We start from the raw sequence: 60948 nt of genomic DNA on the forward strand, positions 1-60948 counted from the left end.
CGGTGTCACATACAGTTGAACATGCATCTACCATACAACACAGTTAACCCCACTTCTAGGTATTCACTGGAGAGAAATGGAAGCATGTGTCCAGATGCAGCTTGTACATGGATGTTCACGGCAGTGATGCTCATATTAGCTCTAAACTGGAGACTTTTCATATACCCATCAACTGGTAGAGGGACAAACTGTGGTAGATCCATGTATCGTCACAACAATAAAGACAATGATAACACAACTGCACGATGAAACTCAGAACATGGCACAGAGGGAGGAAGGCAGAAGCAGGAGTGCATATTGCATGATTCTATTTTTGTAGAAGTCTGGAAATGACAAAGTCAGCTATAGTGACACAGAGACTGTTAGTGGTTGCCTGGGGCCAGATGAGGGGGCGTGTGATGGAGGGGATGGGCAGGAGGGAACTTTCTGGGGATATTGAAGATTGTGGTGGTGGTTACATGGATAGATACATTTGTGACAATTTGTTCAACTGTCACTTAAAATGGATGCACCTTATTGTATAAATATTATACCTCGGCAAAATTGATTTCTTAAAAAAAGATTTGATTTATTTTAGAGAAAGAGAAGGAGCATGGAGGGGCAGAGTGGGGAGGGAGGGGCTGAGAACCTCAAGTAGACTCCTCTCATCATGGAGCCCGATGCGGCCTCTCAGTCTCACAATCCTGAGATCAAGGCTCAAGACTAAACCAAGAGTCGGACGCTTAACCTTAAGTCTGACCAGTCAGGCATCTTTGCTTTTTTTTTTTAAGCACCAACATGAAGCTTGAACCCCCATCCCTGAGATCAATACCTGAGCTGAGATGCTGAGATTGAGAGTTGGATGCTTAACTGACTGAGCCACCCAGATGCCCTGGTTGATTTTTTTTTTTTTTTTTGAATGAGCTCATTCTATGCAGAGCCAACTACATAATTAAGAATTATGAAGTTAGTAGCAGAGCATTAAGCCATGCACAGTGCTCTTCTGACTGTAGGGCCCTGCATGGGTCCTGCACTCATGACGCTGACCCTGGTTCTGTTTCCTGACTTTTCAGATAACTTCAGATACTCTCGTGTGTGTGCGTGTGTGTGTGTGTGTGTGTGTGAAAGAGAGAGAGAGAGAGAGAGAGACTACTTTACATAGATGTGATCTCACTACAGATGCTGTATTTAAATGTATTTTTCCCCTCAAAAATATGCTGAAGTTTTCTCTCTAAACCAGTAAATCCAGCTGTACATTGTTCTCTAGAGAACATTCCACAGTGGACTGTGTGCTGTAAATGAGTAAGCAATCTACTTTTGATAGTGTTTAGGATGTTTTCTGTTTTCACCAGTACCAGCACCCACCCCCACTGTATGGGGCTTTGTGCACAGAAATTTCTAGGCCCTTTCCCAGAAGCCTGGGCCCCTCCCCGCCAGGGTACCATCTCTGATGTGCCTAAAGATTGTTTGCCTTTCACATTTGCCTTCCCACATTCTTTTTTTCTTGAGCTTTAAATAGAGTGGGTAAGTCTCTTTAATCAACTTTCTTTAGCCAGAGGCTTCTGTCACTACTCCCCCTCCAGGGGACCGTGCACCTGACTGCTTGCACCTGGAATCTGTCTGTGGCTCCAGAGGCCTGGAAGGAGGGCCACAAGGCTACATGTTGTGCCACGTGGGGCTCCTCAGGCTCAAGCAGCTGTGGCCCTGTGTGTAGGGTCATCGCTCACTATACCCTGCATGGCCCTCAGCCCTGCCATGCCCTAGGAAGTGTACTGAGCACCAGGATTTTCAGAATGTGCCATGAGAGGATAGTCTTGTATTCTCACTGGGGAGGGATACCAACACATTTCAAAAGAAGGGAAGTGTCAACTTACATTTTTACCATATACAGCTTGATGTTGGCTTTCCATGCCCAGAAGAGTCTCTTGGGCCTCCTGCTGCTGGCTTCAGAGCTGACCGAGGCTAACTTGTGTGCAGTGTGAGGGACTTGGAACATCCTTCTGTCACTTGGGCACACATTTATTTGGCACATGTCATCGTGGCAGGCCACGTAGCCCCATTTACAAGCATTGGGGTTGTTTGAAATGGAAGAGGATGGTGGCCTCTGCCTAGCTCTATGCCTCAGGAGAGTCACCCAGTTCCCTCAGCTTCCACTTTCCCTATACAGTCGCACCTTGGCACCAGGTGATCTTTAAGAGTCTTTAGGTTTTCTTCCAGGCACCAAATGCAAGTGTCCTCTCTCTCCCCCTCCAGACAGGAGTCTCTTTTCTCAGCTTGGAAGGACAGCTGTGGCTTCTCTCCGCAGGGAGTCTGCCCTGGGCTCCCCAGAGGACCAGCAAATAACTCCTCCGCTAACAGAGAAGGTGAGCTTCCAGGGAACAAGGACATCTGATCAGGGAAGCCTGCTGTTTTATCTCGGCTGGACAGGCTGATCCCCTGTCCAGGGTCTGTGTGAGCCTTGACCACTGCTGAGAAGGGCTCTCAGGCCCCATCTGGACTCGGATCCCACCCAGAGAAGAGCACTGTAGTCCATCAGTAGTTTTGCTGCAGGAAGAGGATATGCTAACTGCTGACCTAGGGAAGAGAGTCTGAGGTCAGTTGAGCTCAACCGACACTGGCACAGGGTGACCGAGGGTGAAGAAGGCATGAGGATATAGTGAGAGGTGGCAAGGGGTAGGGGTGGGAGCAGAGTCAGGGAAATGAAAACTTATAAAAAGCAGGTAAGAGGGTTGATGGATGTCAATGTGGTTGGGTCACCCAATGTCTGCTAAGTGGCATTTATCAAAGTTAAGGTTCTACCTTGACACAGAGGGGCAGAGGCCCTGTCCCTGCTGACAACTGCATTCAAAGGAATGGCTTTCAGGTCCTTGAGAAAGACACCTGGGGTGGTAAGAGGTGTGTGTAATCTCAGAGGGACAGAGAAAATGTTTACAATTTTTTTAGAAAGATTTTTTTATTTATTCATGAGAGACACAGAGAGAGAGGCAGAGACATAGATAGAGGGAGAAGCAGGCTCCCTGTGGGGAACCCGATGTGGGACTCGATCCCAGGACCCCAGGATCATGCCCTGAGCCAAAGGCAAATGTTCAACCACTGAGCCATTCAGGTGCTTCAGAGGTTTACAATTTTAGGTTTTTAAATAAATGCTCCATGGAAAGGGAGCTGGCCTCAGGTATTTTCTGGAACAAATGGTAAATTCTTTTGGCTACCTCAAGCAAGTGTTTAAGACAGGAACTTAAGGGGGCTGGGTCACCCCAGGGATGTGGTTGTAGGCTGCTAGAAGCCATGCGAGCTTGGTCCATCCCTAGTGCAGGGGCTTGGACTGGATAGTTCATGCCGAGGGTCTCTGCAGTTCTTGGCCCAGAAGACCTGCCTTTCTTCGTCTTTGCACCAGGCTGCTGGTCTTCAGATGGGAAGGGACCCCAGGAGTCTTTGGGGACTCTATTTCCAGCAATCTCCTCCCAGACCACGTCCTTTCATGCTCTTTCATAATTTTCCCTTTTCCCCTTACTAAAACCATGCAGACCTAACCCACCCCCTAACAAACTACTGGGACACCCACAAAGAGGACGATTTGATGTGTTGGCCATGGTGACAACCAAATGACTCCAAGAGAACAAATCAAAATTTACAAGTGGGATGACTTCTCATATTTATCTTCAACAGAATCTTGAAAATTAAAAATCTCTGATGCTAGATTACTTTGTGGGGTTTAGCATCTAAGTTGGAAACAGTTGGCAAAAAACTGAGTGGCATCACTATAAAAAAAAAAAAAATCCCTTCCGGTGTCTTCTGGTCAGCCGGCACATCTGTAAAAATGAAAAACAACGCTAGTACCTGTCTTGTTTTAGCAATAAATAATATCCATCTATGGATACATTAACTAAATGAGAGGGGTGTTGGGGGGGTTCTAAACACTTGACTAAGAAAGAGATATGTTTCCAATACAATTTAACCTTTTGTAGCTAATCATCGTTCATCAAAATTTTAACACCCATGTTATTTTTATTTGAGTGCTAAGAATAATGGTAATGACGATGTGGTTGAGGAGGTAGATTCTTTTTTTTTTTTTTTAAGATTTTATTTATTTTTTCATGAGAGACACAGAGAGAGAGAGAGGCAGAGAGACAGGCAGAGGGAGAAGCAGGCTCCATGCAGGGAGCCCGATATGGGACTCAATCATGGGACCCTAGGATCACGCCCTGGGCCAAAGGCGGGCACTAAACCGTTGAGCCACCCGGGGATCCCGAGGAGGTAGATTCTATCAGAGTCTCCTGAACACAGGAAATGGTAAAGTTTTAATAGTTTAAGTTATATATACTTTTGCTTTAAAACACGATAGGATGATTACTATGAGATGTAAAAGCAGGAAAACATATGAGGATAATTATATGGAAGGACGAGAATAAGCGTTCAACAAGGAAGAGGAGTGCTGTGGAAGTACTAACTGCTGAATCAGCTTATCATTGTGTATGACAATCGACCCTTGCCCAACGCGGATTTGGACTGAACCCCTATACATGGATCTTTTCCTATCAATATACATATAGCCCTGTAAATGTATTTTCCTTTCTTGTGATTTTCTTAGTAACATTTTCTTTTTTCTAGCTTACTTTATTGTAAGAATACAGTATGTAACATGTAAAATATATATTGATTGGATGTTTATGTTATTGGCAAAACTTCTGGTCAACAGTAGGCTACTAGAGGTTAAATTTGGGGGGAGTCCAAAGTCAAATGCAGATTTTTGACTGCGAGGGGGCGGGGAGAGGGGGTTGGCACCCCTAACATGGGTTGGCCCATGTTGTTCAAGGGTTAATTGTATTTTTGAAACAGGTGATGGCTGTACAGTATGGGGGAAGCTATTTTTCTTTTTTTATGATTTTATTTTTAAGTAATCTCTACACCCAATATGGGGCTTGAACCTACAACCCCAAGATCAAGAGCCACACGCTGCACTGACTGAGCCAGCCAGGAGCCCCAGGAGAGGCAGATATTTACCTCTACTGTCTTAGGTTTCTGGCTGGGCCTGACAAACTGCCATAAAATGGATTAGTCCAAAGAAGAAAAGCACCACATTTACGAAAGTGTTTACACGACCAGGAGGTCTCCTGAGGACCCAAGGCCATGGCGGAATCTGTGTGCTTTTATAGCACATTGAACAGCGAGGGGCAATTGTGGGAAAGAAACAAAACCATAGGAGGGGCTAAAGAAAGATAAGAATTATTTTAACAAAGTCTGTTCATACAGATTTTTCTCAGTCGTAACTTCTGGTCCTTGATGATAAGAATATTGCTTTGCTTCTGGTATTCTAAGGAAGACACCTTCCATATGGGGATTTCATCTCCTGCTTTTCAGAAAAAAGAAAGAAGGTCAGAGTGGTTTTCTTGTCCTTGCTGCTTTCCCAGTGTCTTTAACCCAGAATAATCCTTATGCCAAAGTGGTGTATTTTGGGGTGGCGTGCTCTGCCTCCCTCCAGTGCCCCTGCTCCTGGCTGCACTGTTCAGCACAGCTAGAAGCAGCCCTTTGATAGATATGAATGGATAAGCAAAATGTGGCATAGACTTACAATATTATTCAGCCTCAAAGGCTGAGTACAAAGGGAGGGATTTCTGACACCTGCTGTAACATGAACGGCCCCTGAGGATGTTACGCTAAGTGAAATGAACCAGTCACAAAAAGCAAATACTGTATATTCACTCATGTGAGGTACTTAGAGTGGTTGAAATCAGAGACAGAGACCAGGGGCTGTCAGGGGATGGGGGTGGGCAGGAAGGGGGTGTGTGCTTAATGGGGACTGGGTTTCAGTTTTACAAGAACAAACAGGCTACGGGGATGGACTTTGGGGATGGCTGCACGTTACAAATGTATTATTACTCTGAACTATACACTTAAACACGGTTAAGATGGTAAAATTTTGTGTTGTAAGTATTGTACCACAATAAAAATATTTGGAAAGAGAATAGGATGATGATGGATGTCAAAGTTCTATTCCACTAGGTTCATTTAAAAAGATGATGGTAACAGTGTTCTTCTAAAATGTTGGCATCTAAAATATGACACCGAGTATGAAATACAAATCACATCCTGCTTCATTAGACACTTGATGCCACATTTTAGAAGACAAGCAAAGAAGGTATGAGGGCGTCTGATGTAGCTTTCTTGAAACCCTTCCCTGGACCAGGAGCAAGCAAACTGTCGGCTTTGGGACACTGTCTTTGGCCCAGCCCTCTGGGGCAGGGTTGTGGATGGCCTGCAAATTAAGAATGGTTTTTACATTTTTAAATAAAATAAGTACAAAGAAGAATATTTTGTGACAATAGAAATTGTCTAAAATTCAAATTTCTGGGATCCCTGGGTGGCGCAGCGTTTAGCGCCTGCCTTTGGCCCAGGGCGCGATCCTGGAGACCCGGGATTGAATCCCACGTCGGGCTCCCGGTGCATGGAGCCTGCTTCTCCCTCTGCCTGTGTCTCTGCCTCTCTCTCTCTCTCTCTCTCTCTCTGTGTGTGACTATCATAAATAAATAAATAAATAAATAAATAAATAAATAAATAAATAAATAAATTCAAATTTCTGTGCCCATAAATAGAGTTTGGTTGGAATACTGCCAACCTCATTCATTCATTTATGTCTTGTCTCTGGCTGCTTTCCTGGCATTCTGGAAGAGCTGAGTAGTTGTGACGTGGGACTTGTGGCCAGCAAAGTTTGGAGTATTCACTATCTGGCCCTTCGCAGAAGATGTTTGCCTATCACAGACTGAGGAAAACCTCCTTGTGGCTCTGGCTTTGCACGTCACTGTGGATAAACCATTCCACCTCTCTGGGACTCAGGCTTCTCATCTGAAAAATTGTGCTGCTTGGACAAAGTGGTGTTTGAGTCCTGTACCCTCTCTAAAAATTTGGCAAGTCTGGGAAAATAGTTCATACTCAGGTACTAATGGGCAACACCTCCCAGGAGTACTCAGCTTTAAAAATGACCCCTGTGGGGAGGGTGTCTGGGTGGCTCAGCTGATTAAACATCCAACTCAGGTGAGGATCTCAGGGTCCTGGGATTGAGCCCCACATCGAGCTCCACACTCAGTGCAGTTTCTCTCTCCTCCCCCCACCCCCCCGCCCCCCTTTCCCTCAAATAAATAAAATCTTAAAAATGAATAAATAAAAAAAAATAAAAATGACCTGTGAGGAGACAGCTCCTTAATCCAAAGGGGTGGAGTGCTAATGGCAGGGTTCCAGGCACTGGCCCTGGGTTGGTGGCCACAGTTTTGGTGAAGGGGACTCCTCAGCATCACTTGATCTCAGGGTTTGTGAGCAAAGGTTTGAGCAGATCAAACTGTCCAGGAACAAACATCCACCAGCTTCCCTAGAGGCCACTTCTGGTTTACTCCCAGCCCACAGACTTCCTGGGGAGGCCTCGGGGAAGGTCAGGCACAGAACAGACCTGAAACAGCGCTGAGCTCAAGCAGGACTGGGTAGGTGCTTCTCATTCCCGCTGTCTCTCTGTGGAAAGCCCCCCTTTCTGTGTTGGGTGTGCAGGGAGTGCAGACCGAGAGCAGGCCCTCCTGCCTCAGATCCCCTGGAAGGATCCTGTGCAATGTCCCACCCACTCTGGGGGTCTGTGCTGTGGAGTCTCAGACAGAGGGAAGCACAAAAAAGCAGAAGGAAGGGATTGCCGGGCATTCAGGGTCTCCCTCTGACTCGCCCCAGCTTCCCCAGCCAGTACCAGCGTGCTCTGCTTCCCCATGGGTCAAACATGACTCCGCCGGCTTTTGGGGAGGGACAGGCCTTGAGGAGTGGGGAGAGGGGATGACGAACCCAGTGCCAACAGGATCCCGGCCTGGGTGACAAGCAGCCCTGTCCCATCGCAAAAGGTGTCTTCTCTGGCTCCACCCGCAGCTGACTGTAGCCAGTTGACACTTGGGGGAGAGGGTGTTCTTGAAAAATAACATTCACACAGAAGTCAATTTTTCAAAAGTCACCAGAAGTTTGGAATTCAATGTGAAATCTCCTGATTTCCAAACGGTGGCAGTTCGTTTAAAAAATAATTAAAAACACCAAGCTGGCCTCAATGAGCACTTCTGTGGGTCAAGTTTGGGCTCCAGGTGCAGGATTGAGGCACTTGAGAGGGCAGAGCCTCAAGTCTGCATTTGGGAGCCAGGGTGTGCCTCTGCTCTGGCGCTGCCCGTGTGGCCAGCGGGCCTGTCACTAAGGTCCCCAGAGCATCAATTTCCTCATCTCCCAGGTGAGGTCCTCGCCCCCCACCTCACAGGCATCCTCAAAGTGTCCCTCTTTTCGTGACTTGGAAACTGGAAGTATTTCCTGATGACAAGAGGAGTGAAATTGGGGCTGGTTACCTGGTGGGTCGGAGGTGCTGCCCGCCACTCCATTTCTGGATGCTTCTGGAAGGGTGGGCGGGACTTACCGGGGTAACTGCCTCATCTTGAGGGCCCCTCCACCCACCTGAGGAAGCCTCTCAGACAGGAGATGCTTAGATCCCCTGATCGCCACCCTGGGGAGGGGGTGGCGGCTCAGATGGCTCTGATAATATTGTTGCAACTGTTTTCCGGTTTTTGTGTGGGTGTTTTCCCCTTACAGGAAGATCAGCGCCGGTCTGCTGTGTCTTCCCCGCTACAGGCTCCCTGACTGTGGCTGTGACTGGCCGGCTTGAGGCCATCCTCACAGCGTCCAGCCCCTGATGTGGCCTGTCAAGGCAGGTGGCAGTCCGTTGGCCTTCCACGCCACGGATCTGCTTTTTTGTTTGTTTGTTTGTTTGTTTTAAGATTTAATTTATTTATTCGTGAGAGACACACGGAGAGAGGCAGAGACATAGAGAGAGAGAGAAGCAGGCTCCCTGTGGGGAACCCGATGTGGGACTCGACACCAAGACCCCAGGATCATGGCCTGAGCCAAAGGCAGATGCTCAACCACTGGATTTGAATCCCGCCCTTGGCCAGACTCGTACAAAGGAGACACCGGCAGTGACAGTGGCCGGGGCAGATGTCTGTCCAGATCACTCAGGCACCTCAAGTGCCTGGTGCAGAGCAAACATGCAAGAAGGAGGAGCAGGGTGCAGATGGAACAAAAGCAAAGGAGATGAGCGAGGAGGAGGACTCATTCTAAACCCCAGATACGCAAGAATTACTTCTCTCTGCTTTTGGAGTGTGTGATGATCCCCCCCTTCCTGACCAGGCCCCAAAGCCTTGTTCTCGAATTCTGTTTCATCTTTTCATCTTGCTTAATTAAGAAGTAAGATACCCAGGGACTCTGGTGTTCAGAGGCAGCACTCACGGTTCACTCCGGGCTCTGTGCCTGCATGAGGGGGGTCTTCCAGCTAATGCCTCCCTACAGCATGGGGGCTCAGTGACAGCAAAAGGACGACTCTAGGGTGGGTCTGGGACCCTCAGAAAACCAGGCATGGTATGTTGGCAAATTGAACACCAATAAAAAATACATTTATTATAAAAAAAAAAAAAAAGAAAAAAGAAAACCAGGCATGTCCCATGGAGGGCAGCTTGCTGGCAGGTGGTGGGGGGATGAGGGAGCAGGCAAGGAGCAAGGCTGAACCCTTTCATGGTCTGAAATTGGGGCAGAAGTAAGGGATGACAATGACAGTCCTTGACAACTTCAAAAAAAACTCTTTTGGGGACACAGATGTTCAGGTTGCAGCACTCTCTATTTATAGAAACACGCATCAAAGGAACCAGCAAGCCTACTTTTCAAATGAGAGACAATTAACCAGAGGCCTTCCGATGCTGTGTAAAAGCTGTAGAATTCTGTTTCTCAAAGGCCTCGTGTGCCTGTTGCACCTGACTCAACATCTAGTCAGGCATCTCCATCCCATCTTTTCCCAGCGACAGGGAGAAATGATGACATGGGCTGGCAAGAAGGGCCCCAGGACCAGGCAAGGGTTGTCCTGATAGCTTCTTGAGCCAGGGGGCCAGGGCATCTCCTTTGCCTTCACTGTACTGGGTGACTAACGTTGACACTGCTTCTCACTGCAACCGAGCCTTTTCCGTTTTCCAGGGCACAAGCAAACACCACCGGGAGGTGGGGGGCAGGCAGTAGTAGCTCCAGCTCTCATTTATCCACTGATATGGGTGATTCCGACGCTGCTCCAAGGAGATGTTTAGAAGGATCTGGATGTGACGCGCGAAGTGCAAGGGTCTGAAAGGGACTCACACAGAAGTCAACGACTGCTCCCCTCTTCCTCTTCCTGTCCCTCCCTCCCTCCTATTCTCCTTCCCCGCTTCTCTCCCGTGGCCGCTCTCTCCTTCCCCTCCTCAAATATTTATTGGCCACCAACTGTATTCCAGACTCTTCTCTGGGCACTGAAGATACAACAAATAGGCAAAAATCTCTACCTGCGTGGAGCTGACAAGGCAGTTTGTCCCTCCTTATCCTGTGGTCCTCTACTTGTGATCTGGAAGTCTTGTCACGCTGGGCAGGAGCCAAGATCTTTCATTTAATGTTCAATGAGCATTTATGGGCAGCAGGAGCAATGGGAGAGTCAGCACCACGTCCTACTCATCTTTGCATCCCCAGAGATGAGCAGAGAAAATGGCTCATCATAGACCCTCATAAATATATCGGTTATGTTGCTGTTGCTTAAGGACATTTGGTTAGACCGTGGCGTGTAGGAGGCGAGGTCAGAAAAAACTACAAAGCTCAGGCTCTGTCCTTGAGGAAGGTCTAGCCTTCATGGAGAAAATATGAACAGTCTAGGAAGGAAAAATAACATAGAATCAAGCGACCAAAGAAATGGGCAGCAGATGAGGGAGCCAGCTTCCCACGGCTGGCGGGAGAAGGTTTGAGTGACCCAATGGTACCTGCCTGGAGTTGGGGGCATTCGATGAGCTCGTGTTTACCTTCACACGCATACAGGTGGCTCTGTTGGAAGTAGGCTTGTTGACACACAGGTGAGCACACACACAAGTATTTCTTGCTCCGTCTGTGGAGAGGACATAAAAACGGACTTGCCCTATTTCTGAGGTGAGGGTTGTACACAGAGACTCCCTTCCAGAGAGTACGGAGTAAAGGCTCACACGCAGGGGACTAATGTACCAAGAGCAGTGGCGTTGCTTTGGAAGAATTACCTTCAATTTGTAGCAAATGACACTGGTTTTCCCCTTATAACAACATATTCCTTTTAAATGTGTGCCTGCTTCTGGGCTCACTTTTAAATGTATTTAATTTAGTTAAACTAACTAATTTAATTAACTAAAATTTAAAAATATTTTATTTATTCGTTTCACAGAGAGAGAGTGAGTACAAGCAGGGGGAGCGGCAGGCAGAGGCAGACGGAGAAGCAGGCTCCCCACTGAGCCAGGAGCCCAACGTGGGGCTTATCCCATGACCCCCGGATCATGACCTGAGCCAAAGGCAGACGCTCAGCTGACTGAGCCACCCAGGGGTCCCCATTTCTAATTTAAAAACAATCTAAGACTTAGAGAAAATTTGCAAGAATCGTATAAAGAATCCCTGGATACCCCTCATTTCTGAATATCTTCCAGGGTTAATATTTTACTACTTGACTACCCCCTCCCTTACCAACCCACCCCACAAACAGAGACTATTTTCTGAACCATTTAAAAGTAGGTTGTCACTTTACTCCTAAATCCTTCAATACTTTAGTGTGCATTTCCTAAAAGAGAGAATTTTTAAAAAGATTTTATTTATTTATTCACGATAGACACAGAGAGAGGCAGAGACTGCAGAACCCGATGTGGGACTCGATTCCAGGACCCCGGGATCATGACCTGAACCGGAAATATATTCTAACACGTCCCACAGAATATTTGTTTTTTTTTTTTTTTTTTTTTTTTTTAATCTTTTTTTTTTTATGATAGTCACAGAGAGAGAGAGAGGCAGAGACACAGGCAGAGGGAGAAGCAGGCTCCATGCACCAGGAGCCCAACGTGGGATTCGATCCCGCGTCTCCAGGATCACGCCCTGGGCCAAAGGCAGGCGCCAAACCGCTGCGCCACCCAGGGATCCCAGAATATTTGTTTTTATATAACCATAGTTCGTGTATCAAAATCCGGGAGTTAATACTGATAAAATGTTACCACCTAATCTGCAGACCTCATTCCCATTTCACCATCAGCCCTGGTTATACCCTTTACAGCAAAAGGAAATCCCAGAACACATGCATTCAGTTGCCAGATCTCCTTAGCTCCTTTAGTTTGAAATAGTGCCTGGATCTTTGTACTTCCTAATACTAGCATTTTTGAAAAGCCCATGCCAGATATTTTGTAAAATGGCTAGATATTTATTTTACAATATATTTAAGTTTTAAAAAGTATGGATCCCTTTAGAGAAGAACTACAGATATAGGTAGGTTCATTCCAGGGCGCCACCAGAAAGTGAATATCCAAATAAAGAGAGTCAAGTGAGCTTTTTGGTTTCCTAGTGTATGGAAAAGTTATGTTTGTGCTGTACTGTAGTCCATTAAGTGTGCCACAGCATTCTATCTTTAAAAAAAAAGTGTACATACCTTAATTTAAAATATTGCCCCAAAATGCTAACCATCATCTGAGCTTTCAGTGAGTCATCAGATTTGCTGGTGGAGGGTGTTGCCTCGAGGTCAGTGGCTGCTGACTGCTCAGGATGGTGGTCGCTGAAAGCTGGGGAGGCCTTTGGGCAGCCCGGGGGGCTCAGCGGTTTAGCGCCGCCTTTGGCCCAGGGTGTGATCCTGAAGACCTGGGGTCGAGTCCCAGGTCGGGCTCCCTGCATGGAGCCTGCTTCTCCTTTTGCCTGTGTCTCTGCCTCAGTCTCTCTCTCTTTCTCTCTCATGAATAAATAAATAAAATCTTAAAAAAAAAAAATAATTGGGGTGGCCCTGTCAAGTTCTTCAAATGAGACAACAATAAAGTTTACCGCATTGATTGACTCTCTTTCACAGAACTTTTGGGCCACCGTGGGCTTATTAGTTGCCCTGATTTCAATATTGTTGTGTCTCTGGGAATAGGAAAGCCCAAGGAGAGGGAGAGAGGCGGGAAACAGCCGGTCAGTGCAGAGTCAGAACACACACATGTATGAATAAGGTTCTCCGTCTTTCCTGGGCGTGGGTCCTGGAGCCCCAAAACAATCTCCATGGTCACATCAGAGACCACCGCTCATAGATCCACAGCAACTATCACAATAATGAAATGCTGTGAGAATTACCAACATGTGACACAGAGACACAAAGTGACCAAATGCTGTTGGCAAAGTGCAGCCGAGAGGCGTGCTTGATGCAGGGTTGCCACGAAAACTGAGGTTTTTAGGACGCAGTGTTTGCAAAGCACAATAAACCAGACCATAATAAAGCGAGGTACACCTGGATTAAGTAACCGAAGAACAAATAGTCCACCGATAGAGCAAAACCAGGAAGACACGCGGGAAGCTGGAGTTTGAGAGATGTTGGTTTAAATCAACGTCCTTCTGCTCCTGGCTCCTCATCCCACCAGGTGAAAGACTGTGGCTCAAATGGTGAGACAGAAGCTATTCTAGACGGCTGGGTGGAAGCTCAGGCTTGGGCAGGGCATCAGGGTCTGGGCTCCCTCCCCAGGGCTGGGCAGAGGCTGGGAGGAAGGCCTGCTTCGATGCGGACAGGAGTCATGGGACAAACAGCCCATATCACTGAGAATGAAGAAACGAGCTCAACAAAGCAGCAAGAAGACTTGTGTAAGGATGGACAGATGAGTTCTCTGGAACCAGAGGGAAGGTAGCTCAGGATTTTTACTGGGCAGCTTCAGTCAATGCTGTTGTATCCCCCCACACGATGGAGTGTTCCCCAGCACCCAGAGGCGCAGGATGGCCAGGTTACTTCAGGTCCCACACTAACTGTCCCCAGGGAGGATGGCCTGGGGACAGAAGGTCATGAAGGCCTGTGTGATCCAAGACCCCACTGGGGCCTTCTCCAGGGGAGGGGCTGTTCTGGGCAGAGGGGGAGTGTGGGTGTGACCCTGGGGGTCCCGCAGGTTCCCAGAAAGAGGGAGGGATGCGAGTGAGAGCAGGACATGGGGTGAGCCATGGGAAGCTGGGGTGCTGGTGCAGAAGGGACCACAGGTCTGGGGGAGAAAAACGATGCTGTCATGGACCTGTGACAACAGGTATCACTGTGTCTCAGTCACTCAGAAGAGTTGGGGGCTGCTGACTCCAGTCGTGTTAGCGTCTCCTCCTCAGGTGAGAGCAACCTTCATGTCAGGCCCAGGTGTCTGAGCGAGGCCCGCAGGAAGGCTGGGCATGCTTCCTCAAACAGGAGGCTTCAGAGGAAGTATGACCCCTGCTCCTGTATCCCCCAGGGAGAGCGGAGTGTGGCCCATAGACCCAGGCGGGGAATGTGTTTGTGGATCATTTTTCTCTCCCTGCTGCAAGAGACTTGGAGGGGGATGAGGTGGGCCTGGCCCCTTGCCCAGTGGGGTGGGGGGGGGCAGTGGCGGTGGCAGGACACCCTGTAACAGAGGGGGTTGCTCAGAAGGAAATGAAGGCCCGGAGGATGACTCTCCCTCTCTCTTGCACTTGGGGGATGGGTAGGTGGGAGGGGTCGGGGGGAGTCTGGGGGAGGTAGCCAGGACAGGGCGCCTGCCTTCAGCCACCCTCTGTCCCTAAGAGAAGACGTTTCCAACCCTCGATCCTTGCCGGGCCTCCTCCAGCCTGTCCCGTCTCAGTCTCCAGCCTTCTACTTGCCCATCTTCTTCCCTTTTCTCCTTCCTGCCTACGTGTGCAATCCCTGCTGGCTGGGGCTCCCTCCGGGCCCTGCTGGGTGGCCTTGAGCAAGTTTCATGGTTTCTCCAGGCTCTGCTTTTCTTACCTAGAAGGCAAGGGAGATGGGAATATCTTGCTGCCCTGAGAGCCCTTGATGGTTAAGTGACAGTGGATGGGTAAGGGACTAGGGCAGCTCCCAGTGCAGGGGAGGGGAGAGAGGCGGCTTCTTCTGCTCTTTGTTTTTTGTTTGTACATATATTTTTTATTGGAGTTCAATTTGCCAACATATAGCATAACACCCAGTGCTCATCCCGCCAAGTGCCCCGCTCAGTGCCCACCCCCCCGTCCTCCTCCCCTTCCATCACCCCTTGTTCATTTCCCAGAGTTCGGAGTCTCTCATGTCTTGTCTCCCTCTCTGATATTTTCACTCATTTTCTCTCCTTTCCCTTTATTCCCTTTCACTATTTTTTATATTCCCCAAATGAATGAGACCATAGAACGTTTGTCCTTCTCCGATTGGCTTATTTCACTCAGCATAATACCCTCCAGTTCCATCCACGCTGAAGCAAATGGTGGGTATTTGTCGTTTCTAATGGCTGAGGAATATTCCATTGTATACATAGACCACAGCTTCTTGATCCATTCATCTTCCGATGGACACCGAGGCTCCTTCCACAGTCTGGCTATTGCGGACATTGCTGCTAGAAACATCGGGGTGCAGGTGCCCCGGCGTTTCATTGCATCTGTATCTTTGGGGTAAATCCCCAGCAGGGCAATTGCTGGGTCGGAGGGCAGGTCTATTTTTAACTCTTTGAGGAACCTCCACACAGTTTTCCAGAGTGGCTGCACCAGGTCACATTCCCACCAACGGTGCAAGAGGGTTCCCCTTCCTCACATCCTCTCCAGCATTTGAGGCGGCCTCTTCTGGCCTGTCCCTCCCTCTGTCTGCTACAGGATATGCTGCCTCCCACCTGCCTCCCTCCCTGTCTCCTCACACACTCCCAGCCCACCCCAACCCCCGTCTCCCTCTTCTTTGTCTTATTCTGCTGCTATTTCTGTCCTTCCTCGATGATGTTGGTGAGGGGTGAGCCTCTTTTCATGTCAGGATGCCAGAACCGTGTCAAACTGGTAAACAGCTGAAGGATGTGGTGGGAGATGAACTTTCCACTGAGGCTACTTTGAACTCATCCCGTCTTCGATGGGTCTCCCCTGCTTCTCCCCATTTTGGAGACTCCATCCCATCTTTACAAAGCCAGGATGGTGGGGCGGGGGTCTCGGGCTCTGGGCAGGGGCAGGCCACACTGAGCGGCCACGCGGGGCTCTGGCCACCCCTGCCCACCTCCAGGACCATGGAGAGGGTCTCAGGAAGGGCCGGGTGGGCTGTGGAAGCAGAACCTGTTGATGGGGTGGCCCGCAGGGATGGGGATCTGAGCAGGGCTGGGCAGGTGTGCCTTGGAGGTGAGATCTCTAGTGGAAAATGTTGGGTGCCCATAGGAGACGCCCGGCAGGGCAGGGAAGCCCAAGCCCGTGCCCCTGGGAGTGGCCTTAGAGCCACGTGCTGCAGCCTGGGGTGCGGAACAGAGATGAGCCCCTGGATGATCGTGCCAAGCCTCCTCCTGGCCTCCTCCCTCGAGCTCTCCCCAATGTCTGGAGGATGCAGATGAGCTGTGAGGCCTGAAGCATAAATGGTGTGGCCTCCTGGCTGGGCATTCAGATCAGTGAGCACAGACCTGAGCCTTTGCAGTGGCTCTTCCCGCCTCAGGGGGTCACGTGGAGGGGGAGCCAGGGCCCGGCCACACCATGACCCCCTGACAACCCTGCTGAAGGTCTGGATCGTCCCAAGCCTTGGTTTCCTTAGCTGTGAGGTGGAGACAATGCTCACGGGGCCGCTGTGAGCCTTAATGTGTGAGAACCTGGAATATTCCCAGAAGAGCACCTGATACATAGTAAGTACAGGGAAAGGAAGCTGTTTTCATGTCACTGTCACCCTATCACCGTGGCTGCAGGCTGCCATGTTAGGAGGTCACCCCTCTACATGTGATCACTCTCCACATCCTGGGATCCTTCTCCACCCCCAGTCTTGGCATTTGGTGCTTGGCGACGACCCCCGAACTGGTCTCCCTCTAACCAGCCTTCACCTCACAGCAGTGATCTTTCTAGAGTATCTGTCTCGTCCCATCACTTCCCTGCCTTAGAAACTACTCAGGACTCCCCAGTGCCTGTAGGATGACAACCAAACCCTCGTCGGAAGTTATAGACCCTCTGACATTCTCCTTGGCATTTTACCCACGTGTGGACCCCTGTCCGCCCCCCACCCCCAGGCTTCAACCAACCTGTACCATGCTTGCACATGTTGCCACTGGGAATGCCCTTCATTCTCTTTTCTGCCCAGTGAACTTTCTCTCTTTTGTCCTGCTTTCCCCAGCAGAGCCTGTCAGGGTTGGTGGCTGCTTCCCCTCTGTCCACACAGCCCTCTGGAGCACTGTGTCGGAGATGCACGCCAAGTAGAGGCTGTGTGCTTGGGTAGCACATGGGATGAAGCTCGAACATGGTATTACTTCTGAAAATCCCTTAGGAGAGTTTTCTGTCATGCCTTGAGAAGTGAGGAGAAGCAAGGAGCCTAGGAGTGTGGGTAGAAGGACCCCGGCTTGCATAAAAATAAGCAGGGGCATGGGGAAGCAAGAGATATTTGTATTTGCTTATGTTTGCATCAGAGGAACAGTACTGTCTACCCAGGGAGGGGGAAGAGTGACGAGAGAGGGCAGATGGGTGGGTAACAAGATTTTGATGATGTGCATTTGTATGTGGTTTGGAGATTTGAGCCATGTGCCCATTTACTGTTTAAAAGACAGAAAAGGAAAGAAGGAGGAAAAGAAAGAGGAAGGAGGGAGGGGAAGAAGCGAGGGAGGGAGGGGGGAGGGAGAGAAAAAGCAGGCTCGGGTAGGAAGCCTCCTGCATCTGAGTCCTGTGCTGTGTCCAGCCAGACAGCTCTCCTGCCGGCCTTGCATCGCCCAGACGAAGTTTGGCTTTGTGCTCGGGCCTGCCATGCGAGAAAGCGTTTAGTTGTTGGTGACTAAAGTGGCAAGATGCCCGGGCGGTGCAGAGTTCTCAGGGGCTGGGGAAACAGAGGGCCTCTCACCTCTCTCCTCCCTCCGTGTTTGTTCACTGAGGGGGACCGCAGGCTCCATTGTTCCTCTTCTTTCTGTTTCGTCGCCGAGCAGATACACTGAAGATCATGTGGGTTAAGTGTGCCCAGGATGCGTCCCACTGTGCAGTGAAGTGGTTTCACACCGGGCTTTGGAGTCAGGTGGAGCAGTTGTACCTACGAGCTGACAAGCTGCGTGACCCCTGGCGTGTCACTTTGCCTCTGGATCTCATTTCCTTATTTATAGATCAGGGAGGATAATACCTTTTCTGAGAGCTCTTATGAGGATTACGTGAAATAACATAGGCCTGGTGCATAGCAAGTGCCACTCACTGCCGTCATCACTGCCACCGCTCTCCCGGTGTGTCCCGCAGGCGCTGGTTTCTGTGTGTCTGCCCCAGAGACTTTCAAGTCCCAAGGCAAGGGCTCGTTTCACTCCTCTCTTGCTCTGGGGTCAGCTAGGGCATGGCTCCATGTAAGTGCCCAGGTAGTGAGTTATTTTCCATTCCTGAGCACAGAATCCCCACACCCAGCAGGTGCCTGTGCTGTTGGTGGACAGACAGGCTGGTGTCTCTAGATCCCAGGGCTGGGCTGGGGCCCTGGCTGTGCCCAGCAGTGTGGCTTCGGGGCCCAGGAACAGGAACAGGTGTCCACTGGAGGTGCCATGGTTAATGCTCAGACTCTGAAGCCGGACAACCGGTAGAGTTGCCTCTTTTTTAGCTCTGTGACTTGGCCATTTTACTTAACTTCTCTGGGCCTATGTTTTCTTACCTGCTACATAGAGCTGGTGTGAGAATTGACTGCCCTCAGCTGGACCACCCTTTACCTTGTGGGCTACCTGGTTTCTTGTGCTGTCTTTGCTCATGCCATCCCGTTGACTTGGAAGGCCCTTTCCTCCCCACCCCTAGATAGCAAATTACTACTCATCCTTTACAACCCAGCTCAGGCATCACCACCTGCCCTCCTATCCCCGGCAAAGGTCTTTCCAGATGAATGCCTCCTCCCCTCCAGCTGGGTCAGGAGCTCTCCTAGGCCCAGTTCATTCTGTCACGGGCTTGCAGTCATAAAATTGCTACAGTGCCTCCGTGCTCCTACGTAGCCCTCCCCCTGTATTGATGTTTCTGAAATCAATTCAGTGCCCATCCATATAACAGCTTGTATTTCCGATCCCAGATCATTGAGACTAGCGATAATGCCTGGTCCCTTAAGAGTAGAGAACTCAGAGGGTGCCACCATCTCCCTGTCTAAGCCCTAGAGAGCGGGGCGGGGCGGGGGGGGGGGGTAGGGCCGAGTTGTGACTTGGCAATTAACTTTGAGTGACCTTGGACAAGTCCTTTCCCTCTCGGGCCTCAGTGTCCTCATCTGAAAGATAACAGTGGGACAAGATGCTTGCCTCCACCAGCACCAGGGCGCTGGGACCTGGGGGATTGGTGGCTCTTTTCTTTTCCCCTTCCTCCTTCCAGGGAGCTCTCTCACCTCTCCTGAGAGAGAACATTCATTGCTAAACCTCTCTAATGCTTGCAACCTCCTGTGTAGGCTCTACTACTGCCATGTCCCCTTCACAGGCAAACTTTACAGCAAAGGCTCAGAGATGTTGAGTGCTTGCCGATGGCCACACAGGGAGGATATGGGATTTGAACCCAGGCTGTCTGATAAAAAAAGGCTTTCACGAACCACCTTGGGGCTCTGTCCGGGCTCACCCCAGCACTGGCTCCTCCCCTAAGAATCCCCCGCCTGCTGGGGAGGGTTCAGAGGGTCAGGAGGGGGCCATCAATCGCAACCACATCCTGTGACAGTTGCCTGGGGAGTGCTCGCTTACTCTCCGTCTTGGGACAGGTGAAAGGAGAACAGGCCCTACTCAGCCCTTCTGGGAAGGATCTGCAGCCCAGCCTCCTTCAACACCTGCCTGCTCTAGGAGGGCTCAGAGGAAACCCGACCCCCTGCCCTCACCCAGAAGGCAGATCTGGGCAGGGGCCCTCTCAGCAGCCTAAAATCCCAGCCTCCGAGCAGCTGCAGGGTTCCTCTGTATGAAGCCGCCCCACACCCCATCCCCACTGTGTATTCCTCAGCCTCATCTCCAACTCCTTCCTTCCAGCCTGGGGCCAGTTCTTTGTCAGGTGGCTCTGAGCAGAAAATCCCTTCACATTACCCTGTCTCTGAAATTATGGGGCCACTGAGTCAGGGCTCAAGTGGGGCAGAGAAGAGAGGGGAGCAGGCTGCTGAACTCACAGACATTCTGTGTCCACCTCCTTCAGGAGGGCAGGCCCTGTGTCCTCCTGTTCCTGTATCCTTAGCATTTTTCACAGTGTCGGGCCATGGTTTCCAGTTCCCCATCTCCACCTTGATGGATAGAACTGCCCTCACCCAACACACAGAGACAGAGACACAGGCACACACACAGGCACACACACAGGTCCGGGCACTGTAAGAGCTCAAGGACTCGTCACTCCACGCACGGGGTTTTATTCAGCAATTACTTTAATCTCGGGATACTCAGAACTGGGCACTAGAAGCTGGCTCTGAGCCCTCAGGCCGCCTGCACATGTCTGTGCTCAGGGTGAGTCAGCTGCGTGTGCACGTGCTCCTCAGGGAAGCCCCCAACGGTGCTAGCAGACACGGGGGCTCCTCTCTGTGCTTCTGTCCCAAGGGACTGGGGCCCAACTCTGGGTCTTGGGGGAGCTGGGCTAGGGCTGTCTTTGTATGCCACAGGAAGCTCCGAAGCAGGACCTCGTGTCCAGGGATGGTCCCTGCAGAGCAGGGAGGTGCCCTGATTGGCTCCGGGTCTCTAGGGGTAGGGTCGACCTGCTTGCTGTCAGCCGGCTGCTCCTAAGTGCCCAGGTGGCTGCCAACCTGGGTCAGTGGTGGGCCACCCTCAGCCCCAGACTCCACCTGTCAAAGCAACAGCAGCCTAGCAGCCCGCACATGGGGGCACTGGGATGGGGCCCATTTCTGCTCGCTCAGTGCCTCCAGGCCCTGACCTGAGACTCAGGGAACTAAAGCACAGACCCCCAAGGATCAGAAAGGGCCTCAGAAGTCATTACGCTCAGACCTTCTTGCAGTCTGCTGAAAGGTGGCCGCTTGTTCATCCCTGAGACAGAGAGCTCACTACTTCTCAGAGGCAGCACCCTCCACCTCAGGGCTGTCTGGGGCCAAGGGAGGGCTGTGCCAGCAGCTTCTGTTTGATGGATGGAGATGGAGCTGTGGGTGCAGGGTGAGGGCTTTCCCTGCGTCTCTCCAGAGGAGGCCTGTCAGGCCCCTGGGGGAATATGCGGGAGGACGGGGTGGGAGAGTAGGGGCAGGTAGAGCAGGAGTCCAGCAGGAGGGAGCCACCTGGAGCCTTGCTGAGTCTAGCCCTAGGCCGCTCCGATGTCATCATAGTCTTCGCCGTCAACGGAATCAGGCTGGGGAGTGGGGGGTCCTGTGCGGCAGGGAGGCTCGGGTCAGGGGGAGGCTGGTCACTGTCTCTCCAGCCCCATCGGACAGAGCTGAATGGGTCTGAGTCCACAGCCCTCCCACGTGATGCTGTGTGGGTGCAGCGACAAGACTCCCGCCGTGTTATCTTGCTCATTACCATCTCCCTTGCTAGAATGTCAGCCTCATCTGTGCACTTTAGGGCTGTAGTGCCCACGCCTGCACAGGAAATGATGGGCGACTTGAGTGCTGGCACTCCCCTTGCTACCGCAGTCTTCCCCAAGGGGCCATGCCATTGGCTACTTCTGCTTGAATACCTCCACTAATGGGGAGCTTATTTCCTCTCAAGGCATTCTTTGGATCTTTCTCTGTCCCGTCCACATCCATTTTTCCCACCTCCTCATTCTTGTTTGTTTAAAAAACGAAAACAGAAACAAAAAAAAAAAACCCTTGAACGCCTGGGGGCTCAGTGGTTGAGCATCTGCCTTTGACCCAGGGTGTGATCCTGGGATCCAGGATCGAGTCCTGCATCGGGCTCCCCGCATGGAGCCTGCTTCTCCCTCTGCCTGTGTCTCTACCTCTCTCTCTGTGTGTGTCTCTCACGAATAAATAAATAAAATCTTAAAAAAAATAACAACAAACCTTTACTTTTCTTCTTGGGCTAATGAATCCAAAGGATGTGGAGTTCCCCCTCTCATCCGCCCCCTGCTCCCTGTCTGTTCCTCCTCCCAGGACCACCTCCCTTGCCACTGGTACCTGGACACTCAAACTGCTCCGTTGAGGGGGGCTGGGGCGGCGGCTGGAAGTTCTGGTACCACTCCCCGGATGAAGTGCTGGAGCTGTCATCAGCCAAGGGCCCTGCTGGAAACCCCGAGAACCAATCACTCTGCCTGGAGACAGCCAGCTCGAGAGCTGCCAGAGCTGGGAAGCCCTCATGACTCACAAGACTCCAGTTCCTGGCTTGACCATGAATGAGGAGGTGAGGGCCCGGAGAGGGGTGGAGACTTGTGCTGGGGCTAGAATCCTGAGCTCAGCCTGGCTCAGGGCTTCCAGCTTTATGCTTCCTCCAGCCAGGTCAGCTATAGGATGGGAACTGGGGCACACACGGGATCCTCCTGGGCCCAGCTCACCTGAAAAAGTAGCTTGGGAGCCAGCCAGCTCCAGGTTCGGGGGCTGCTCCAGGTGGGGGCTCCTCTCTGCAGAAAACACCTGGGGGGTCCACGGAGGTAGCCTGCTGCTGGGGCTATTGCAGTAATCCTCCCCAGAGGATGTGCTGGATTCACTGCTGCTCCTTGGGTGGTGTTGAGAGCCCAGGGAGGGGGTGTTTGCCATGTAGTGTCCAGCACCAATGGGTGGGACCTGGGACACGTTCATCTCTTCAAGTCCTGGCCCAGGAAAGGGAGAATGGTGAGGAAAGAAGCAGCAATGCAGCAAGAGGGCTTCAAATTAGACCCAAGAAAGAACTAATGGCCAAGCGGAATGTTAAAATCAGAAAGGAGCTATCGAGGGGGGCTGCTGTTGGCATTTCTCAAGGTGAGCTGAGTTGCTAGGTCCGGAGTCAAGGTTGACATCGTTATCACTGCCTCCGTGCACCTCCCCAGCCTGACTCACCTTCCTCCGGGGGGAGCATCTGGAACTGGTTCTGCTGGACCTCCTCAGCTTCTTCCAGGAGGGGCATCTGGAACCGGTTCTGCTGGACCTCCTCGTCTGTGATGCGGTGCCGCTGGGAATCTACAAGCAGAGTGGTGGTGAGGAGGGGTGAAGACCTACCTCCTCGCCCCCGGAGCCTACAGGAAGGGCTGCAGTGCCTTGGCACTTGCGGGGGTGCCCTGGGGCTGAATAGTGTGGAAGGACAAGCCCAGAAGTACAGAGGGGTTAGCACTTCCGTCAGCTCCCGGGCTCTTATCCGAGTCCAGCCAGTCCTGAATCTCAGTCTTTAACCAGCACGGGATGAGGTTGCTTCTGCCCAAAACCCTAGTGCCTTGTGCCTTGCCCCAGATACCCCTCCTTCTGCTTAAGGAAACAGGGAGAGTCCTGGGCTGCCTCCTTGTGCCCCGGGGGCTGTGGGCAGGAAGAGGGCAGACGGTGCCCCAGCCAGGGCAGAGTGGAAGCCCGGAGGTCTGGAATCCCTGCCTCCTAGGCTCTGGGGAACTTTTGCTTGAGAACTGGAGACGTGATATGGATCTGTTGAATCTTAAGGACTTGAGAACCTGGGACCTTGGAGTCTGCGCTCTCAAACCTGGTATATAGAACCTCACTCGCAGTGTCATGGGATTTTAGACTCTCGATCTAGCATCTTGCATGCCTGAGAGCAGAGCCTCAGGTTCCAAGGATGCCTCACCCTGGTGGCTCCCAAATCCTGGTGCATGGCAAGGCAGAAGCACAGTCAGCCACCTCCTTCCGCAGAGGCCCTGGTCCAGCAGGTGAGGCACAGACGACCAGCGTCCCTAATCTCCATTCTCCACCCCGCTAAGGGCAGACCCTCTGGCCTTCATCTGGACACACAGCTGCCCAGGATAGAAGCTTCGTCTGTGGCCTCTCCTGCAGCTGGGGAGTTAGACTGTGGTGGGCAAGGCTGAGCGTGGCAGTGAGGGGGCATCCTTGGTGCCCTGCCTGTCAGTGCTGAGCCCGCCTCGTCTTCCCTCCCCCTGCTGCTGTCCAGGAGGTGGAAATGGCAGTGAGCCGTTCTGGACCATGTTGATGAGCGCAACATCTTAGGGACTACACAGCAGCAAGAGAGAGGAAGGCTGGTCCCTGCCAACTTCTCAGGATGCCATTGTTTGGGGGCGCCGGTGACACACAAACTCTCATCCTAACTCATAGGGTGGGTCCCGGAGGGAAGCTGGGGGATGTTTGATGAGCTCCCAAGGGAGTCCCCCATAGGTGTGGGATTCTTTGCTCTAATGTCCAGCATTGCCTGGGCCCTGCCTTAAGCACTGTCTATCCTCCTCCAGTCCCCAGCAGGCAGGGAGGAGAGCTGGAAAAGCCAGCTGGGGGTTTAAACTGGGCTCCCCAGCAAGGTGGGGGAAGGGGTGAGGTTGATGGGCAGGAGGGGGCACAGAAGGGGCGTGAGCCTGTGAGAAGCCGTCTGAACGTGTCTCTTGCCTGGACTTCCTTGCTTCACGCAGACAAGGCCACCCTGGAGGTGAGTGTCAAGGGACAAGTCCTAAGACCCTGTGTGGCTGGACAAAGGCAGGAGGGAAGGAGGTCGAAGACACAGAGGGGCCTCTAGGGTCACGAAACACCTGGAGAGCTTCAGCGTAGGGCCACTTTGAGTCAAGGGACACTCCACGGACAGCATGCAGGGTGACCTGGTGGGCCCCGCGGAGCTCCCCAGCCAACGGGATCCTCTCCCTGGTTGGGGGTGGGGTGGGGCTCCCAGGAGCCCGGGCCCGGGCACTCACTGTAAAAGGTGGTCAGGGCCACGGGAGGCTGGGTGCTGAAGTCATAGTGCTCATAGTCTGAGTCCGAGCTGGAGTCCGGGTCCTTGGGGGGTGGGGCCTGCGCCTGGATGGGCAGCATGGGAACTGGGGAGAGAGCAGAGTCGGGCAGGGCCAAGTGGCAGGCGGAGAGGTGCAGGGAGCGGCAGGAGCGCGCAGCCGGCGGGGCCCAGACACACGGGCAGGGACAGCGCCAGGTCTCCCAGGTCGCCCGCCTCGTACCAGACTGTCCAGCCTGGGTTTGCCAAGCTCCCCCCGCCCATTGGCTTATTTCCTTTGCTTACTTCCAAAACATAGAGCAGTTGCTACAGGCCGGGCGGGACACTTAAAACATGATCTTATTCGGATCATCGTAAGGACTCGGTGAGGTGGGTACGTCGGCGTCCCCACGTTACAGCTGAAGAAACTAAGGCACGGGGAGGTCCTCACTGGGCCCAGAGAAGCAGCCAGTGTGACTCTTAACCCTCAGACTACGAGAGTCAGTGAGCAAATGCTCTGTGCTTCACCTGTGTGCCAGGTTCTGCGTTCATGTTCTTTCCTTAAACACATGGAGGCCTCGCACAGGGAGTATTTCTACCATTCAGCTGGGTTTGGTATTGGTTTTCTTGTCCTCGAATGCTTTCAAATAAAGGTGATTTAGTACAGTCACAGCGCAGTGTGACTAAGCCTGAGTTCCCTAAGAGACTTTCACGAAGTATAAATCTGTATGTTATAAAAGATGGATGACCGATCCAATTTTTCTTTCGTTTAGAAAATATCAAATAGGGATCCCTGGGTGGCGCAGTGGTTTAGCGCCTGCCTTTGGCCCAGGGCGCGATCCTGGAGACCCGGGATCGAATCCCACGTTGGGCTCCCGGTGCTTGGAGCCTGCTTCTCCCTCTGCCTGTGTCTCTGCCTCTCTCTCTCTCTCTCTCTCTCTCTCTGTGTGTGTGACTATCATAAATAAATAAAAATTAAAAAAAAACATTTAATATCAAATAAAATGATGTTCCAGGAAAATCTTGATGGGGCCGTGCAGGAAGGCTGACGGAGCAGGCCATTGAAAGAGGCCACAGTATCACAAACCTACCAGCCAAGTAGCAGGGTGGAGCTTTCCTCTGAGAAATGCCCAGAGTCTGCATTATTCTAGGACCCCAAAGCCTAGCCCAGAATGACTGCCCTGGAAGATCATCTGCCATTCAGGCCCAGACCTGAGACATGACGTGCTCAAGGTCTCACAGGCACCCATGGGCTACCTGAGGTCTCATCTCCAGCTGGGGCACAGCTTTGACCTAAACACCACTGGCTCTCCAGAAAGGATACCCTTTCTGCCTCCCCAGCCCTCTCCACCCCCAGGGTGGGCGACATCCTACCTTCTTCTTTGGAAATGGTGATGGGGACATCTTGATAGCTATTGATCCCTTCTGGGGTGGTGGTGAGGAGGTGTGGGCTGTTCACCATAACAGGGAGGGCTGAGGGAAGGGAGGCAGACATTCTCCAGGTCATTTTTTGCTCCCTCCCAGTCTACTCGGTCCTATGCTCATTGAGACACCTTCCTCCTCACTTCCCCCTCAATCACACCCTCACACATGCACAGAGTCTGGTCCTCCCACGGGCCATTTCTGCCGAGCATGCTGGGAAAATCCTTTCCATCAGGAGGTGACCTGGATCTCTCCTGCAAGGCCCACATCCCCCTGAGAGGGCCACACCTCAGGCCAGCTTCTTTCCCTCTCTAGGCCTTTCCAGTGACTCCCAGAACTCTGCACCTACCATATTTTCCTTTAACTTTCAAGAAGATGAAGGCCATGGAGATGAGTAAGCCAAGGCAGAGAATTCCCAGAGTGATGCAGAGGATGAGGAGCATTAATTCCCGGGGTTTCCAGTCCTCCGTTGTCATGGTCACAGAAGATTCTGGGAAGAAACAAGAGCCCCAAGTCAGGGAAAAAGAAGAATGTATGTAGACCTCTCCTTGTGCTTCTTGCCTCTCCAGCCTCTCTGCAGCTCACCCGCTTCCCTTCTGGAGCTACCCCCCTCCTCTCTTCTTTTTTTCTAATTTGGCCATCTGCTTTTAGGTGACTTGTATATAGTAGGTGCTCGAGAAATGCATATTGAATGAATAAATAATTGACCGGAGGAAACTTTCCCATGGCCACCAGCCCACAGGGATCTCTCTTCCTGTTCAACAATTACTGAGTGCCCACTGTGTATGCCACTTAGGGATACAAATATGACATCAGCATCACAGACCTTAAGGGGAGCTATTGATACATAGGCTCAAACCAGTATGGCACATGCTTGCTGGGATGGAGGTACGGGCAGGCATGAGGCCCTACACGGGGCATCTAATCTCTAGGGAGGAAGACTAAGGCTGGCTTTCCAGGGAAGGTAACTTAGAGCTACCTCTGGTAGCGAACAGACTATCAGGAGAGTGAGATTTCTTTCTGTGCCCTGGATACATCCTTCCTACCAGACGTGTCCTCCCTGAGGGTAGGGGCGAGGGCCATGATTCTGGACCTCCCAGCTCTGCAGCCCCTGCAGCTCTGGTGTGGCTTACTGTTTTCTCTCTCTTGGCCCTATCCCCGCTTAAGAAGAACTCAAAGGCTGGACAGAGGCTGCTGTGGGGCAGGTGCTTGGAGCCCTGGTCAGAAGAGGAGACAGGGACCACCCCCTGCTCAGCGTATGCAGCCTGGGGTGCATAGGCCACAGGGCTAGGTAAAGGGTAGTGACAGCATCATGGATGGGTGGGCGATGGGATGAGATCATCCTGATCCCCAGGCTGGGGACACTGTCTGCTCTCCCCTCCCCCCGAGATGACCCCTGTTCTCATTTTCTTCCCTCTTCTCCATCTCAAAGGGGGCAACGTGGACCAGGCTGGGAATTGGACTTAGCAGCAGGAAATGAGTGCAAGAGAGAGGCTGGGCTGTGGGAGGTACGGGGAGACCAGTGAATGGAGAGGCCCAGAGGGACAGGGCTGAGGGTGGGGCTGTTAGGCCAAGGGCTAGAGTGTGGTCCTGGGAGGTGGGCTCCCTGCCCTGAGCTCAGAAAGAGACAGTGTGCAAGCTGGGGTCTGGGTCCCATCTGGAGTTGCCCTCAACCTGCTCCCCAGGATTTCATTCCCTTTCCGTGTCCTCATCCACTGCCAGGTTCTCTGTCAGGGCTCGGTGGCCCTCCACTCCATCCCCACACCGCCATCCACCCTCCTCTGCTGGAAGCAGGGGTACAGCATAGAGCCTGTGAACTTGGACCAGCCCCTGTGGCTATCCCGGCAGTACCAAGGGGCCCCATAATCATACACAATAATCATGAGACTAATGCTCAGACCCTGCTTACTGTGGACTCTGCACTGGTCTAAGGGCTTTAGAAAAACTCACTGGAGACTCACAACAGTACTCGGAGAAAGCTGCCATGATCATCACCCCCATTTTACAGTCAAGGGATCTGAGGCTCAGAGAGGTGAAGGTGTCCTCCATTACACAGCTAGTAGGAAGCACAGCTAGGATTTGAGCCTCAGGAGTCTTCCTGGAAGTCAGCCAGTGATCCGTAGGTGGCGGGTAGACCAAGCACAGTCCAGAGCCTTGGGTGCACACTCCAGCCCACGTTGCTGGCTGTGCCTTCACCCTCTGAACCTGAGCTTCTTCCTCCGTGTGCGGGCTCCAAGGAAATCTCCCCCAAGGGGACCCCAGGAAGGTTACAGAGCTGGGAAAGTGTGTGGGGAGAGCTCTGGGCCAGTGCCCAGGACAGTATAAACACACTGACTGTTGCTCTCGGCACACCTACCACTGGCGCTGTCAGACCAGACCAGTGCTGGCTCTCCCCAGCTCTACCTCTTGCCCAACAGGATCTGACAGGAGGCTGGGCTCCTTTCCATGAAGTACCGTTCGGGGAGTGGGGGAGTTGACGTGGCAGGAAGGGGAGGGGAGGAGCAAAACTACCCGCAGAACAGAGTGCATGGCAGGGTGGGGGCTGAGGGAGAGGCGAGTCCAGTGTCTAGAGATGGAGGATGAGGGATACACCATTGGGCCTCCCCAGGTGTGCACACGCATTCACACACATAAGCACACTTGCATGCACGCATCCACCTCTCTCAGACACCGTGAACCAAGGGACACTCACCCACAGTGATCGGCTGAATACTTGCAGGGACTTCAGGAGTGGACAGATTGAGCAGACTCCGGGAGCCTGTCAGAAAGCACCAGTCAGGTACTCAACACATATCACCGAGCACCTACTGTGTGCCAGTCCTCGTGTTAGAAACTGGACAAGACAGACAAGTGACCTGGAGTGAGGGGCATAGTCCCTTGGAAGGGGGTGGGCCATAGAGTTAAGGAAACCTGCCTTTCCCACCCCCTGCAATAAGGAGGATCTCATGGATTAAATGCTGAGAAGTTTCTTTGGCTACAGTAAGAGGCCAATAAAAGCAAGTATCCCTTCTTTCTGTAAAATCTGCCACAGACCACAAATCCCCTTTTCTGTTAAGTCCCGGGTTCACTTTTCGCATTGGCCTCGGGGAGCTAGGAAGCTGACATTACCATCAGTATCATAATCATTTGACAGGTGAGGGATGGAGCTCACGGAGTCCTTTGTGGGCTATCACCTGACTTCCCAGCTGCCCCGCGAGGTGGCTCGTATCAGCATCCACATATTCACAGAACTGAACGAAGCCTCCCAGGGGGTAAGTGGCAGAGCTGGAGTCCCTAGCCAGGTGCCTAAACACCCCACGGGGAGCCTAATACCATGTTTCTTTCGGCCTAATGCTTTGGCTTTTTCACATTTTAGCACTTCTGAAATTGGGGTGATGGCATCGAGTGCTGCAATTGATGACATGTCGAGAGTTTATTTTGGCAGCATTTTTGTCCTTTATGGAACATAAAATAATAATAGTGTGACATATCGGTGCCACCTTAGATTTGGTGCAATACAGTAGAATGTAATTCATAGTGTGGATACGAGGCTTAGCTGAAGGGAGAGGTACGGGGTGCTCCCCAACGGCTGCCCCATGATTGGGGTGCCAGGCTCTGTCTCCCAATATTATTTTCCCATGATCACCTGCCCTGGGATGGCAGCTGGCTTCATCTCCTGAGCCAATTCCAGTCAACAGGGACCACTTCTTAGCATATAAAAAGGCCTTAATAAATATTTGGGGGCTGAGTCAAGGCTCTGTGGGAAAGAATGCCATGTCTGCCTGGACATGGTCAGGGCAATCGTGTCTCTAATGCCAGCAGTTGTCATTCCTGACCTAGCCCAAGCTGTGGTCTCCTGGGCTGTCAGTTCCTCAGCTTCGGATTCAGTTGGAATTTCTGGTGCAAATCTGGGGGAGGGGATGAGATGGGGGTGGGAGGAGGGATACCTGAGCAGAGGACTCTGGCTGCGTTCGACTGGCTGCAGAGGTTGGAGTTGTTGAACCGCCAGGAGCAGTGCGAGAGGGTGGGTTCCTCTCCTCTGCATGAGTAGTACATCCTGCCCGGCAGGGAGTGGGGCAGCCCATTGGGTATTCTGGCCACGGTCCCGCAGCCCAAGGCCCGGCAGAGTACCTGGGCCTCCTGTGAGTACCACTCACTGTTACACACTGTGCTCCAGACCCCACGGAAATGTACCTCCACCTGCCCCTCGCAGGAGTCAGCGCCCCCAGTCAGGCGCCAGGACTGGTGCTCTGCAGGGGAGAGGTGGGGGTGGGGAGCAGAGTTAGGTCAGGATCCTCTGGCTGGGGGTGGCTGGGGGCACCTGGGGGGCTTATTGCTTGAGTAACTGCCTTGGGCTCAGGTCATTAACCCCAGGGTCCTGGGATCAAGTCCCGCATTTCTCCCTCTGCCTGTGTCTCTGCCTCTCTCTCTCTCTCTCTCTCTCTCTCTCTCTGCGTGTGTGTCTCTCATGAATAAATAAATAAAATCTTAAAAAAAAATCCTTTGGGTTGAAACCCCCACCAGACCAGACTCATGAATGCAAACACCCTGCAGCCAATCAGTCTCCAGATCCTGTGTACTTTCCCTCCTGCATGTGTGTCCCCCTCTCATCTGCTCCATCTGCTCTGGCTGCCTCTGCATGTCTGCTACTCAAACTGTGGTCCTTGGACCTGTAATGTCACCGTGGCACGAATCTTGTTAGAAATGCAGAATCTCAAGCTCTGCCCAGACCTACTGAATCAGATCTATCTTTACCAAGGCCTCCCAACCCCTATTCCTGTGCACATTAAAGGGAAGCCCTGGCTGGACCAGAACTTCATAGCCGGGACTAACGATGGCCTCCTCGGGGCTCCCTGCCTCCATCTCCTCTTGCTGCTCTGAACCCCCCTCACACTTCCTCCAGGAGGTGGGCAGGCTTATCCTTCTAACTCGGGATTGCCAGCTCCTTCTAAACTTCACCTGGCTTCCGTTCTTAGGGCACGTATCACCCCCTTCCCCGACTGTGCTTATCTGGGTCTATCTTCCCTCGTGGACCTACTTGGCACCAGCAGGGGCAGGAGCCATCCCTCCCGGCACCCAGGCCCACACCCAGGCAGTAAGTAAGCCACTGCCTGCTGACCTGAACACACCACGCCGGCGTCCTCCTTATGACCGCAGTACCCGTCTCCTGGCAGCCCCGGGCAGTCCCACAGGTAGGCCTCGGCCCCGGAGCAGTTCACCTGGTCCCGATGGATGGGTCCTCGGCCAGGGGCAAAGTGCAAGCCGGGCAGAGCCTGAACCGCCCAGCCGCAGTTCAGCTGCCGGCACACCACGTGGGAATCCTCCAGGTCCCACGAGTCGTCGCACACTGAACCCCACTGGCGGTGCTCTAGCATCTCCACGCGGCCTGCGCATGGACCGCTACCGCCTGTCAACCGCACCGCGCGGTTTTCTGGGGAAGGAGGGGAAAGCGCTTGTGGGTGCTTGAGGAAGGGAGGGGTGGGAAGGATGGTGGTGGCTGTGGATTCAACGGGAGGAGCTGGGATTCGGTGGGCAGGACTGGGGAACCCTGTGAGGACTGGGGCCTAGAGGGCAGAGGTGGGGGACTCAGCAGGACTAGGGGCCTGGGGGCGGGCCTGGAAGAGCAGAGCTGGGGGCCCCTGAGAATCTGGCGTATTTATGACATGGGAGGTAAGGGCAGAGATAGAGGCCCCAAGCGAGAGAAGGTGCGGGACCAGAGACCCAGTTAGGATTGGGGACCCAAGGGGCCGGGTTGGGGACCAAGTAGACAAACTGGAGATCCAGTAGGGGGAGACGCCTGGGGGCCGGATCAGAGGACTTGCTCAGGGCTGGAGATGGGGCGATGCGCAATCCTGCAGTGTGGGAACCAGCTATGGTCGTGATGGTGGCGGGGGTTGGGGCGGGAGTGCGGGAGGAGGCCGGAGGGTAAGGCTTGGGTCCGGTGGCCAGGGCTGGGGACAGGAATGAGGGGCGAAGGCTGAAGCGCTGAGGGTAGGGCAGACAGGGCGCAGGTGGTGGCCCGCTCGTACCTGCGCAGGTGACCTCAGCCGGACTCCCATTACTGTCGCATGCACGCTCCTCCACGTAGCAGAGCCGCCACTCGGCACCTCTGCACAGGACGGCGGGCGCCAGGGCCAGGGTGGCGTTCAAGGCCTCGCTGGTGTTGCCCGCACCTGGCCCGGGTGGCAGCTCCAGGGACGGCGAGGTGGGCTGGGTGGATTCCGCGGCCCCGCCACAGCCCAGCGCACGACACACGGCCTCAGAGGCGCGGCTGTCCCAGAGCGCCCGGCAAGCAGGGCCCCAGGACAGCCTGAACCAGACCTCCACCAGCCCGCTGCAGCGGCTGCTCCCATTCACCAGGCGGACCCCGAGCTGCTGCCCTGGAAGTGCCAGACTCCAGCTGAGGCCTCCACCCACCGAGGCAGGACAGATCCCAGGGATGGGAGTGGGGATGGGCCGTGGCCAGGGGCTCCACCACCTTATCTTTGACAATACCCCACTGGGCTCTGGGCCTCAGCATTCCAGTCTGCAAAATGGGGCTGGGCTGGTTCATCCCTGAGCCCCCTGAGGCCTGACCTGCTTCTCCTTAGAGTCAGGAGAGGGGAGTTGAAGGCAACTGTAGAGGTTAGGAAGCCTTCATTAGGTCTGGGGTGATGGAGAACCAGGGGCCCCGTCCCCACAAATCTCCCTCTGTTGCCCCTGTCTCTGGAGCACCCTTGTGTGAAAGAAGGGCAGAGTCCTAGCTTCAGGGGCCCTCCTTGGTACTGTGGGTGCCATGTTTCCCCCTCTGAGGCTGTTCTGAGGGTACTGCTGGGGAGGCAGCTGTCATGACCTTGAAGCCCTGGAGGATGCATATGGGATTCGTGATGCGGTTGAAGACAAGCTACTTGGGATGGTGGTTCTCCTTTCCCCAGACACCCTCCTTGGGGAGTCACCTGTCCATTTTTGACCAGGATTGCACCCCCCAGGGTGGCATACACCTTGGTACAGAGTAAGTGCTTAATAAACATCTTTTGAGCTAATCAAAGACCCACTTGATGGAACCACACCATCCTCACCAAGCATTCTTCAGCTTGTTCTCAACAGATCCCCTAGAAATGCACATTGAACATTTTGTCCACGAGTATGTGACATTCGATCTGTGGCCTTTCAAAGACGGTAGTTCTAAGACCATAGTGAATGTAGCAGTGGCACTTTGGGCATTGAGCCAGGAAGAAGTGTTATCTGAAGGTAGAGACACTGCCTAAAAGTCCGTTTCCCTTCCCCATCACCCGAGACAACACCTGCCTGGTCTCAGAAACCTGGCTGTGGGCCCCCAGAAGGAGTCTCAACTCACCCGGCTCCAAGGTCTGGCTCTTGGCACTGCTGGTGTTGGGCTGATCAGATGGGGCTGGAGTCAGGTGACCTGGAATCAACCAGTAGCAGCTGTGGTGGGTGAGTGAGCTTAGGGGGAAAGGGCACAGAGGTTACCTTGAAGGACAGGGACATTTTCTGGAGCTGTGGCTACATGAGGACTTTGAAATGCCATGGTCCTGGGCCATGGGCATTGTTGCCTCCATTCAGGGTAGAGAAATTCTCAAGCTCTGTTGCTGCAACTTCTTCCACTTCATCTTTGAATTGTATAAATGTGCTCAGAAATCAGAGCAGAGCAGGGAGGAACAACTGTGGGCTTTGGGGCCAGATCTATGTACTGGCTGGGTGGCCATGGGTGGGTTACTAACCTCTCTAGACAGGAGTCCCAATTTCCTGGCCATAGCACTGAGGGGAGTAGTGTGGGGCTGGAGGGAGTCAACATCTGTAAAATACTTGACTACGGAAGAAGCTCAAAAATTGGAGTTATTGTTAGGGAAAACATTTTGGTTTGGAAAATCTGTTTCAGGAAATCCATACCAGACTTTGGGGGGATTGGTGCATTGGAGAGGGACTATCAGACTGCAAGCGCTTTCAGATGCTGAGAAACTAATGTTTGCCAAGGGCCGAACATATGCCAGCAAACATCATTCCCAGTATTATTCCATCTTCCTTCAACCACGAAGTGAGGTAGATATTAGTGTTTGCTTTTTACAAATTAGAAAGCCAGGCCCAGAGAATAGAAATCCACCTCCTGATGGTTGCCCAAGTGGTTGCCCCTTCGTTCCTCCAGAGCCTCCAAAGCAGCCTCTTCCTGGGCCCTTTGGCTCCTGTTTGGCTCAGCCAATGGGAGCTCCAGCAGAGATGGGAGGGAGGGAGGAGTAGGTGTGCATATTCCTCTGGCTCCTCCTCTGTGAGATCCCCCACCTGAAGGCTCTGGGCCCCTCTCCTGGACTCCCTCCTTCCTGGTCTTACTGTTCACTCCCTGCTTTTGCCTCCTTGGGCCCAGCGTGGCAACAGCTCAGCTGCTTGCAGTTCTTGCTTACTTTATCCTTTTTAAATGGTCTTTTTATGAATAAATCCCTTCAAGCTCTCCTATTGTGATAGTGCCACCCATTTCCTGTCGGGTCCCTGACTGATCCATGGCCCGAGGCCACCCCAGCTCTGCAAGAAACAGAACCTGGATTTGAACAGTCTCCCAGGAATGTGCTCCATGCAGGGCAGGGAGATTGCAGCTTGTGGAGGCACAAAGGGAGGGCTGTGGCAGAGACTGTTGTGCTCCCAAGGAGCTCCTCTGCATTTGGGATCTCTGGGACTTAGGCTGGGCCATTGCTGTCTAGGAAGAAGGCCATGTGCTCACTGATGGGCCCATGTAGGTAAGAGGCAGTGAGCATGTGCCATCTCTTTTTTTTCTCTGTTGTGTTAGGATTTGAGGCTCTGATGCAACCTTGAGATGGAGGGGGATGCTGCCTCCACCAGAATTTCGTATGAGAAGTGAACCTGTATTCCAGTTCGGATCTAGGTGCTCCCTGCAAAAAAACAAAACCACACAACACCAAAACCAGAAGAGAACCTTTAGTGGGTTAAACCATGAAGATTTCAGCCCGCGCTTGTTGCTGGTAGAGGGGTTACAGACTGATGTATGGCTGCTATAGATTCTTAGCCTCACCTGAGCAGATTCTTCGGACTGTGGCACCCAGATGTGAACACACGCACACACACCTGGCCTGCAGACTCAGTTCTCCGACAAGCGTCCATCTGGACCCCCCCATCCCTTAGATTGAAAGTAATCAGGCCTAGAATCGCCTTCCTCACCAAGTCCCTGGTTGGCTGCCCAGCCTGACCCCCTGGAGGGGGAGTGAGTCAGAATTCCGAGCACAGACTCCATGGCTAATGTAATATTCAGAACAAGAATTCAAAGGTCCACAAATTAGGATGGCAGGATCCTGGTTCCCACAGCAACGGCCCCAGTGCTCCAGAGCCATTTTGGATGCGTGTGCTGGGCGCGGGGGAGACTGGGATGCTGGCTGCAGTGCGATTGCATCTGTGTGTGTGCTTGTGTGTGTGAGGGGTGAGTGTGCGGTCATGACCATCTGGGAGTGAGTGTCTTGGTGTGTGTGTGTGTGTGTGTGTGTGTGCACGTGTGACCATGTGTCTGTGCAGAGGGCCAGAGCTTGGTTGTGTGTATCTCTCTGGGCCTGGGACACCACTGTCTCCCGTGTAAAAGCACACAGGCTTTCTGAAGACTGGGAAACCCTGGAGGGCAAGGCTGGGTCTCTGCTTCTCTTTCTGTCTCTCATGAATAAATAAAATCTTTTAAAAAAAGACACATTATCATCAAATAGACTGTCTCCTTAATTAGGATTAGAAAGAATGACAGAACATTGAAGATAAACCAATTAAATATTTTTAAAGATTTTATTTATTGACTTGAGAGAGAGAGAGAGAAGCAGGCTCTGCGATAAGCAGGGAGCTGGACATGGGGCTCAATCTCAGAACCCTGCCTGGGTCATGACCCGAGATGCTTAATTGACTGAATCACCCGGGCTCCCCTCAATATTTTTCTTACCACGCGGCTCAGTGTTATTCGATACTAAGTTCATTTACTAAGTTCAGTTATCCTGCGTGCCCCGGAAAATCATCTTGAATTGTGCCCCCGCCATTCTGCAAGGGATAGGGGATGGAGGATGTCCTAGTGGGAGAAGAAGAAGCTTCCCCCCAGCCCAGAGGGAAGGCAGGTTTTCAGGGCCAGCCCCAAGCAGGACCGGACAGGACCTTGTACAGGGTACCCTGGGCAAGATGCCAAAGGGACATGAAATAAAGGTGATTGAGGAGAGGAAAAATGAAGAGTCACCTTGCCTGGAGCCTGAGAAAATGGGACACATGTCCTCTTGTGTCACCCAGACCCATGGGATTCCCGGAGGCTGAAGAACTGGGGGACGTGGAAAGGGAGGAGACATATCCACTGAAGGAGAGGCTGAGGGCCTCGCTGGCCGGCCCAATATCAGAGCAAGCCAGGCAGGGAAGCTGTTGGTCCCTTCAGGAGCTCACCAGAACATTGCCCTGGGCACCCATACAGGCGTGGGGGAACCATCTGCTGCCCCAGGCTCCAACCGATGTGTCAAGGAGAGCATAGGTACATAGTGATTGCTGAGTGGCTGATGGGTGAGACATGCTGCAGGGCTGGGGTTGGACAGGGTGAGCCCCACAGAGAGGACCAGCATGCGGTGTGTGGCATGCAACACCTGCCACAAAGCATATTGTGGGGTTTTTCTTTTTTTTAATATCAGTGTGAAGTGTTGTGAGCTCATATGTCAACAACCTTAATAACAGCAACAACAACAAACAAAGCCCTTCTGATCCAGTATTTTCACTTCTGGGAACCTGTCATGAAATAATCTGGACTACTACACAGAGATAATCCAGAACCGGAAAGTTCTAGATTTCGGGACGCCTGGATGGGTCAGTGGTGGAGCGTCTGCCTTCCGGATCGAGTTCCCCATCGGGCTCCCTGCATGGAGCCTGCTTCTCACTCTGCCTCTCTCTCCTCTCTCTCTCTGTGTGTCTCATGAATAAATAAATTAAATCTTAAAAAAAAAAAAAAAGAAAAAGGAAAGTTCTAGATTTCTTTCTCCAGCCGGGAAGCCTTCTAACTGGGTGACTCAGGCAGATCATTTAACTTTGCCTAGCCTCAGGCACTTGCTCTGTGGAACTGGAACAGTAGGACCCTCTGCTCCCCACTGTTGCCACTCACCATGAATATGAAATGAGATGACCCCTGAGACCCTGCATGCAGCCAGGACTTAGAGCCGCTGCGTGGGAGACAGTCTTCCCCAATGTTGTTTCTAATAGTAAGGACATTAGAAATCCCCCTGAGCTGGATACCAAAATTGTGAGGTCGGTTAGGAAAATCAACACTAAAAATAGATGCAAAAAACATTCACAAAGTATTTTTAATGATGTGGCGAAAGTTATAAATACGGCTACACTCTCCCCTCCAGCCTCTGCTGCCCCTGCCCAGCCTGGTTTCACGCTTCTGAGGATCTTCCAGGACCCAGGGGGAACCTGAGGTTGGTCCCCTATTCTGTCCTCTCCTTGAACCCTGGGACCTATTTCCCCTGTGGCCCCAGCCACATCCAATCACAGTGGTTTTGGAAATGAGCTGTTGATTCCCATCAGTCCCACTGGATTCTCAGGGTCATGGGGACAGGGAGTATTTCTATTTTGTTCACTCCTGTATCCCTGGCACCTGGCACAGTGCCTCACCCAGAAGGGATGTTAAAAGGATATAAATAAATGAAATTCGATCTCTACTACAGGGGAAAAAAAGCCGTAGGAAAAATAAAAACACTAGCAAGAAATATACCCATGCAGTGAGTTTTGTTATCTTCTCTCTCTTTGTGTTGCTCTGAATTTTTAAAATCTTTTACAACAAAATAAAAACTCAAGGTCTCCAAAGAAGCAAACAGGCCTTTTCTTTCTGGGGGAACACTTGGCTAGCTCCCAGGATGTCTGCTCATTCTTCTCCCCAGAACCTTGGGAGAGGACCTGGCAGGTCATGTGGCCATGACAGCCAGAGCCACACTAGGTCCTGGGGGCGGAATGAGCAGTTCCTGTGCTCAGTGGGTCCAGGGGCTTCCTCTGCTGTAACCGTCAGCACCTGGAGGGATCGCTGGACTGAGCATGAAGGAAGCAGGTCCCGGCTGATTGTCATCAGCTCTCTGTGACCGTGGATGGGTCTTTTATACTCCCTGAACCTGTTTTCTCACCTGCAAGACAACAGCTTGATAGCTTTCTGGACTCTTCTAGTTCTTCCATTTTTCCATTATAATCAGATAAAATATATAATGAAAGGTAGCATCTATTGAACACTCACTGTATGCCCCGGAGACAACTGCTATCATTGTGCTTTATTCACATGTAGCAGCTACTTGAATCCTCACGACTCCCCAATGAGGTGGCTACTATCAGCATCCCTGTGTCATTGTGGAGAAAACTGCAGCACTGAGAGGTTAAGGAAGTTACCCACAGCCACCCCCGCTGGTCAGTGGTAGAGGCAAGATTAGAATCGGGGCAGTCTGGCTCTAAAGGCCACTCTTAAACCACTACATTGTACAACTTTCAACATCCAGTTGGTGTAGATGGGAATTCTGTCCTGTACTCTCAGTCCCTCATTTCAGTGGTGGGTTCATATGCAAAGGGTTCTTATGTATAAATGCAGCTGAGGAGCAGAAACCTAGAAACGTTAGAGATCATTTTGTCCAAAATGGAGAATTGTGTAGTGCTGCACTGTCCATTGAAATTTTCATTTTACTCAGTTCGATTCATTTAAATTTAATTTAAAAAATGATTTTTGATCCAGTCATTGGAAAACTTAAAAAAAAAAAAGAGCAACTTAGACCTGCGAATCTACCTTTTCCATAGTGAATTTTATGAAATCTAAATAGACTAAGTCCTGCTGATGAAAATTAATGTCTCGATGGAGGTGGGCTTTAGGTACCAAGCACACACCATATTTTGAAGACTTGGTAAGAAAAAAAAAAAAAGCACAAAGAATGTAAAATAGCTCATTGAATAGCTTTCTATATTGACAGCATGTTGAAATGATATTTTGGACATCTGGGTTAAGTAAATATTTCATTATGTTAACTTCATCTGTTTTTACTTTAAAAAATGTGGCTTCTGGAAAATTTTAAATGACAAACGCAGCTCTCATCATATTTGCATGGTGTCAGGGAGAACATGGGCCTTGCACCCACAGGCTAGGGCAGGAGGCCCAGCCCTGCCCTCATGACCCAGGAAGGAGTCATTTAGACACATAAGCCTTAGTCTCCCTGCCGCAAGCCGGAGTTCATCGTGCTTCTCTCAGAAGGCTTTTTGTGAGCAAGTGTTTTGTAAACCGTTGAGACCACCCGGATGTGATTATTATTACCACCCAGACCTACAATCTCATTGAACTGATGCAAAATCTGAGGCCTTGGGTAGCGGGGGGGGTGGGAAGCATACCCCAAAGTCCACAGCGAGTCAGACTCCCAGGACACTGGTCCTGTAGCCCTGCTGCTGCTCTAGGACACTGCCAAGGCAGGGGCGGGTATGCCCCTCTCCCTTGGACTGTGCTGCTGGAGACCACCGTGAATCTTATTTATGTAGACCAGCCTTTTGTGTCCTGAACAAGGAGGACAAAGGTTGCACGAAAGCCCACTGGCCTTCTTCCTGAGGCGCTCACTCAGGATATTTCAAGGGGTCAGGACTGGATCAAGGAGCTGTCCAGAGCATCCGCTGGTCCCCCAGCCCCAAGTTTCACCGGGTAGGCAAGTGGCACTACCATTCCCAGTTTGCAGATGGATATCTGGGGGACAGCCAGATGGGCACCGAGTGTTCTATTTCCGACCCACACCGACAGAAAGTTACCCATCTGAAGCATTCTGTGTTCAAAATGCATGGAGGAAAGGGAAAGACATTGTGATTCTTGCCATTGCTCTGATGGGAAAGGAAAGAGAAGGCCCCAAGACATGCCAAGTACCCATCACAAACCTCCTGGCACAGCTCAGTGATACAGCTGACATATATTTGGTACTTTTTTACACACCAGGCCTTTTCCTAATACTTTAATTAATTTCCTAATACTTTAGATGAATTAATTTAATTTAAATTAATTCTCACAGCAAGCCCACAAAATGAGGCACAAGGCCATTTTAGTAGTTTGCCCAAGATTAGAAAAAAGCGGAGCTGGGGTTTGAACCCAGGCTATCAGGCTCCAGAGGCTAGACTCTTAACCACTCTACTCCACAGGTTGGAGTCCAGCGTCCTGTTCTCTGCTTCAGTGACCACGCTGAGGGTGGGGGTCAGGGAGCTCGGACAAGGCAGGGGGTCTTCCAAAGTCCTTCCAACTCTACGGTGCTCAGCAAGCCTAATGTAGAGATGATAGCCCACCCCCGAAAGGCGATACAGCTCAGCACTCAAGCCCCAAGGACTAGTTTCCAAAAGGAGCCCTGATGCCTAGGATGAGCGGCAATGAGGGAGACCACCCTTCCTCGGGCAAGGGTCCCCGGGATGGCACCTGTCCCACTGCCCTCATCACACGGAGGAGACAAGACCAGCAGCTTAGCCACGAGCTGCCCCTGCCCCTTGCCCACCAGACTGGCTCCAGCACCATCTGAAGCCTCTGTTTCAATTCTGAGGAGAAAGGGATGATTCGAAGGGAATCAACCACCAACAGAGCCCTGACAGGGAGAGGGCCGTGACTATGTAAATGTTTTTCTTTCCAGAAATTCCTCTGAGGTTGTTAAGGGGGAACAATCCATAGAACAACCAGAAAGAAGAACAGGACAACCTAGAATTCCATTAAAATTGGAAAGAAGCATGGTGCTGGCTCACACAAGTAACACATAACTTGATTCAGGGCAGCTCGCGGTGTTCTGTCTTTGAAGGGATACGGAGGGGCTGTGACACCCAGTTAGACTGAGCTTTGTCAGAGACTGAGGCTGGCTTGGGGCCTTGGTTGGATAGATGGCCCTTGCTTACAGAGGGGACTGGTGTCGGGTGGCTGTGGGAGCAGACCAGGTTGTACCTGCTGGGAATCACCAATCCCAAGAAGGTTAGGGTGACCTCTCTTCCCTTGGAACCTCAAGTCAGTGACTTGGTGTTTTGGCCTGAGTTTACTTTAATTGCCAGGAGTTTTTGTTTGTTTTTGCTCTCTACTACTTAGGAAAAACTTAGGGACACAAAAGAGACTCAATGTACACGCTATACTCTCCCCGCCCCTCCGCCAATCCTCCCCAGTGTGATGGGATTAGGAGGTAGAGCCTTTGGGAGGGAAGCAGGGTTAGAAGTCAGAGAAATCCAGCCTTTTTACCTTTCTTGTGTCACCCTGTCACATGACAGAGGATGTTTGCCTGCATGGCATCCTTCTTGCACGTGCAGGGGGGCTCTATCCCCTCCACCATCAAGTCCAAGGGGAGGTCAAGGACAACAGCAACTCATAAACTCCACAGAAAGGGAAGCTCCACCATAAGAAGAATACAACATAGGGGCACCCGGGTGGCTCAGCGGTTGAGCGCCGCAGCCCAGGGCATGATCCCGGGTTCCCGGGATCAAGTCCCACATCGGGCTCCCTGCATGGAGTCTGCTCCTCCCTCTGCCTGTGTCTCTGCCTCTCTCTGTGTCTCTCATGAATAAATAATAATCTTAAAAAGAATAATATAACATAACTGGCTTTGGGGTCTGTTATATTTCTGGAACTTCCCTGTTCTCTCTCTTACTCAAGAAAACAAAGGTGTATGAGTGACATTATACTGAGAGCTGAGAAATGAGTCTGTAACTGGCCTGCATCCAATTCCATTAACACCCACTGACCTATCACCACGTGCCGTGACCGGAGCAGGTGCCTGAGATGAGTGTGGCTGGGAAGATCTGGGAGCGGGAAGGTCCATGGCCTTTCCCAGGCACCAATGCGTCTCTCAGGAAATCCTTTTTTTTTTCATAATTCAGAATGCAGACTTTGGAGACAGACAGAATAGTGACCCAAACCCTCTCTGCTGACCCCCGGCTGTGTGACCTTGAGGGCCACGGAACCCTGCCAGACTTCAGTTTCAAGCTGACACTGTACACGATATCTGGGCCATAGTGCGTTGCCTTGAGGACTGTGTGAAGAACACGTGCGACATGCATAAGACATGGCATATGGCACAGTCATTACTATCCTGCATCCTGAGGCTTTGGTCCACTTCCTCTTGTCCATTCCTCTGAATGGATAGAGGAGGGCATCAAGATGACTGTGAGGGCCCTTCAGCCTTCTCCTCTGTAAAGCAACGACTCCAATTCTCCAAAGACCACCTTCCTTCCTCCTTCTTCCCCATCTTTCTTATGAACCTCAGCAGCGCTGCCCCACACTCACATTTTCCTGCCCCCTTCCCTGGCTCTTCAAGATGGCACCCAATGGTCCTGGAGGTGAGATGTGGCCTGCGGTTGCCCCGGTAACAGAAGTTCCTCCAAAAGCAAAGGCTCCTGTGGTCCTGACCCCGAGACTTACTCAGGTTCCCATGCCAGACTATACCTTCTTTTCAGGTGCCAGGCAGTAAGATGAGACACCACTGAGCACAGAGAATCATGAGCAGCTCAATATAAATCCCAAGAAATAACAGGAAGGGTGGGTTTCCAGGAGAGCGCAGCAAGTCTTTCACGGGCCCCATCTGCTTGATCCCCTATAGAATTCAGACCCCTGAGAGCAGGAGATGGATGTCAGGTCCCTTCTCTAGAACGCTGATTCAGCAGGTCTTGGGTGGGGTGCTTGAATCAAACTTGCCTGGGTTTGAAAAAACCTTTATAAGTTGCTTGAGTCTTATCAATTCTGTTTGCGAATGATTCTTGTGAGCTTACAGGGGTTTTTAATAGTTGTCAATTCTTTCATCCCCTTCATGATGCTCAGACAAAGGTATTCTTACTGTCCCCGTTTTATAGATGGGGAAATTTAGGGTCTAAGAGGTTAAGGAGGGATCCCTGGGTGGCGCAGCGGTTTGGCGCCTGCCTTTGGCCCAGGGCGCGATCCTGGAGACCCGGGATCGAATCCCACATCGGGCTCCCGGTGCATGGAGCCTGCTTCTCCCTCTGCCTGTGTCTCTGCCTCTCTCTCTCTCTCTCTCTGTGACTATCATAAATAAATAAAAATTAAAAAAAAAATACCTTAAGAGGTTAAGGAACTTTCCGGAATGACAGGGATGAGAAGAGGCAAAGCAGGACTTTGAACCCAGGCAGAGGGTTTCCCGGGTTGCCTGAATTGCCACTTGATAAATACCTCAGGATATGCAGTAAATGCTCAACAGATCCTAGTTACCATTATTCTTTCACAGAAATCCCTATCACTCACCTCGCCTCCACCAACATTTCCAGAATCACACCATGGCCAGGCCCTCTGTGGGCTCTGCTGTGGGAAGGTGGAGGTGAGGGAGCCCCAGGTTGGTCTGCGACCCAGAGCCCAGCCAGGAGGCCTAGGTGTCAAGAGCGCACTCAACTCCTTTCTCTCTGGAGGCATGAAGGATATCCTTAAGGAACCCAGAGGAGAGAGTCCAGGAAGTCACTGCAGCAGAGGGAATCTTTGGGCCAGGCTTTGATGGTCAAGGAGGGTTTCACTGGGGCAGAGGGAGCGGACCCACAATTACTGAGGATTTCCTTTTATGGAGTGTTTTATCTACATTGTTGTACAGAATCCTGGTGACAACCCAGGGAAGAGGGTATTACCATGAAACCATTTTCCTGACAAAGAGGCTCATGGAAATGAAGTTACCAGCTCAAGGTCATAAAGCTTAGACTTGACAGACCCAAAATCCAAATCCAAGTTTGCTCTCCATGTTCACCCTTTCCACTACCTCAGGCAGCCTCAGTGAGAGGAGGTACAAGGGCATTCTGGGTAGGGACCACAGCACGAGCAAAGGCCCAGAGGCTAAGGTAGAGTGAAATTCAAGAATAAAATCCCCCAGAGCTTGGCCCCCTGTGCAGGAAGCAAGGCTGGGTTTCTGGGTTTCAGTGGAAGCCGAAACCTTGGTGGGACACGCTGGGTTTTCCAGGCGGCCTGTCCCCACCCACTGGCTCTTAGGAGGGACTCTGGTTCGAGAGTCTGAGAGCTGCTGGAGCAGCAGTTTCTGGGCGAGTGAAGCTCGAGTGTGGGCACAGGATAAAAATCCCCCCAACTCCTAGGGGTGGAGCCAACAGCTTCCTGAGGTGGCCTAATGCCCCCTTAAGACAAGGGCCCCCTGACGTCAGGCACCCAGAGCTGTTGTAAGACATCAGCCTCCCTCTGAGAAGGAACCAAGGCCTTTCCCAAGCAGCTGACTTCAGGCTGGGACCAGAATATCTCCGGGGTGGAGGTGGGGGCAGACTATGATTTTTAGGTCCAAGGCCAAGCCCACACATTCTTAGCTGCCAGGCTTCAGAGTGCCCCATGTTCCCCTCCACAAGTCACATGCAAGGTGCTTGTGAGGTGGCCCCAAAATCCTTCCGCATTCCCTTAGTCAAAGAGGTGCATTCATTCATTTCTCACTCTCAGCCAGGCTTCGTCACAGGGCCCATGCTGTGGTGGACAGAGATGGACTCACGGCTTATTATAGTTGGGCGTAATCATTATCCCAGGGGTCAGGGCAAAGTATTCTGGGAAAAGTAGAGGTGGGAGGGAATAATTCTGAGTCCAAAGAGCAGGTGACAATTGGAAGGTGTCTTAGAGGACGAGTAGGAGTTCTCACGGATGAAAAAGTGATAGAGAGAAAGAGCTGTCTGAGCCTTAGACCAAGAACCTGGGACATCTAACCTGCATCTTTCCAGAAGCAAGTGGGCCAGGAGGAGAGATTACCAAGGGCAGCAGCAAGCCACCACTCTCCATACATCCACCCATTCTCCCTGCTGGTGGCCTGGCATTATGGCCAGGCTTCCCCCATCATTCCCCATCGTTCTCTGCATAGGTGCTTGAGCCCTGATTTAAATACTGGGAAGACTTGTTATTTTCTCAGCCTCTGCCCCCGTGATGACTAAGGTCTCTGGTCAGTGCTTCTCCTCATGGTGCCCAGGCTTTAGGCTTGAATCCGGGGTAAGTAGAGGCCTGGCTGAATGTTCGGTCAGTACCAAAGTATGATTGACATTTGGAAAGTCTTGCAGAGGTTTGAGGTGAGAGCCCCAGGCTCTGGTCACCAGCACCCATTGCTTTGGGCTGAGGGTCTGGCTCAGCCAAGTGACCTCCCACCTACTCATTCCCACCTGCACTCCACCCTCCTGATCCATTCCTCTGGCTTGTGACTCTGTTTCCAAACTCCAGAGTCCTGGGGAGTAGAGAAGCCAAGAAGCCACCCCCATAGTGCTGGGGGGCAGCACGGTAAAGTCGGAAGTGTGTGAGATTTAGAGTCAGACCAACGTGGATTCAAATCCTACCTCTTCCTCTTCATACCAGGATCTGGATTTCTTAACCTCTCTGAGCTTCCGTGATCTTTCTCCACATAAATGTGGTGGTGATTTCACCTTCCTAAAGCAATCAAGAGATCAGCAGAGAAAGGAGGCACCACAGGCCTGACTTAGGGTGTTTGCATGCACTATTCTTTCCTGCCCTTCGAAAGCCCCAGAGACTCCCAAACTGAAAGCATTTTCATAACTCTGTTGGTGGCAACACCCGACCTGAACTGATGCAAGGCATTCATAGTCCTTGCTTACTCCACGTGGAAAATCATACATTTTGCTGCAGAAATATTAATGTGTTTGATTCCAGGGGCTGACCAGGCCCTGGTCATGACATTACAAAATATACAAAAGGGTACCATGTTCCCTTTCTGAAATCCAAACATTGTAGATTCTGAATTGTGCCTGGCCTCACAGATCCCAGGAAGAGTTGGAGGACATGAAGTGGTTTTCTGTCTCTCCTCCTAAAGAGTAACTGTGTAGATCAGTCCTCCAAATTTAAGGCCAGAAAATTGCCCTAACTTCCCCTCCCTCTTCCCTCTACTCACCTTTCCTAATAGAAACCCTCCTCCAAAAAGAAGCTTGTGTATAAATTAATAAAGAAAAGGCAAGCAACAGAAAAATGGGCAAACAGCCAGAACAAGCGTGTCATGGAAGAGGAAACACCCAAGAGTCATAAACTAATAGAAAGTACCCAGCCTCACCATCATTAGGCAAATGCAAAGTAAGGCCACAGGGAGATACTGTCTTAATATGCATTGGATTGTCTACGATTAAGACGCGGGGGTGATGCTGAGTGTTAGGAATGGAGGTGAGCAGGACCCTGTACACTGCTGGGGGGAGCAAAGTCGGGACAACCACTTTATTATATGTGCTGCTGAAGCGAACACGCGACAACCACTTTAGAAAACATTTCCATAGACGTGAGCCAGAAATTCCATTCCTGAGCCACAGACACACAGAGACACCGATACCGCTATGGGTTGAATTGAGTCTTACAAAAAAGATATGTTAGAGTCCTAACCTCAGTGCCTAAGAACGTGGCCTTACTTGGAGATAGGGTCTTCACAGAGGCAATCAAGGTAAAGTGAAGTCAATAGGGTGGGCTCTAGACAACAGGACAGATGTCCTCATGAAAAGGGGAAATGTGGACACAGGTGTGGGCACATAGGAAGAATGCTGTGTTAAGATAAAGGCAGAGATTGGACTGGAGCTCCCACAAGCCAAGGAATGGCAAAGGATGCCAGCAAAACACCAGAAGCTAGCAGAGAGGCCTGGAACAGACGCTCCCTCTCAGCCTGGGAAGGAAGGAACCAACTCTGCTGACATCCTAATCCTGAACTTTCAGCCTCCAGATCTTGAGACAACGCATTTCTGTTGCTCACGCAACAATCTTGGTACCGAGTTATGATAGCTCTGGAAAACGACGTCACTTCTGCCTGTGAACAAAGGTTGCCTTAGTAAGAGGCAGGAGCTAGGGAGAGTCCATGGAAGCTTCCAGAAGGGAGAAGAGGGGTACTCTCAGGGTGCATGTACGAGCCCCTGCTTCACTTTCAGATGGCCAGACTCTGAACCTGCAAGTGCTTCCTGGGACCGTTTCATGACTATGTTGACACGGCTGGACCGGAGACTGCCTGCACACATGCAAGTGGCTGGAAATGGACTGGAAGGATGTTCAAGAGGGGAGTAAAGCCCATCTAGAGTGTAAGAATGGAGAAGCTGGCACTCGAGTGTTCCCATTTTCCCTTAGAAGGGCTCAGAAACTTGCCTAGGGCCACAGAGGAGGCACTGGAGCCTGGAATCAGAGGCTCTCTTTCTGGACTCCACGTTCTCACAGCCGCCCTGACAAATACTGATCAGAGCCAGCACGATGCCCATCTGCACACTCCCCTTCGTGTGATGAGAATGTGTTTCCGCATCTCTCTGGGGACTTGCAAACTCCCTCCTTCCAGAATGAAAGGTTGAGTTGTGTGAGGGCGCTGGGTGAGATTTCTTTTCATGTGGTTATTAGAACATTTTTACGATAAGGATGACGAATGTTTACAGCATGTGTGAATTTTCAGCTGGTGGGAGTGACAAGGAAAGATGGTGGAATTAAGCCCAGCCATTATGAGGATTTTAGGTAAGTCCCTGCCCCTTTGGGGGGCCTCAGTTTCTCCAAGCTAAAATGGGTCTACTGAGGCAGCTGGGGTCTGACTGCTGGAATGGGAGGGAGCTCTTTGGCCTCTGATTGCTCCTGGTCTGAGGGGCCCCGCAGACTATACTTCCCTCCATCACAGCACGGCCCTCCCCTGTCCCTGCTACCTCCACCCACCTGACCCTGTCACTAGTGCATTGTTTCCCCAAATCAGGCAATTTAAGATCGGATATCAAATAGTACTCATTTGTGTTCTCTCTATATATCAAATAAATGAATAAAATCTTTAAAAAATAAACTTAGGTTTAAATACGGTGTTTATCATAAATAAGAGTTGTTAAATAATTGTATACATACAAAAGCAAATCTGATCACTAAAACTCTCCAAATATTTCCCATTTCCTGTGGGCTCACTACAAGCACCCGTGTGATGAATGTTCCCTGACGTCTGCAGCCTGTCCACCTCCTCATCCTCCACTCTCCCTCTCCCGAGACAATCTCCTCTAGCATGTCCCTCACCTATCCTCGCTCTCCAGGGCCATCAGGCCCGTGTCCTCTCCACCTGAAAGATCCCTCTCCCCCATTTCTTGATCTCTTGGGATTCCAGACTAATCTCATCATTCACATCTCTGCTCAAATGCCTCCAAAGGCCTTACCTGCACCCTGTCCTACTCAGTCTGCTTTGCTTTGCTTTATTTCCCTTGCCTCACATTTTCCTCTCTGATGTGACACTGTCTTAAAACATGCTTGCTCGTTTCTCTATTTTCCCCACTAGAATAGAGGCTCCTTGAAGCTCGAGGATTTGTCCCATATCCTCAGTGGCTGAAAACGCGGCCCAACATGTAGCAGAGCTCAACAAATGAATGGCAGAAATTGCAAGTGGGGAGAGAAGTAGCCCTGGGAGCAGCGAAGAGTTGAACTGAGTTCCAACGTCTGAGGCGGGCAAGTTGGCAGCTGCCAGAGGTTCCACCTGAGGTGCTCACAGCTCGGCCTCATCAGTTCTGAGCCAGTTGGCTCCTACCGCTGAACCAGCAAAGAAAGCCAAGTCAGCGACTAAGCTTGTAGAAAGAGTGATGGAGTAAAAACATCACCATCGAGAAATGGTGGTGATAATAACCAATTCAGGCCAGAAGCATCAATCATGTTACAACAGCAGGTAAAGGTTTGAGGGGGGACGAGAACTGTTTATATATTCTCAAAGAATCTGCCTACAAGATACATATTTGTTACAAAGGAGAAAAAAATCACTTTACCTAGCAGACATCATCTTAGCCAAGCAACCAAAATTTGAACACCAAGATGGGCCCAGCTGACTCCATGTACCCCTTGATATGATACATTGAGAACAGCAAGCACTTCTGTGCTATTCCTACCAAGGACACACCACTAATCATGAGGAATCATCGAACCAACCATGATCGGGGACGTTACACACAGAATAACTGGACTATGGGGGCACCTGGGTGACTCAGTTGGTTAAGCATCTGCCTTTGGCTCTGGCCCTGATCTGGGGGTCTTGGGATCAAGCCCCACTTTGGGCTCCCTGCTCAGTAGGGAGCCTGCTTCTCCCTCTGCCTCTGCCTTTCCCCCTGCTGATGCTCTCTCTCTCTCTCTCTCTCTCTTAAATAAATAAATAAATAGATTAAAAAATAAATAAATAAATAAAATCTTTAGGGAAAAAATAGAGTAACTGGACTATACTCTTCCAAAGATCAATGTCATAAAAGAGAAAGAAAGTCTGAGAAAATGTTCTAGATTAAAGGAAAATACATGAGAAGAAAGCATAGTACACCAACCAGAATTTTCTTTTGTCTTAAAGGACATTATTGGAACACTTGGCAAAATCTGAAAAAGGTCTGTGGGTTATCAATACAGCATCTATGTTGTACTGATGTCAGCTATCTAATTTTGACACATGTTTTGTGGTTAGATGAATGTCCTTAAAAAAAAAAAGACTGGAGTATTTAGGAGAAAGAAACATTATGCCTATAGACCTACTGTCAAATGATTCAGGACCAAAGTAAGAGATAGACAAAAAAAAAAAAAAAAAAAAAAAAAAAAAAAAATGGGTAGGCTGAGAAAATGTAAAGCAACTGTGGTAAAATGTTAACAGTTGGGGAATCTGAGTGAAGAGCATATGGAACTTGCAAATTCTCAGCCAGTCTGAAATTACATTGAAGTAAAATGTTGGGGAGAAAAAGAAAAAACCTGAGAGGAAAAGAAGACAGACACTGAGGACGGGATGGCCGTTGAGGTGTGTAGGCAGAGTGGGTGCCGGAAGCCAGCTCCTCACCTGCCAAGCCAACATCTAAGGACCCAGTCACCTGTGCTCACCTCAGACCACAGTGGACCACAGCCCGCAGCTGAGAGACCGCAGGACCCCCCCAACCCCTGCAGACTGGGCTGCCTACCCCTGCTCTGTGACCTTGGGCATGTCACCCCCCACTCTGCACCTCGAGTTTTGTCCTCTTACAAACAGGAGTAGTTGACTGGCAGCCCCCTGGGGTTTCTTCCAGCCCAGATACTGTCATGATATTTCTAGAATCCTATCTGGAGAGGGCGGCACATTTCTCCAAGGAGTTTAATGCATGTAGAGAGCCCCTTTACTTTAGTTTAGCTGATGGAAGGAGGAAAAGATTCACTTTTGAATCTTCCTGAGCGGAGTGAGGGATGGACTTCCTCCCCATCCAGGGCACGGTTTCCCACCTCTTGGAAACCATGCCCCTGGCCCGGCCCAGCTCCCACACACTCCTCCCAGACAAGGTGAGCACTCTACCAAAATTTATACTAAAACATAGATAAAATCCTTCCTTTAAGCTCCATTTAGAAAGCGGCAGATGGGGACGGAGGGGTCGGTGACTAGAAAGTGACTCTGGTCTCAGTTCTGACAGCAACTGGCTGCATGGCTGGAGCTCTCTGAGCATCAATCAGTTTGAGCTTCCATCGAATGTACTTCTATAAAAGCCAAAGCTGTGCTTGGCTTTGTGCATAGCCATAAGGACACAGCGACTTCATTTCTGTGACTTCCCTAGCTCAGGACTCAGCAGGTGGCTTCCAAATTAGAAGTGGGGTGCTCAGGTGAGATCCCCAAGACACGCTGAGAAACTCCCAGCTCCCCACACAGCCCAAGGCCCCCAGCCCCATACATCAACTCTGTGGGCATCTATCTGCCTGCACAGCCCAGAGAGCCCAGCCCAGCTCTGCCATGATGGAATGGTTGGGGGAGGCCTGGCAACCATAGGATGGCCCTTCTAATGGGCCCCACCACCCCATAAGACAGGTGGGGGCCCAGGGGAAAGCAAGGGGATCACTCGCCCATGATGGGGTCCCTGTGAGTCTTCCAAGGGACCCCCGTGGCTTCTCCCTCAGCACCCCCATGCTGCCTCCCTGCTCAGGCTGGCCTTCCGGAGGTTCCCTTGGCTGCCCCTTTCTGGCAGAAGACAGTCAGGCCACAGGTGCCTACAAAATGGTGGGCGGAAACTGGGGCTTCCCTCTGTTCTCTCTCCTGTCCCCGTGAGCTCCTGCCGCGGCTCCAGGCCCAGCAGCAGTGATGGCCAGCTTTCAACACCCCAAGGAGCCGCAGAGCTCCCCAAGTATTTCATAGGCAGCCTCTCATGAAGCCTCATCCCAGACCTGGGGGCTGAAGGTTGCTATCAACCCTGCTTTACAGCTGAGGAAACTGAGTCTCAAAGTGGATGCACGGCCAGGACGTGACTTCTGTCTCATGAGTAGCTTCAAGGCGTTTTGTTTTGTTTGTTTTGTTTTGTTTTGTTTTGTTTTTGCCCAGGTTCCATGACAGCCCAGCTGACAGTGGGTGACATGAGGAGTCTCCAGAGAACGGGAGCCTTTCCTGAAGATATCTTGAGAGGGATGGGGTCCGTGGCCCAAGCCATGCCCATTTCCCAGGGCCAGGAAAGAACATGGATTAGGAGTCACCGGATCCAGTTAAAGGCCTGTCAGCTGTGCATCTCTTGGCTGTGTGATCTAGGGAAAGTCATCTTCCCTCTCCGAGCCTCAGCAGCCTCAGCAGGAAAACGGAGGCAATAACTCAGATTTCACACGGCTGCAAGGAGGACACAGATCTCTGAATTTGCAACGTGCTGTCTGGGCGGCCATAACCTCTGTGATTGTCCAGCTCACCTCTCGAAATACGTGGTTTATGCGTGGACGTTCTGGTGCCGGCCACCGAGCTTGGCATTTCCGTGAGTATTAGCTCGTCGGCTGCTCCTCGCACAGCAGCACAGGAGTCAGGAGGAAGAAAACAGGCAGGGCGGAGGCCACCCCTTCCTGTAGCCGGCGCCTCTGGGCTCTCACCTTTGCCTGTCTGGCCTCCAGGCTTCTGCTCAAATCAGTCCTGCCTGGAATGCTTTCCCCCCTTTAACTTTTTTTTTTTTTTTTTTTTTTTATGATAGTCACAGAGAGAGAGAGAGAGAGAGAGAGGCAGAGACATAGGCGGAGGGAGAAGCAGGCTCCATGCACCGGGAGCCCGACATGGGATTCGATCCCGGGTCTCCAGGATCGCGCCCTGGGCCAAAGGCAGGCGCCAAACCGCTGCGCCACCCAGGGATCCCCCCGTTTAACTTTTTATCTTGAAATTACAGACTCACAAGAAGTTGCAAAACAGCGCAGAGAAGTCCCACCTCCCTATCACCCGGCTTCCCCCGCATAGTGACACTTTGCATGACTAACTAGAGTAAGTGACCAGAACCAGGAGGTTGATATTAGCGCAACACAACTAACTGATAAACATTTTACTCAGACCTCAGCAGTTTTTTCACGCACTCATTTTCACAAATGTCGTGGTGCCCTCCCTCTCTGTATGTCTAGCCCCTGAGATACTCGTGCACGCCCGTCTGGGAGGCCGCCCTGTGTCTCTGGGAGGCCCAAGATCTCCCTCCTCAGACTTCTAGCTCCTGAAGGCAGCGTAGCCCTGTGATGGAGAATGTGGGTTTGGGAGCCCTACAGACATGGGTTTAAACTCCGCATTAGCCTGGGACAAAATTCATAACTTTCTGCCTTAATTGACCACCTGTAAAATGGGACGATTGCCCCAATGTAAGGTCAAGACAAGATCAGCTTAGCTGATGTCACAACTGTTTGTCCCCTTCAGTGCATGGTGATTGTGGCTGTCATTGGATTGCACCTGTTGTCACAACGATCCCAGGCTGACCTTTGTGTGTTTTACTATCTTCCCTACAACACGTCAAGTGTCCAAGGGCAAACCTTCATATTTTACATCTCACTGTTGTACGGGGCCTGGCACACAGCAGGTGCTCAATAAATGGTAGTAGATGGAGCTTTCTGCCAGGCAAGCTTTCCTTAGGTTCATGGCATCTCTTCAGCTTTACTCTCACCCATTTCTGGCCTAGGTAGGTAAGGTAAGTGCACAGCAGACCCCACGAGGGCTGGGCCTTGGTGAAAGCAGCCCCATTCGGCCCCATATGTCCATGAGAAGCCTTCCAGGGGACCCCAGGCCCTCAGAGACCCCTCCAGCTGCAAGTAGCTGGGGTACATGCCTCAAATTTGGATGGAACCCTGAGGGCACACAGCCGAAGACAAGCCAGGCCACTCTTCCCTCGGAAAGAGTGAGAGCTGCTAGTTGGGACACCTAAGCTGAAGTCCTGACACTTCCTACTTAGAGACTTCAGGCCAGTCTCTCAGGCTTGACAGCCTCTGCTTTCCTCATCTATACACTTTGGGTTGTCATGTGGGTAAACGAGCTCGTTCGTGCAAACTGCGTGTTAACCACTAAATCCTGTATTCACATATACAAAACCTTTTCCTTGCTATGTAACATTTATAAGTTAACATTTTAAAGCACTGTTATATTCAGGCATTTTCCGATGCATTATCTAAATTAACTTTCATACCATGGTGAGGTGGGTTTGGTTTTTTTTTTTAAGATTTTATTTATTTGAGAGAGAGAACACGCACAAGCAAGGGGAGGGGTACAGGGAGAGGGAGAAGCAGACTCCTTGCTGAGAACGGTAGCCCCACACAGGGTTCCACCCCAGGACCCTGAGATCATGACCTGAGCCAAAGGCAGACTTTTAACCGACTGAGCCCCCCAGGCACCCTAAAGTGGGCGTTTTTATTTGCAGCATTCAGGCACACGGAAGCTAAGCAATGACCTAGGTCACACAGCCGGGGCTGAGAACCCAAGTCTGCCTGTGGCCAGGGTCTACCACCCCACATGGCAGATGCCAGCTGGGGTTACCATGTTGTGTCCATCCATGGGCTGGTTTCTAATAGCTGCATCTCTCCTGCCCTGCTCCACAAACGATAAAGCCTTGAGGCACCAACATAGACTACAAGGATTTTTTGGCTGGGTCTTTCATGTTCATTTTGCCCATTTTTCCAGCAAAGGAACTAGGGCCAGAGAAAAGAAGGAGCCTGTCCAAGATTACCCAGCAATCAAGAGCCAGAGTGAGTTCTAAGAATCTACCACCACCTCATCCTTCCTCTGGGCTCCTCCTTCCATGCTGCAGGGACTCGATTCCAAGAACTATTGGGAGATGTGAATCTGGGCATCATCCCTGACTTGAAGGCTCAGCAGAAATCCAGGGGGCCTGGAGACAGCCTGATATGGGGTCCCTGTGTCCCTGAGAAGGTGACCAGAAGGCTCCCCCCGGCTGTGTCTAGTGAGAGGAGCAGATCATCTGTCCCCATTGTCATTTCTCTGGATCAATGCTTCCAAAGTGTGAGGCATGTACCCAAGGTTTGAAAAATGATTTAGGAGGTCACTGACATGGTTTACATTAGCTGTATGAAGGAATCAGTGCCCCGTAGTTCTCTTTCAGCTTTTCTGATTACTTGGAGGAGAAAGTCTCCCAGGGCACTCGTCCTTAATGCCTGACATCTAGAAACCCTCCCGTCTGAGCAAAGGAAAAGCAGTAACACGTCTGAATCTCATGACATTGTTTTGTTTCCATGATGTTTATTTTCACCATGAAAGTGATTTACAATGGCTTTTTCTTTAAGGGAGCAGCATAAAGTTTCTTCTAAAAATGAATGTATCTACACTTTAAAACATCAATTAAGAGTATTAAGTGAATTGTCACATAGATGGCAGCTTTCGCAAACACTGGGAAGGGGCAGGAACCAGGGCCCCCAGGAAGTGCTGCTCTAACTCTGGTCACCCTGGCCCTGGGGCGGGGTGGGCCTGGGCGTGGGGGGATAGGAGGCAGTGCTGAGGGTGGGAGGGAGGGTTGGGGGACACAGTGAGTAGACTGGAGATGGGCTTGGGGATGCCAGTCCCACCAGGGTCTGCTCAGTGCAGGGCTGAGCATCCGCACGGGTGGCAATTGGTGGTTTCATGGTTGTTGAGCTGGCCTGGTCCAAAGCCTCAGTTGGGGCCACCTGCTTTTTTTTTTTTTTTTTTTAATTTTTTTTTTAATTTTTATTTATTTATGATAGTCACAGAGAGAGAGAGAGAGAGGCAGAGACACAGGCAGAGGGAGAAGCAGGCTCCATGCACCGGGAGCCTGACGTGGGATTCGATCCCGGGTCTCCAGGATCGCGCCCTGGGCCAAAGGCAGGTGCCAAACCACTGCGCCACCCAGGGATCCCTGGGGCCACCTGCTTAATCCCTCCGTGTCCCCAGGAATATGGTTGGTTCTTCAGCCTTGGAATCCAACAGCTTTAACACTTTAATTCCTGAGCTTTCTTTTCAGACAGGGAGGCTGACTCAGAGTGGGCCTTGATAAACACAGACCGAATGAGTGAGTGTGGACAGGGTTTCTTACTCATTCTAGATCCGTCTGTAATAACTCACACTACCCTAAGAGCTTCCTCATCCCCCATCACCACTGTGGTGAATGCCAAGTGAATGCCCCCACCAGCCATTGACCTGTGACCAGAGAGCCAGCCTAAGCCTGGAGAAAGACACGAATGCGGGTCATATATTATTTATCCGACTGTCAGTGGCGGTCCTGCCAGCAGAGAAAGAAGTGAAGGGAAAGAAGAGAATCGCTCACATTTGTTTCGTTTGATGCAATCAAGTGGTGAAGCCCTCTGGGTTCTGGGGCAGACACTGAGAATCAGGTTCATAAAACTGGGTCCAGAGGTCGTGGGTTGAGGGATGAGCCCAAGCACAGGGCAGAGGCTACCGAAGAGCACACTGCACACCCATCAGCCGCACAGGAGGGTCACAGCTTACATTTCAGCAGAACATTAAAAAAGCTGACCTCATTTCAGTCCATTAAGACAGAGACACTCCCATCTGCTGGGGATAATCCAAGTTACCTGCTATGGGACGATCCTTTCCTCCTCGGTAAGTGGCTTTGAAGCCCAGACACACAGATTAGAATTTTAAAAATAAAGATCGGCGGCAGAACAGGAAAACCCATAGTAACTCTACATCTATGCTAAGTGTCAGCTGGATCGATTGCCGTGTGTTGGTGCATGAAGCCCCATATGTGTGGTGTTTAACAACACTTGGCTGTTAGTATTTCTAATGTGTGTGACCGAGTAATTGACTTCAGTTAAAATTTTAAGTTAAAAATTTAAGAGAATGTGGCAGTGTCTGTAAACTTAAGAGAACTTAATATTCACTTTAAAAGTCAGTTTTTAGATCGGAAAGTATCCTCTGAAATCCCCTGAAATGGTCTGTTCCTTAGAGGTATTTGAAGCATTTATAAGAGAATCAATTCATTAAATTTGTAGATGCAGCTTAGATGATCTAAGGCAGCGCTATCCGATAGAAACATAAAGCAAGGCACATATGTCATTTACAATTTTCTACTGGCCACATATTTTACAAGTTAAAAAAGAATAGATAAAAAAAAAATAAAAAAATAAAAAAAATAAAAAAAAAGAATAGATAAACCTAATTGTAATTATAAAATGCATTTAACTCAACCTATGCAAAATATCATTTCAACACATAATTCATAAACGGGTTATTAATGAGGTACCTTATGTTCTTTTTTTGAACACATCTGCAAGATCTGTTCTAGATGTTACCTTTCCAACACTTCTCCACTCAGATTACCATGTTTCAAATGCATATTCTGGTGAATGCTGTATGGGACCTCACAGATCTAAGGGCACTTAATTAGCTGCATTCGTGAGTGGCATTTATTATTTAAGGAAGCTTACTCCATTTGACCTGATTTGATGAAATATTCACCAAAGGCTTCCTGAAAGTCACTGTTAAAAATTACTGGATTTATAAATAAAATGAATTTGGGATACTGAATTTACTAGTGAAGGAAAAAAATCAGATTTTTAAAAATTTCTTTTTAAGACAAATTTTTTTTAAGTAGTCACAAATGGCCTTTTGAGTACGGCAGCCCCCAAGGCCCTCCCTGACCTTGGTCCCGATAGAATAGAGGTCACCAACCTCAGCACAGCCCTTGGCGGAAAGGCCTGGTTATTTGTTACTACTTCACACACAGAATGTCAGAGCTGACTGAGGCTTTAGGGATTTTCTGCCCAAAGCACCTCGTTTCACTGGCGCAAAACCAGATCAGAGGAGAATGCATGGTGAGTTAGAGGCTGAGCCCAAGCAATACCCCAATCTCCTGACCCCACCCAATCCTCCCCAGTTGGGGGCTTCAAATTCATTCTCTCTGCCTCTTTCTCCCCAGTTGGCTGATTAGGAAACTGAGGCACAAAACTGGAGGGTAGGTGGACAAACTGGTCCTGGACCCAGGCCTCCAGGGAGCATGAGCAGAATTAGAAAGTGCTCATTCAACAGCACACACCCAGGCCCAAGGAGAGAAGAGCCCAGAGGAATAGCTGCCTGAGGCCCAGGATGGAGCCTGGCGCTGGGACTGCAAAGGAGAGCAGGTTAGGGGAGACCTGCCGAACCCCAGAGAGCCATGGCCAGGCCTGCCAGGGCCTCAGGGGGCCAACCTCCACCCGCCTGTGGTCCCAGAGCATAGCCTGATACCCCTGCCAGGGCTTCTCTCGGAGTGAAGGCCCTAGATCTCCCTCCCGGGCCTCATTCTCCGAGCTCCCCTAATTCCCTGTTTGCTGTTTTTCTTTCTCTCCTTGGACATCTTTACTTCCTCTTCCCAACCTGATCTGCCCCACACACTGAGTTCCCCAAGGAGAACCTCACAAGTAGATCTGAGTCTATGGCGCTGCCTCGGGCTCAGTTGTGCTGGGGTTTGGCTTCTGCTGGGGGAGGGAAGAACTGCTTGGGCAGGCCACGGGGAACGGCGTCCCCGCCTCGGCTAGCTCTAGCCTCTCCCACCCACTCTTGGGCTTTGTCGCACGGTTTCCTTCTGCCTGCAATGCCCGTCCTGCCAGCCACAGCCCTCGGCAGTAGGACACACAGCACTGGGGAGCCTACGGAGGCGTTAAGGAAGCAGCATTTACAGCTTCTATATCTCATGGCAGGGATGCCTGGGTGGCTCAGTGATTGAGCCAGGTCATGATCCTAGAGTCCCGGGATCCAGGCCCTCACGGGACTCCCTGCAAGGAGCCTGCTTCTCCCTCTGCCTCGGCCTCTCTCATGAATGAATGAATGAATGAATGAATAAATAAATAAATAAATTTAAAAAGATTTCATGGCAGGGAAACTATTCCCTGCTCGAAGTCCAATCAGTCCTCCTGGAAAGTCAAGAAGAAAATGCCAATTGGGGGCTGGGGTGTCTTTATCACTGCCCTCTCCCCCACCCCACCCCCTACTCCCCACCATCTCCCCTTCCACAGAGAGCACAAGTGTAGGCTTCAGGCTCAAGGGCTTTTGCATTTCTTTTAACTTTTTGCTGGCACGGAACTGAAATTGGTTTCCATCCCCATTTATCTTTATGCATACCTTCATCTTTTATTTATGACACATGATATCGGTTTTCCCCTTATGATAGTGACATAAAGTTTCCTTTCAAAACTAAACTTGTATTAGTAACAAGTGAGGCCATTGAGTATAAATGCAGCTTTAGAAACATTAAGTAAATATCTGTACTGGGAGTGGAGTGGAGTGGGCCAGTGAGGGGTGTTGGGAGGGGGCAAAAGGACTCGAGTTAGGGACCTTGGCTCCGGGAGCCCCTTCATCTCACCCTCCTCCTGAGCTCTTGCTGGGGCCCTGAGGACCACTTGCTGTCAGGAGCCACTCAGAGCCAGATCCCTTGGGGTCCTGGGGTTGCCCAGCCAACCTCCTGGTCCCAGACTTCATTCTGAGCCGAGGCCAATGGTTGGATGTCATGGGAAAGGATGGAGGGTGGCGTGATAGAAATGGGGAAGGAGGGGGATCCCTGGGTGGCGCAGCGGTTTGGCGCTTGCCTTTGGCCCAGGGCGCGATCCTGGAGACCCCGGATCGAATCCCACGTCGGGCTCCCGGTGCATGGAGCCTGCTTCTCCCTCTGCCTATGTCTCTGCCTCTCTCTCTCTCCCTCTCTCTCTCTCTCTGTGACTATCATAAATAAATAAAAAATAAAAATAAAAAAATAAATAAAAAAATAAAAAATTTAAAAAAAAATGGGGAAGGAGGGACTTCCTTCTCTGACCATCTGTCTTAGCTCAGAGGCAGAAGGTGGCTGATCTCCAGATGCTCCTGGTAGAGCAAGAGAAGCCAAGTCACCCGCACGGAGCCAAAGGCACACACTTTCCCGCTCCCAGAGCTAAACAGCTTTCCCTGAACCAATGTGAGGTCAGGAACACGTACCTCTACATAGAGAGGGAGAAAAGAGCTGCCCCCATCCCCAAATAACTCCCCAGTTCTCCTAGTGGGCTTGGATGCCTCTCCTGATGGGGCCTCCCTAGGTCTCCTTCTGAAAGCAAAGTGAAAGCACTTGGGATCCCTACTGCCAGGTGGGCTCAGACTCCCTGGCCTAGAGTTCTGTTTCCATGCATCTCCTCCTCCCCCGAAACATGAGGTCCCAACAGAGGCATGATGGACCCCTGCCCAGTTTCTGCCAGTTAGGACACTACATGCAGCAGAGGCCAACAGCATCTGATGGGCATGGCTAGCCCCCAACTTTCTGGCTACCTGACGCCCCAGCCTGGATTTCGAAGTGCTTTGGCACTCAGGGAGAGCTCAGGATGGGGGAGGAAGAGCTTTCCCATTCATTTGTGCCATAAACTACCCTTACTGGCTGCCCCAGAGAGACCAGCTATCCTCATCTCCCGTTCCTTCCCCAAGTTCTGTTTCTGGACAGTTCTACCATGAGCGGTAGAAGCCTGGTGAGTCCAGAGCCTCAGTTTTGAGGTTGAGAATACAATCATCCGTGGTCTCACCTTTCTGGAAGGCAAACTACTCCTTACTGAGAGTTGCCAAGAAATAAGGATGAGGGAGTTCCTGAACCTATGGTAGGAGGAGTCACCCTCCTCAGACCCTGGGAGGCGGCTCAGGGGACACCAGGCATGCTGCCCACATCCTTTCATGCCTGGGAGTCTTCTAGCACCATCCAGGCACAGCCCCGACCCCTCCAAAGGGGGTTCCTGGACCCTCTCCAGGTCCCGGCTCTGGCCTCCCTGGGACAGTCTTGGGTAAAAGGTTCTAGAAAGATGAGTGAGAAAATGACCAGAAAGAGGATCAAGAGGCCAGGAGCCAGGTCCTCCAGCACGAGTGGTGAGAGGTGGGGAAAGAGGCCTTACCTGAGAGGGCTGCCGTGAGCAATCCAACAGTCGCAGAGAAGAGCCACATGTCTGGTGCCATCTCTGACTGCTACGTGTGCCTGCCAGAGGGAAGAACCATCCTGGGGCCGGCAGGTGGATGTGGCTGCTGTGCGTTCCTCGAACCTGCTCGGACCTTAGCTGCTCCCGCTTATAACCTTCTCTCTGCAAGAGAGTGCTCCTTTGCACGCATGCGACCAAACCCAGCCTGTGAGTGTCTCTCTTCTGTGCTCTACTTGTGGTTTTGGTCTCCAGGAAGCCAGGCTGGTATCACAGGGGCTGAGAGGGAGAGCCTGGCTGCCTCTGCTGTGAGCCCACCCAGCCTGGCTGAACCCCAGGAGTCACAGAAACACACACACACACACACACACTTCCTCTAAGTGTCTCCTAAGGAAAAGGGAAGTGAGCGCATGCTTTCTTTCTGGAGACCTGATATATAGTCGATGTTCAACCAACACATGTGGGAAGAATGGATGCCTGACCCACAGCCTGTCCCAGGCCACAGAATCCAGGTCTTCTGGGATAAAATCCCAAGACTTACTTTGTCCTTGGGTGTGTTTATGGCTGGGAAGAAGGAGGGTGTGGTCTTGCACTTGCTTCAGATTCTTCTCAGAGAATCAAGTGAAGAAGGGTCTGAGACATGGTGTGCACCCCGTCTCCTTACAGGGTGGAGGTGTCCTCTGCAATGGTGCAGGTGGCTCCAGTACACACCCCCCACCTGTGGGCACTGGGCTGGGTGTCTATTCCTCAGGGAGAGAGAGGCATGGGATCTGGCCCAGGAAGGACAAGCAGGGTTTCAACAGGCAGAGAGGGGGAAGGCCTCCGGAAGGGTCAGCAGGAACAGCAAGAGGGCTATTCCCAGTCCCAAGGGCCAGGGCTGCTTGGGAAACTCTGAGTTGTTCAGCTTGTCTGCAGTGGATGCTG

The 60948-nt window shown here is 51.3% G+C and overlaps 1 protein-coding gene and 1 long non-coding RNA gene across 6 annotated transcripts; one reads left to right on the top strand and one right to left on the bottom strand.

Moving 5' to 3' along the window:
* The first annotated feature begins 1640 nt into the window (after positions 1-1640).
* On the top strand, positions 1641-5942 carry LOC125752923 (uncharacterized). Its single transcript, XR_007403542.1, has 2 exons — positions 1641-2572; positions 4322-5942. It is a non-coding gene; the product is annotated as an uncharacterized LOC125752923 (long non-coding RNA).
* Positions 5943-20269: 14327 nt separating this feature from the next.
* CD6 (CD6 molecule) lies at positions 20270-60355 on the bottom strand. Of its 5 annotated transcripts, none has more exons than XM_049096540.1 (13): positions 60007-60352; positions 33376-33444; positions 32069-32419; positions 31159-31470; positions 29987-30289; positions 28753-28818; positions 26410-26550; positions 26013-26111; positions 24625-24747; positions 22832-22951; positions 22351-22605; positions 21977-22081; positions 20270-21227 (listed from the first exon to the last, which is right to left on the bottom strand). In XM_049096540.1, the coding sequence occupies exons 1-13, from the start codon at positions 60065-60067 to the stop codon at positions 21163-21165; spliced, it is 2070 nt and encodes a 689-aa protein (XP_048952497.1). In that variant the 5' UTR covers positions 60068-60352; the 3' UTR covers positions 20270-21162. The 5 variants fall into 5 exon arrangements, with proteins under 5 accessions (XP_048952497.1, XP_025301990.3, XP_048952498.1 ...); XM_025446205.3 differs by having other exon boundaries at positions 21977-22078; positions 60007-60351; XM_049096541.1 differs by lacking the exon at positions 24625-24747 and having other exon boundaries at positions 60007-60355.
* Positions 60356-60948: the final 593 nt, after the last annotated feature.

This window comes from Canis lupus, chromosome 18, assembly GCF_003254725.2.
Source record: "Canis lupus dingo isolate Sandy chromosome 18, ASM325472v2, whole genome shotgun sequence".
NCBI classification, from domain to species: Eukaryota; Metazoa; Chordata; class Mammalia; order Carnivora; family Canidae; genus Canis; species Canis lupus.

Coding starts and splice junctions, on each gene's coding strand:
- CD6 (XM_049096540.1), bottom strand. CDS start 60,067: ATGGCACCAGACATGTGGCTCTTCTCTGCGACTGTTGGATTGCTCACG. Junction 26,551..28,752: donor TATTCAGCCGATCACTGTGG/GTGAGTGTCCCT, acceptor GTTTCTTCCCAG/AATCTTCTGTGACCATGACA. Junction 22,082..22,350: donor CTCCCAAGCTACTTTTTCAG/GTGAGCTGGGCC, acceptor CGGGGTTTCCAG/CAGGGCCCTTGGCTGATGAC.